Here is a 72,089-nt window from a genome sequence, read left to right on the forward strand (position 1 = left end):
CTGGAACGGACGAGCCGAAGCTCTCGAGAGGGAGTTTTTCAATTCCTTGAAAGCCTCTCTCTGTTGCTCAGTTAGCCCTAGGGGCCCTTTAAGCGTACGGGAAGCCAGAGGACTCAAATGTTTTGTATACAGAGCAACATTGGGAATCCACTGTCTGCAAAAGTTTACCAGCCCAAGGAAGGCACTCATGACTTTTGGCGTAGATGGCAGGGGCGTCACAGGGATTGGGGTTACCCTTTCTGGGGTGAGCTGCCTTTCGGTTGCACTCAAAAGGGTTCCCAGAAATCTCACTTGCCGCTGGGCTCTCTTTACATTTTGGGACGGGATCAGCTATCGTCATGAATGCAGAGCTTTCAGAAGCGTATTGGTGTCCTGCACGTTTGAGGTTTCTGACGGACTTGCCAGTAGGAGTTCATCCACGTACTGTGTTACCGTAGAGCCCCCGGGTAATTGTAAATCTGAAAGCTGCCTGTGTAATACCTGTGAGAAAAATGGTGGGGGAGTGCACAGGTCCTTGGGGTAACCTAGTCCAAGTGTACTGCTGGTCTTGAAAGGTAGATGCAAAAAGGTACTGTGACTGAGGAGCAAAGGGTATTGCAAAAAGCGCATGCTGCAGATCAACTATAGTGAAAACTTGGTAATCCGGTGGAATATTGCTTAAAATCGTAGGGACCACCGGTTGTATAGGCTGCACAATATCATGCCTTCGGTAATCATTCTCTCTCTCCGGGTCATCTTTACAAAGTTTAAACAATGGCGTGTTATTTACAGACCTATCGAATGTTTGCCCCATGTTTCCTAATCGGATGGTCAGCCGCCTCCTTTTCTCACTCTCATTTCAGGGTCCTGACCTTCGCGTGGGGGATTTCGTCTCTTAAAAACCGCCTGAGGCTGCGTGCTGATACTCCACAGTGCGGTTATACCACCTTATAATCTATAACCCCTACTCCCCGTTAATCTTGTGCTGTGTCTCTCTGCATCCACTTCAACGTCCTGACCTTCGCGTGGGGTATTTCCCCTCTTAACAACCCGTCTATAGCAGGGTGCTGAGACAGGCAAATTGTCACAATGTTCCCCAAAACGTATTTACAGCATCCGGACAGATTGCAGAGGAGAGCCACTTCCCCTGTGTTTGACCAAACGTCCGCTCTGCCCTCTGCTGGTCAACTTACTGCGCTACACGCCCCGCACCCACCGCCCCCGCGCCAATTAGAATGGTTACCAGCTCCAAAACGTAATAGGTTACTGCCACTAACCCGCTGACCAATTTGCTGTAACACACTCAAAGAAAATGTAACAGATCACTTCCAATGATCCGCTGCCCAATTTGTTAGCACCGGCAGGCTTTAATATTCTCAATACTTCTTTGGGGACTCTAGCCCCTTACCTTACCTTTGTCGGGGACTCTAACCCCTTACCTTACCTTATACCTCATCGGGGACTCGAACCCTTCTTTTAAACTGTGGTACTCGGACGATCCTCAACTCAGGTTTCGAAAGGATTCCGTCAGATGATTAGCCGCCAGATGAGGGGATCGTCAGGGTGGGCAGTTAATGAGAGAGGTCAAGGTAAATCTTACCTTGTGGGCCCACCTGTCTCACGTCACCGCCACCGAGTCGACCGCTGACGCCGTCTCACGAGACCTCTGACCTCGTCTTGGACTCCTGGCTGGCTCGCCAAATTGTCGTACTCGATCGGACCCGATGCAAAAACAAATGTACTACAAAAAACACTAACACACGTAATTCTTTTTCAAATCTTTATTCTTTACTCATAGCATGCTATGGGGGAAGTTACAGACTGATTTCCCAAAAGAACCACTCCAGACACTGCCCTCGAATTAAACAATTCTCCACAATTTATAACATTGATAAGGTAGCAGGAAATCTTACGATTACAAATTTAGATAATATTAGAATCATTTTAATCACATATTAAGATACAATTAGATGTAAAATAATCATTGGTCAGTTAGTTATAATTATTTTAAGCCAAAGCTAGCCCCTCAGTTCCTCATTTGGACCCTTCCCCTTTTCTCCAGAACATCCTAGCCCCTACATTATACTTCCCATATTTAGCTGTACCTTGAGCTGCTTCTGCAAGATCAGATAGTTCCTTATTTGAGCCTTTGCCTGTCTTTAGACAACAATGACTAGTACGTCACTGGTTGCTGGGTAAAGCTTCTTCTTGACTGTCCAAAACAGTAAGCTAAGGCGCCCATAAAGTGATTGATCATTAATTAATCATTGTTCTTCGTCTATACCCGTATTTACCCCTTCACCCCAGCAGAGGGTTGTTAGAGATTACAGCAGGGCATTGATAGGATGCAGAATTGGGCTGGGAAGTGGAAGGTGGAGTTCAACTCAGATAAATGTGAAGCGGTTCATTGCGGTAGGTCAAATTTGAAGAAAACATATCATTAATCATAACAGTCTTGGCAGTGTTACGGATAAACGAGAGCTTGGACTCCGTGCCCATAGGACAGGCAAAGCTGCTGTGCAGGTTGTCAGTGTTGTTAAGAGGGTGTACAGCGTGATGGCCTTCATCAACCGTGGTATTGAGTGAATTCAAGAGCCTTGGGGTAATGTTGCAGCAAGAGACGTCTATAGTTGGATCCCACTTGGAGTACTACGTTCAGTTCTGGTCACCTCACTACAGGAAAGATGTGGATACTATGGAGAGAGTGCAGAGGAAACTTACAAGTCTGTTGCCTGGATTGGGGAGCAGGCCTTATGAGAACAGGTTGAGTGAACCCGGCCTTTTCTCCTTGGAGCGACGGAGAAGGAGAGGTGACCTGATAGAGGTGTAAAAGATGGTGAGAGGAATTGATCGTGTGGATAGCCAGAGACTTTTTTCCCCCAGAGCTGAAGTGGCTACAACGAGTTCGCATAGTTTTAAGGTGCTTAGAAGAAGGTACATGTGTAATGTCGGGGGTATGTTTTTCCACACAGAGAGTGGCGGGTGAGCAGAATGCACTGCCAGCAAAGGTGGGAGATGCTGATGAAATAGGTTCTTTCAAGTGAGATGAGTAGATGAAGCTTGGAAAATAGAGAGCCTTGCGGCAGGGAAATTCTCAGCAGTTTTTACAGCAGTTTATATGATCGGTACAACACTCTGGGCCAAAGACCCTATAATGTGCCGTAGATTTCCGTGTTTCTCTGTCTTTATCAATACGTCCGTTAGAGGGAATAGAGCAATAGAAAATAACAATATGAAAATCTGCAGATTTATCTTTCTGGATAGGAGGAAATGACATGCTATCAGGTGTTGTTCGTTTTATTTAATGTAAAATCAATACTCTCAATAGTAGAAGAAGTTGTGCACTTTTTTATAAATTTGACCTGACAAATACTTCGAAGTTATTTCTTGTTGTATAAAAGGGATTGCAATTAAATGCCAACACCGATAAGAATATTGTTTTCGTGAATATATTAAGGTATCTAGATTTTAAGTAGCAAAGTAATCGCACTGAAAGTAGCAATCACTTTAAGATGGATTACAAGCATCGCCAAAGTATGCTACCTCAATATAAATGTACAATTTAATTCAAAACAATCATATGGAATTCTTCCCGCATTTATTATATTAGTTCCATAGTCTGCTGCTAATATTTGAGCACCGCACCCTTTATTGTGTATATATTGAACAATTCTACAACCGCGTACTTTACAGACAATAACATATAGAAAGTGCAAGCAAAAGAGAGCACATTTAGTTTTTTTTTGGTCTTCAACGGGCTGATGTGAAGTATGGGAATGAACCGTCGACGATTCGAGCTGCAAGTGATTTGGAAATCCTGGTGTGCTGTCGGTCATTTCATCATTGCTGTCAGTCGAAGAGAAAACATGGAAAGCCAGATGCAAGCGAATCTACGACTGGGCCTCTGTTCGAGCGAAAATGAGGGGCATCAAATTGAATAGAAAAACACAGTTTCACCAAACAAAGTAACTTTTGGAACAATGTTCAATGTGGAGTCAAAACAAACAATTTCTTTGAAACATCCATTGTTGGCGACAGATTGTCTGCAATATTTCTGGCTTACACAACCAGTCCGCTTCGACTTTTAAAAAGTAGCATATTAAAAGAACATGTGGAGTGTGCAATGTCACAAAATTCGCTTTAACCTTGGAAATCATATTCTGCACGCATAAAAACAGAGCTTCTCATAGGCCACTGACGGAAACTTGATGTATTTTTGGAAACAGAGTGTTAAACAGACACAAAAATACATCAGAAAATACAAGGCAACCAATGAATATATATTTCTGGTTACTGTGGATAGGCTAGAAGAAAGGAAAGAACTCGTCTTGTTCGTTCTGAACAATATCGGCAATTCAGGGTAGCAGAATATCAACACAACCACTGTCCGTCACGTTCACACAGTCTGAGCAATAAATTATGTCACTCACAACATCATTGCGATCGTCAGGAACCAGATCATGGAGCGATCATATATAAAACTTTATTTCTGCCGATTGCCGCTGTACAACAAATTACTTGGGATGATGAACTATTTTCTCATACTCCGAACATGCTCATTTATTTCATTTTTAAAGGACTATAATTCAAAGTAATTTAAAAGGAGGAAATCAATGATTTATTAAATTGAATGCTGACTACAGACTTCATTAACACTCTTCCTGTAACGCAAGATCCTCACAAAACCACGAGATTGTTCAATCACATCAATACACACATAGAAGGACAATTTTCTTTGCTGGGTTATGATTACAGACTGATTGAACCAAAGTAGAGCAAAATGAAAATAAGTGGACTGACCATGAATATTGGAAAACAACCCTTCAGGGTCTTGTAGATCATGACATGCACTATATAGATAGTCGTTGGTGTAATATTCGGCTTCATTAATGGAAGGAATGGATCCAGTAACTAAAATTCAATGAAAGAGATCATCAAGGTATTTGTTTGGTATTTTTCTTGTTTTTGTAATGAACACATCATTCAATCATCGCGTCAATGACTGTATCATCTTTACCTTAAATGGCATAATCGTTGAATACCGTTCAATAGAAAGTGAAAAGGAAGATGCGCGTTCCGCCTTCAATTGCTAATGAAACAATCGATATATGTTTATGGAATCGATTTTATTGCTAACTCGTTTGTGTATTGCTCTTGTTAACGCTTTCATTGACGGATGAAGGTGACTAAGACAAGCCTGCTGGAGGAGAATGAGGAAATATGTAGATAGAAAGACAGATAGATTGATAAAGTAATACAATGCAAAGGTATTTATCCCGGCCTTCCTTTAAGTGGAGACAGTTAATGTTATCGGTTACAGTTCAGTCGATATATTAAGCAAAAATAAAATCAGCTGAAGTGACTAAAGTCGTCATCCAATTAGCAGAACATTTTTATAGGGAAAATAGTTCAAGTTCCTAGTTAAATGTCTTCGTGCAAGAATGTGAGTCGGTACGTCCTTGGAAAGTTTGGTAGAGTGAACCATAGTTCGTGGTGGGTAAAATATTGGAGAGGATAGTCAGCGACATAATTTACCTGCTTAAACCACACTCAGAATATCACGCTCAGTTCTGGTCAGCTCATTTTAGAAAGGTATGAATCCTCAGAGATAGTGTAGAAGAGATTGAACACAATGATTCCCGAACTAGGGGCAACAATTTATAAGTATAGATTGTTCGAGCTGGACCTTTCCTCCTTAGAGGCTTTTCCCAGATCGGAAGTGGTTAATATGAGGAAGCTACCTTTAACCTGATTCGAAGAAAGAACGCAGTGTTGTCAGTGGTAATTTTGCTAGATAGATAGGGGTGAAAGCGTGGAACGCCCTTTCGCGCTGGTATTGGAGATAGATATATTAGGGCCATTTAAGAAACTTTTATGTGGCCACATGTGGTCCATTGCTTTATGTGAAAGCAACTAAAGAATGTGTAGGAAGGGAGAGCAAAATTGATCCCGTGTAAGTTAACAGGTCGGCACAACACCGTGAGCATAAGGAACCGTACTGTGCCATATTGCTCGATGTTCAATGTTCTCCGTTCTGCATTCTACTGGCGAACAGGGAAAAGTTCAGAATTCGGAATTGCTGAGAAAAGTGCGAGTTATTTCAGGAAAGAAGAAAGGAAATGCCTCTAATACTCTGAAATATTGGAGACTATATCAGCAGATGCTGGCAGAGTATGCTTCAGATTTCTATTATCCATTGAGTTTCCGTACGTTGATCGTGAGTAATATCATACCACTCCAGACTCCACACTCAGACAGCTGATACCTGGTTCTCAGCATCCTTCATAATTCATATCTATTGTGCCGTCGAACAATCTATATGGCTTTTCATCATCTACTTACCGCATCTACTTATGTCCTCGAAGCTTCTGACTTAATTTCTCACGTGCCATAAGGTTTCCTTTCCCCTCATCCGGTCTCGCCTATCACCTGCCAACCTGTACTCCTTCCCCATGCTCCATCTCCTTATTTTGGCTTCTGTAACTCCTTTACAGAGCTAATAAAGTGTTTTGGTTCGAAACGTTGACAGTTCATTCTCCACCATAGGTGCACCTTGATCTGCTGAGTTCCAGTAGAACATTGTGTGCTTTGCTCAAGATTTTCAGCATCCGCAGAATCTCTTGTGTTTATTGTATGACATCACACTATTATTTTTCTTGTTACAATTTCATTTCTGAAGTTCCTATACAGCCATGTGTGTGTGTGTGTGTGTGTGTGTGTGTGTGTGTGTGTGTGTGTGTGTTATTATTATTGCTTGATTTTGTTACCAATATTGGATGAATTGAGACGGTATCAATTTGTGCATAGCGGATTCCGTGTCATACTACACACCTGAACCTTGCATCTCAGTAAATTTCTTGAATGGTGGAATATTCTCAATTTCCTCGTAAATTGCTTGGTAAAAGTCAACAGGTGATCCATAGCCACTCATTAGTGCATCTAATAAAGAGAGAGTGGGGATGAACATCAGCATAAACGAATTTGTACATGAACATTATGCTTAAACTAAAATTAATTAAAATGATCTTAGTCAAGGTGAAGAGTTAGTGAACGTGATCGTTGAATCAACCGATGTGTGGATGATGCCTCTGGCCAATCAACCGAATAAGTTTGGCATCAGAAAGATGAAAAGAAGGGTACGGAATAATGAGCATATTTCCGATTATTGTTTAATAGTGAATACACATCACATTTGAATCGATGACAAGTTTAATATTATGATTAGATAGATGCGAATGCCATCATTAATGGTAGTGGATGAAGACAGGATGGAAATTTAGAGGTCACTCCAGAACATGACAGAGAAAGCCTGGCTGTGTTGAAGAAATATAACAGCATCGTGAATATGGAATGATGAAATGATAAGATGATGAAGAATGGGGAAAATGCCTCCTCTTACTTCGATTGGGAGAACCGAATCAGAATATTCGAGGATACAGAGCAGATTCTTGAAATTTATACTTCCAGGTGTTCAGAGCATGGATGTATTACAGTGAGATACACAGTAAGGTAGCCACTTAACAAATCAGATTTAACCATTTTCCATTACTACATAATGAAAATTTATCATAACTCCACGATCACTAAGGGCCAGTGAAAACCACCATTACAAATGTCCCACGGAAGGCAAATAAATTCCCAACAAAAGCGATGAAAACATATTTAAGTTTAGTCATGTTTGCACAAAGATCATGTTTTGGGAAACCCCAAAAAAACTGAAAACGTCACAATAAAACGTCGATGTGAAGATTGGCCCTCACCACTGATTGCTGACCGTCTCCTTGCTATCGTCACCAGTATCAATAACTCAATGATGAATACAGATCCAAGGGTTATGCAGACAGTGACCATGATGGATGGGGTCCAGTTTCCAAAATCTTAAAACGAAAAATAAAAACATGTATTTCGATAAACACGAAACAAACACTATACATCCAATGCAACGAAATTTTGAGCGATCTTTAATGAACTTAATCATACATTCAGTTATCACGATTTTTAAAAGTTATATCCCTATGTATTTCATGACAGAAAGAGCGGAGCGGAGACACAAAGACTATTTCACAATAAAGCCTGATATGTCAAAAGTATTTCCCAGCACAGTAAACCTTCTCTCCTCCACCTGGTATCAGATCAGGATAAACACCCCAAGTAACGTCGTGTTCAAATTCCATTTCCCCGCACATTGCTGGATTGAAACAGCAAGAAGGAAGGTGAGTTTAATTATAAGAAAACATTTCCAGGAAAAAAAAATATTTCATCGTACTTATCCTTGCATTTCTTGTTAACCGCCTCTAATCAGCACAGAGAGATTTAGCTAGTAATGGTGCACGGTTAAGTGTACACTCAATGAATTCAGAAAATATTGGAAAGCTGCCAATTATTATCACTGACACTCTGTTTGTAACCAGCAGCTGCGGAATTATTTTCATTCCAATTATGCACTTATACGCCAGGCCCACATAGCGAGATTGGTCTTTATGAAGGCAGAGCAATACTGAGGAAATGGGATCTTATACCCTTACTATTTCTTCCTGCACGGGTGCATGCAGGGTCCAAAAATAAGACTGAGCACTTGCACTGTTACAAATCGTCACCAAATCTCGAATACTATTTCGGGTCCGACATATTATTCAACTCTATTGCCGTTGAGCACACATTATATGCAGCGCCTTCGCAGGATAACTAAATAATCATCAGACCATGCTCGCTTCTCACTGATGCGATGTACCGGAGCCTTGGGTCCTCACAACTGGGCTCAGAAATAATTATTACCTCTCAACCACCATGCTCCTGATAGGGTGCATAACTTCAATTATTCCAGTGGTAAACTGATTCCACAACCTATAATTTCTTTCAAGGGTTACATAACTCTTGTTCTCAGCATTAATTTTTACTGATCAACTTGTTGACATTTTTTTCTGATTTTGCATTTGCGTACTTAGTTGCTTTTTGCTATTTGTTATTTTTCCGCGCTTGTTTCTGAGTAGTTCTTTAAAGATTCTGTTGCGTTTCTATACATGTACAGTGAATGCCGTAAGAAAATGAATCTCAAGGCAGTATATGACGATATATGGATATTTGGTAACAAATTTCCTTTGAACTTTAATATTTAGTATCTGCAAACACCAAAACTTTCTCAAGAGTATTGGACGAGCAACTAGTTGATTCACAGAAAATGTCTGACCGGGAGTGGAGATCATGTTTTTAACAATTCTGCATATTCCTGCTTAAAATATTTGAGAAGACGATTAGGATCCCATACAGTTTCTAAAGTATCCATTGTGAACTCAGCAATTAGGAAATACGAATAATCAATTCTTGATATCTGCAGCATAGATGCGAAATGTAAGCGTCAAAATCCATACCTGAATTGTTGCGTTCAGTAGGAGTCAGTCCGGAACCTGTGTACATATTGCAAAGAAGTTTCAGAAAACGCATCTCTATTGGTGTTTATATTGGATATTTCTCATTCCGAAATTAACAAATCATTTGGAGGGAAATTGGAAATGTCAGTCAAAGCATAGAGCATACCAGAACAAAGAACGATGACATCTTCTTTGTGATCACAGTCATGTTGACCAAATGATGAGGAACGACAGCTGGACAGAAAAGATTCACTTCCCGTGCATTTGACTTCATCAAGCCAGACAGGACCGGCTGCCTGGGTCATTTTAACATCTTCTGGAGCCCAGAGAGCAAGGCCACACCTTAGCTGTCTGCAGACGACATTGGCATCAGCCAGATCCCAAGAGTCGTCACACACCGTGCCCCAGCTGTCATTAAACCAGACCTCAAGCTTTCCGGAGCAGTTGTGATTGCCGTTAACAAGACGCAATGGAACATCTAGGTATGAAACAATAAAATTGAGATTTATTTAATAATTAGTCTGGGAATCAGAAGTTCGTCAGAGAGAAAATAGAACTAATTATAGAACGCAAGGGCAGGCACCTCGGCCCACCATTTCTTTATACAACACTGCCAAATTATACCACCTCTCTTCTGCCTCACATAATCGATATCGCTCAAATACTTACACTTGCCTACTCCAGCTGAAAGCCTTTTAATCACGATAACTGTAAATATTTCTATTATCACTCCTCAAAACCTGCTCCAAGCAATATCATTCTCAATTTACCAATAAAGGTTTTCCTCTACTACTTCATTTAAGCCGTCATCTGTCACCTTAAATACGTCCATTAATATTTGATTTTTTTTTTTTACAATGGTTCAGACTCTCTACCTGGCCTGTCTCACCTAATGATACGTATCTATTAGGACTCATTTTAGGTGCAGAATGAGTCCCAAGTGTTTCCATTCCTTCTTATCCAGGCAGACTCTGAGTAAATCTCTTTTATAAACCCCACATGCTTCTTGAAATGCGACGAATGGAAATATAAATGATATAAAAGCATTGCTTTTCATATCCACAAATAGTTTATGAAGTCCATTCATTGTTGATCGAACAGGCAACATATCTTATTCTTATCACTAGTGTCCGATTAATGAAGGCATTACGTCACAGACCTTGCTCTTCAACTCATACTTCATCATGAAATGCTGAAAGACATGATGAAGGACAAAACCAATTTCACTGTCAGCCAGTTTGTTTTTTGTCTTCAGTTCATACCGGCGAAACAAAAAACACTCGAATACAGCTCATGCACATCTTTCAACTCCAACCATAAATTGTGGGCGTTATATATACGTCGTCCTATGTTCTCTCTAGTTAACCACTTGTGTTATTTTGGTTAAGTAATACAGAATGCCTTGCTCTCTCATTTTCTCATATTTCCAACGAAATAGATATCTTTTATCTATTGATCGTAGCCTTTATTCATCTTTCTATATTGCCCAATAGCCCGACCGTCTTTATGTATCCTGCGGTTTAGATATATTTACTTCATTTGTTTTATCCAAATCAACAATGTCTCTCGCCTTTGACTATCTCCATACTTTCCCTCGTTCACTTCCCTCCTTCCAAGGTAATACCGATTCCCAAGTCCGTCCAGCTGGTCAGAAGACAATTCCTGCATATCATTTATAATCTTGCCTGATAACAAATGTTCCCGAGGAATTCCAATTAACTCCCTCTATCTTCTGTCTGGACATGGAATTCGTCACAATTCACTCCCCTTTGGCAGTGCTCAACAGAGTCGTGGGAAACCAGGATTCTGGTCAATGCGCGCCCAATTTCGTAGAGGGCAAGAGGAACGAAATTTATTTTTCTGATAGCGGCATTAATACAAGGTTTTCTGATTTCAGCAAAGAAGTTTTCGAATTCGTCACCTTTTAAAGGGAAAGAGGAGAATGCGTTTTCTTGCAAGCAGCCTCTTTCAGTGATTCCTTCCGTCATATTGGTTTCTGTTGACAAAATAAATATTTTGACGAATTTATACATAAATATGTAAAACGTAAATAGATATAAGACTGTCTTATTTACCTTCGCAAGCAACTCCTGCATCCTCAGTATGGTCACACTGGTGTTTTCCCCACGGTTGCGACTGACACTGCCAAAGGGTCGATTCGTGTGAAGTACATTCAATCTCATCCAACCATATAGGTCCACGTCCCTTTCCAAATTGATATGAGCCAGGATAAATATTATTCATTGGTCCACATTTCATTTGTTTGCAAATCACTTCTGCAGACTTGCCATAAAGGTTCGTGGAACAGACTGTTCCCCAGGTCCTGTTGTACCACACTTCAATTCGTCCTTTGCATCGACTACCTCCGTCCTGCAGGCGCAACTTTTTGTGCTCTGATAAGGATGCATTTGAAGACAAAAGTTGTCGCAAAATTAGCATACAATGGGAAACGCGTTTTTTTTCTACTTCTGCAACAGAAATTAGCCGTGTGTGTGTGTGTGTGTGTGTGTAGAACAAAGATAAAAAAATAAAATGAGCACATTCAGTAGGAAGTTATTGATTAGCAAAATTAAACGAACCCAGGAAGCACGGAGTGATATATTGTGCTGAATTACTGAAAGGAGGGTACGGGTTAGTGACGGAAAATTGAGGAATAGAAGATCGAGCGTCTGATACTGGAATCTTATTGGATTCACCAACAATTGAGAATGGTAAATATTTGAATTCATTTAAGGAAGAAGTATGATGAGCAGGGAGAATCTGTCCATCCTCTGTCCTTAACGAAAAGTATGAATTGAGACATTGGAAATATGTTGACCGACAGAAACCGCCACTTGCTCTTCAGGGCAAAAAAAGACGTGGTTAAGTGTTTTGACTGTCCCTCAGTACCTCATTCTTAAGACCGCACCTACTAAATCCAGACTAGTAACAGACTGTGATGAAATAAAGGCGAAATTACAATATTATTTTCATTTATTCTATCCCCCGATTCGATAAGAGTGTTTAAAACTGATTTTAGGATTTATTTGTGTATATATATAATATATATTCCAGGCATTACCTTCGGAGATTCTAATGTAATCACCTACACTATTTAATCGCATGCAAATCACCTTGTTTTGAATTCGGAAAAGCTGACCTCACATTAGCTTCTGGCTTTTTGCCACTTCATTTAGCCACAGCTACTCTGATTGTGTTATCTGTCTTTTATTCCTTTCTGCGGCAATACAACTCAATAGAATATTCGTCTTCTCTGGACACACTACAGCCTTCTAGTCTCGGTATCAAATTTCTACCGTTGGCTCTTTTAGTTGATTTTGTTTACAGATATTATTTTACTCCTGACTTTTTTCCCAATTAATTCAGTAAGTGAGAAGAAGAGGTAAAGAAACATGGGGAAAAAGAAACAATGGGAATTGAAAGACAATGCTATGTTTTTGAATCTTTTTTTTTTTTGGATTTTATTATACGGAATTTCCATCGATCCGATTTGATAAATTGTATTATTCTGTCTCTCCTGATTTGGACTGCTATGTTATTTCTAGTCACTAGATGGCCCTGCTTACTCGCATGTTCACAGCAACTTACTACTGCTTTGCTAAGTAATTGAATTTCATCATAAGATCAGGTATTTAAGAATCGCTTGCATATTTTAGTCTGAAACACTTTGCTACGGGTCGAAGGAATTTGGATCAATATTTGAATCTATCTTTTGTAAGAACGCCTAGCAGTATTTTTTTTTCACAGCTCCTCGAGTAGTGTAACGAGTTGGTGAACAGTCAGTCAACCATCAAACTACACCGATACATAGACTGGAGATTATTTATTTGCCTCGCTTGAGTAAAGAAAACGGGGAAGCACTTGAGCGACGGCAGAAGAATTATTAGGCAGAATCAATACTGAAATCAGGATGATTAATGTTATGACATTAGTAATGGGAAATATAAACATTCCAGATACATAGGGAATAAGTTTAATGTTTCTGCGTACGTGTGCTCCACGCATTATCAACATTTAGACAGTTCATTCTGGCCCAATCGTCTCCTGTCCGGTTTTACATTATTTATTACATCTCCGTAGTCATGGCGTGCTGCACAGACAAAGAAAAGTAAATTTAAAGAAAATTGAAATGTTCTTTACCAGAGCATGTCAATGTCACAGCTTCTTTTTGACTGCAGTCATGTTCGGCCCATGGTGCTGATGGACATTCCCAGAGAAATGTTTCGTTACCCGAGCATCTCACTTCATCTAACCAAACTGGGGGAGGGCGTCTTCCGCAGTAACCGTGAGTTTTATACTCCAAAGCATATCCACAACCCAGTTGTCTGCAGACCACGTTGGCGTCGACCAGATCCCAGGAGTCGTCACAAACCATGCCCCAAGATCCACGGTAATAAACCTCTAGCTGACCAGCACATGGATCTTCACTTCCGGAGAGTCGTAACTGCAAGTGGCCTATCGAACAGTAATATGGAAAGTAAATCAATACATTGGAAAGTAGAAACATCACCGGCTTCTCGTTTCTAAAGATGATTCTGAGATTATTATTATTGCTCTTAAAAAGAGCTGTGCCATGATGTAACAATTATTCCAGAATTTGAAAATGTTTGAAATCCAAGTATAAAATGTAAAAGTTTGGATGAATACAACATATGAAGAAACGCAGAGTTGCTTCTATCATTAAGGACGGAACTCAGAGGCTGGTAGTTGGACGTTTTCCCACATCTGCTGCTATTCCATTTTCCTGCCTTTCGCACAAACGAGGAAACTAGTTAGCCTGATCTCAGTGTTTGGAAATATATCGGGATCTATTATTAATGAGAAGGCAGAAGACAAACACATGTCTGACAAATGTACTTGCCTGACAAATCTGTTGGAATTATTTGAAGAAATAATAAGTAGGATCGACAGAGGAGAAGCGGTTGATTTTGCGGTACTTGGATCTTCAAACGGCCATCGTCAACCTGCCGCACATGTGGCTGCTTAACGAGTTAGAGCCCGTGGTATTAAAGGAAATATTCTAGGATGGACAGAGCAGTCGCTGATTGGCAGTAGGCAAAGATCGGGAATGAAGGGAACCTTCTCCCGTTGTCCGCCGGTGACACGTGGTGTTTTTAGTGGTCTGTGATTGGACCAATTCCTTTCACGTTATGTGTCAATGATTTGGATGATTGTGTTGATGAATTTGCTCAGACGTTTGCAGACAATATGAAGGTAGCTGGAGGGACAGTCAGATTTGTGGAGGTGATAGGACACAGAAACACAAATATAGTTTAGGAGAGTGGACAAAAATGACAGATGCAATACAGTTTTGGGTAGTGGATGCTCATGCACTTTGGTAGAAAAAAAAGAAAGGTTTGACTGTTTCCTAACTGGAGAGAAAATACAAAAAGAAAAGAAGCGCAGAAGGGCTTGGGGGCCCCTGTGCAGGATTCTCCAGACGACAGTTTACTGGTGTGAGCCGGTGGATAACAAGACAAGTGCAATGGATGTAATTTTGGGACTATGTGAAGCACTGGTGAGACCTCACAAGTAGTAATCAGTGCAATTTTGGGCCCCTCATCTTAGATTGGATCTGCTGAACAAGGAGGGCGTCAAAGGAGGTTCACTAGAATGTCTTTTCATAAGAAGACCGTTTGATGGCTCTAGGTTGTGTTCATCAAAATTCAGAATAAATACCATGCCGAATCTTCGAAACTAGATTAGATTAGATTAGTTTCAATTTTATTGTCATTGTACCGAGTACAGATACAAAGCCAATGAAATGCATTCAGCATCTGACCTGAAATGCAAAGAATAGCGTTATTTACAAAATAACTGCGAGTAAAATAAGTGTTACAGCACACAAATATAAAAGTACTGAGACAGTACTATATGGATTCAATACTGTTTAGCGCCGTGATGAGAGGTTCAGCAGGGTCACAGCCTCAGGGAAGAGGCTCTTCCTGTGCCTGCTGGTGCGGGAGCGGAGGCTCCTGTAGCGCCTACCGGTTGGGTGGAGAACGATAAGTCCATGGTCGGGGTGAGATGCATCCTTGATAATGTTTTTCGCCCTGCCCAGGCAGCGTTCATTGTAGATGTTCTCAACAGTGAGCAATTGCGTGCCGATAATCCGCTGGGCAGTTTTGACCACACGCTGGAACGCTTTGCGGTCCGATACACAAATCTTCCAAGAAACTCTGGATCCGCTGTGCTTTCGCTATAATTGCAGTTCTGTGTTGAGTCTAGGACAGGTCGTCAGGTAATTGAAATTGCTGACCTTCTCCTCATCTGATGCTCCGTTGAGGCCTGACCCATGGACCGGTGGTTTCCTCCACCTGAACTCAATACCTCCTCTTTGTCATGCTGACTTTGAGAAAGTGGTTGGTGCTGTGACACCGCTCCTCAGGATGTTTAATATCCCTTCAAAATGCTATTGTGTCATCAACTTTGTCAGTGGTGTCGTCAGCAAATCTGAGTATGGCAGAGGTGCTGTACTTTGTCATACAGTGTAACGCGAAGGAAACACGGAGCTGTGCTCGCAACCATTTGGAGAACCTGTGCTGATGGAGATTTTGGAGTAGATGTTGTTGCCATTGGGAACATATTGACCGGGTCTGCAGTCCAGGATGCAATTGTATAAGTAGTTATTGAGGTACAGACTTCGAGTTTTTGATCAGTTTTAAGGGGATGGTGGCATTTTATGCTGATCTGCAGTGAAGAAACAACCCTGCAATGTGTGTATCTTTGCTGTCCAGATAATCCTGGATAGTATGAGGAGCCAGTGAGATGACATCTTTAGTGGACCTATTGCTCCGGTAGGAAAATTTGGGCCGGACAAGTCTCCTCTGAGGCAGAAGTTGATATGTCCCATTAGCAAATTCTTGAAACACTTCTTCATTGTTGCTGCCATTGTAACTGACAGATAGTTATTCAGGCAGATCATCAGGTTCTCCTAAGAAACCAGTATGTGAAGTATACTTGAAGTTGGTGGCGACATCAGACTGCCGAAGCAAGATGCGAAAGAGCACGATAGGCAGTTGATCAGCTCAGTTCTGAACTGGTTGGCCAGCCATCCCTTCTGGGCCGTATGCTTTTGGTGAGTTTACCCTCATGAACGCTAATTGCATGTCAGCCTCACAGTCTTGAATCACAGAATTATCGGGGGCTCCGGGAATACTTGATGGCTCGCCCATGTTTTGACAGTCAAAGCGGGCATAAAGTGGATTGAACCCATCTGGAAGCGAAGCTTTTTCCCACTACGTCGCTTGATTTTACACTGTGCAAACCCGTCCAAAATGGTCGAGCTTGCTTCATGGATTTCAGCAAGGCATTTAAAAAAGTACACGATGAAAGGTTTAATTAGAAAATAAGGAGACAGGGGATCCAAGGGGACATTGCTTTGTGGATTCAGTGACCAGCGGGGTGCCTCAGGGATCTGTTGGACCCCTACTCTTCGTGAATCTTATAAATGCTGTGAATGAGGAAGTGGAGGGATGGGTTAGTAATATTGCTGATGACACAAAGGTTGGGAGTGTTGTGGATAGTGTGGGGGGTTGTCAGAGGTTACAGCGGTACATTGATAGGATGTAAAACTGGGTTGAGAAGTGGCAGATAGAGTTCAACTTAGATAAATGTAAGGTGGTTCATTTTGTTAGGTAGTTCGAATACAATAGCAGAATAAAGTATTAATGGTAAGACTATCGGCAGGGCCGAGTATCAGAGGGATCTTGGGGTCCGAGTCCATTAGACAATCAGGGTGCTGGGCAGTTTGACTCTGTGGTTAAGTAAGATTACGGTGCATTGGCCTTCATAAATCGTAAGACTGAGTTTGGGAGCCGACAGGTAATGTTGTGGCTATATAGGAACCTGGTCAGACCCCTCTTGAAGTACTGTGCTCAGTTCTGGTCGCCTCACTACAGGAAACATGTGAAAAGCATAGAAAGGGTGCAGAGGAGACTTACAAGGATGTTGCCTGGGCTAGTTACAGAGGAGATGACATGGGTAAATGTTTTTTTGTTTTTTTTTAACGCAGAGAGTGGTGAGTGTTTGGAATCGGCTGCCGGCGACGGTGGTGATGACGAAAAAGATAGGGCCTTTTAAGAGACACCGAGACAGGTACATGAAGCTCAGGAAAATAGAGGGCTATAGGTAACTCAAGGTAATTTCTAGGGTAAAGACATTTTCGGCACTGCTTTGTGGGACGAAGCAGCTGTTATTATGCTGTAGCTTTTCTATGTTTCTATGTTTCTATGGTTCATGCTTAGTGTGGAAATCCCCTTCACCTTTTACATTTCTTCCTGCATAAAGTACCACGGCCACCTGTAACTTTCTTGTTCACCGGTCTTGTATGCCTCTTTTCTGGTCCTCGCCAGATTGCGAATCTCATGTTTCATCTAATTTTTCGTTTTGCGAAAGATTCTGAGTGATTCTGTACGTCCACACTCGTCTATAATTAATTATATGAAGTATGTGAGAACCTCGGTGTTTTCATTCAGATACATAGATATGTTCTTCAACTCTGCTCAGTCCTCCGAAGAGAAGCATCCGATACCCGTCGCTTTTGTCTTCCCCGACGTCCCCTTTGCTGTCCAAATATATAGAGCTTGTCTGCTCGTCTGCAGGTACGAGAAGGGCGACCAAGAAATCAGATTTACCGAAATCCGGTCTGGTCATGCAACGACAGTTTTCCTCAGTTATGCATCCGGATATATAAATTACACGAACGACAAATTAAGAATTGCGCAGATGGATCGGAGGAATGTTCTGGCGGCGATGACAGCAGATGAGAAAAGGCTGAAATTTCTGGGCAGGACAGCCAGGATAGATATGTCGCACAAAGGAAGAAATACTCAATTGGTAGGGGTAGGCAACTGTGTCTGGCAAAAAGAAGTTATGGACTGCATAAAAGCCAAGGAAATGGTATATGAAGTAGAAAAATTGAGTCGGAAATTGGATGATTGGGAACTCTTAAATTCCAACAAAAGGCACCCAAAAAAGCTTGAAATATGAGCGCAGACTAGCCAATAATATGAAAAAAATGGATACCGTGTTTTTTTCAGTTGTATGAAGAGGGAAAGGGAGCTGAACGCTCGTATTAGACCACGGGAAAATGACACTGATGAGGTGGGAATTTGAGATAAAAATTGGCAGATGAGCTTAATATGTACTTTGTATCTGGGGTGCACTGTGAAGGCAGCAGCTGTGAGCTAGTAACCTGTGAATATCAGTTCGCAGGAGAGAGTGTTATTTCAAAGGAAAAATGCTTGGCAAACTCAAACGTCTGAAGTCACCTGGACCAAATGGACTAAATCCCGGAATTCGGAGACTGGTTTCAGAAGAGATAACAGATCCTTTGGTCCTGTCCTTTCAAGATTCACTTCATCTTATATATATACATATACATATATATATATATATATATATATATATATATATATATATATATATCTCAATAATTTAGACGATGGAATTAAATGCAGCATCTCCAAATTTGTGGATGACGCGAAGCTGGGCGGCAGTGTTAGCTGTGAGGAGGATGCTAAGAGGTTGCAGGGTGACTTGGATAGGTTAGGTGAGTGGGCAAATTCATGGCAGATGCAATTTAATGTGGATAAATGTGAGGTTATCCACTTTGGTGGCAAGAACAGGAAAACAGATTATTATCTGAATGGTGGCCGATTAGGAAAAGGGGAGGTGCAATGAGACCTGGGTGTATTGTACACCAGTCATTGAAAGCGGGCATGCAGGTACAACAGGCGGTGAAAAAGGCGAATGGTACACTGGCATTTATAGCGAGAGGATTCGAGTACAGGAGCAGGGAGGTACTACTGGAGTTGTACAAGGCCTTGGTGAGACCACACCTGGAATATTGTGTGCAGTTTTGGTCCCCTAATCTGAGGAAAGACAATCTTGCCATAGAGGGAGTACAAAGAAGGTTCACCAGATTGATTCCTGGGATGGCAGGACTTTCATATGATGAAAGACTGGATGAACTAGGTTTATACTCGTTGGAATTTAGAAGATTGAGGGGGGATCTTATTGAAACGTATAAAATTCTAAGGGATTGGACAGGCTAGATGCAGGAAGATTGTTCCCGATATTGGGGAAGTCCAGAACGAGTGGTCACAGTTTGAGGATAAAGGGGAAGCCTTTTAGGACGGAGATGAGGAAAAACTTCTTCACACAGAGAGTGGTGAATCTCTGGAATTCTCTAAAACAGGAAACAGTTGAAGCCAGTTCATTGGCTATATTTGAGAGCGAGTTAGATATGGCCCCTGTCACTAAAGGGATCGGAGGTATGAAGAGAAAGCATTTCTGAGTTGGATGATCAGCCATGATCATACTGAATGGCGGTGCCGACTAGAAGGGCCGAATGGCCTACTCCTGCACCTATTTTTTTCTCTAAAGTATCTACCTTGGTATGGTCCTGGAGGACGGGAAGTATCACTCTGAGAAGGGAGGAAGGCAAAGGAAAGAGAATTATAGTCCAGTTTACCGATCGTCAGTGGTTTGGAACGTGTTGGATTCTATTATAAATGATGTTGTTCCCAGAAAATCTACAGAATATAACAGACAATTAATCTTGAATTAATATCACAAAATCGATCTCTCTCCGACACTCCTGGTGACTAGACTTACTGATGCAGAGAAAAAAAAATATTACATGAAAAATGGTATTAGTGCACGGACGAAAATATCACCAAACTACTTCATTAAGAGATGTAGCGAAAAATATTAGAAGTAAAATATAATTATTTCCGTCCTATTTGAACATTTATTTGAGTCCTTATCCCTAATGGTTCCGATCAGAAATACTGCCAGGCGTCAGTACCATCGCCTCGTTTTACACTTCTTTGCAAATTTCCTCTCTCAAATTCCCCCTCCAGAATCCCTTCCTTGTTCAACTAAATGCTCAATTTCCTCTTTTTAAAGCACAGAACGAAAAAAACAGTTGTCCCTGGCATGTAACCTTCTCTATAAACTGCCTATAAATGCCCTAACACATAGCACTCTATTTTACTAAACTTAATGTACCTATCTAAGAGTTTCTGAAAAGACCCTATTTTATCCGCATCCATCACCGGCAGTGCATTTCATGCATCCATCACTCTCTGTAAAAAACTTACCCCTTCCACCCCCTCTGTATCGACTTCCAAAGAACCTTAAAACAATATCCGGTTGTAGTACAATTTAACTCCGAACAAATGACCCAAAATATATTTCCTTTAATCTTTGTATACACCTCTATCAGGTCACCTCTCATCCCCCGTCACTCCAAGAAGAAAAAGCCGGGCTCACGCAACCTATTCTCACAGGGCACAGTCTCCAATCCAGGCAAAACCCTCGTAAATCTCCTCTGCACTCTGTCGATAGTTTCCGCATTTTCTCTGCAGTATGGTGACCAGAACTTAACAGAATAGACCAAGCGGGGTCTGGCCAAGCTGTAACAGTACCCCGCGGCTCTTGATCGTGCCATCGCTTTAACTTAAATCATCATATTTTCAGACCTGAATGGAAGTCTGATTTTGAAAAGTATAAACTAGGAGACTAGCAATAATACGGAGGGAATAAGCAAGGGGCGGGGGGGGGGGGGGTAGCAGGGAGAGAGAGAGAGAGAGAGAGAGAGAGAGAGAGAGAGAGGGAGAGAGAGAGAGAGAGAGAGAGAGAGGGAGAAGGCAGGTAGAACTCCCAGTATTTAATTGTAATCAATAGCAAAATTGTCGAACTGCCAGGACGATCCCTTTCAGTATATATCCTAAATTATGAATAAATCGTTGAAAGCCTATGAAGTAAATTCGTAGTTCCAGCGAAGCAGAATTAATTTTGCACATTTTGCCCGGGTAAATGCGTTTTTATTCATCGTGTTCAGTTTTCTATGCACCTTCCCACATTGTACTAGCTAGTCGGTTAATTGATTACAATAAATTCGCTCGTATGTTTTAGGAGCGGAGCTGCCGTAGGAGCTGTGGTTGGGGAAATAAATTGGAAGCCCTGCAAGAGGAGATATGATTGATAACGCCGTTTTGATGAGAGAAATGGAGATATAAATACCTGCAAGTCTCAGTATTTCTAAATTTATCTCTCTAAATAATTAATAGCCACACGATATTAAAAATTACAATTTCCACTTTTCCATGCTATTCACCTGAACATAGGACGCCAACGCCGATGAAGTCAGAGGAAGACCGATTGAATATGGATGTCCTGCAATTTTGGAGATGAGATTCGTTTCCTTCACACTGAAGGTCGGTCACCCACACGGGCCCTTCTTTCCCTCTGTACCCCGAGGCGATGTAGGAGGATGTGGCCACACCGCAACGCAGTTGCTTACAGACGACGTTGGCTTCATTGATAGTCCAAAAGTTATCCTGTATTCTGCTCCATCTGCCATTATCATAAACCTCCACCTGGCCGTCGCAGCGGCTTCCCCCTTCGGTCAGCCGCAGAGACCACATTTCATCTACAATGTGGATGAGATTGTGTAAAACAATTAATAATTACTCAATGTATCCCAGATACTTTCAGCTATTAGCGGCAAATATTAGTTTATACACTAATTTCCTACAAGGCAATCTCCCCAGAAGCCATTTAACCTCTCTTCTCCCTCCGCAGGATAAAAAAAGACGCACACGTAGCGGTCCCAGGCATTATTCTTACTCGCCGAACATAAAGAGAGCCATTTAAAGTTTTATTATAATTCATTGTTCTTTTTCAACTGTTTATAATATGACTTAACTCACCTGCAAATATTACATCTTTATTTTTGCAGATTTTAAAATGGTACAAAAATTACTATCTTGAAACACCAATTGACATAATTCTCTGCACTTTACAATAATTTCTCCTCAAATTTTAGTTTGATTCACTGTAGTACTCAAGGTCTGTGTATCCAAAATAAAACAGTCCAAATTGCAAACACAGACTGTAGCCACAAAAAAAAATTAGATTTGTGGCATATTTTTGCAGAAAACTTTGGATGCATTCAATTGTTCTTTTTTTCTTTTTTTTTGTCTCTGTTATGGATATCTTTTCGACCAAAGAAGGATTTCATTCAGACTAATGTTTCAACAGCTCACCGGTGCAGATTAGGCTGGCGTCATTTCCATGCGAACAGCTGATCTGACTCCACGCTGAGACTTGGCAATCAGCTAATCGGGACTCATTGCCCAAACAAATGTAGTTATCCTTCCACACCGGCCCGTTTCCTGTGCCAAAGTATGCATCTCTGGGAGTTTCCTTTACTGCACCACACTGCAGCTGTTCACAGACCACGGCAGCATCTTCCAAGCTGAAGTACTCATCACAAAGTGTTCCCCACTGGTCCCCGTGCTGAATTTCCACCCGGCCAGAACATCTGCTGTCCCCATCAACGAGTCGTGCTACAGAATTCCCTGTTGTATTAATAATTGAATTCAGTTAATTAATCTCAACATAAACTAATTAAAAGAACTTGCACAGGATCGGACCACTATCCAGAGCATCTGCTCGGCAGAGCTTCGCGAAAATAACAGAGTATGGCACAATGTAGACCAGTATATCTTTTATCTGATTGACACACAATCATTTTTTTTCCCAATGCATTTTTAAGTGTTGTGAATAATCTGCATACACCACGACAGGAACCTCGCGTTTTTGTAGGTTTATAACAAAATCAGTGCTATTGTTTCAAACATTGGGCCGAGCAGGTGAAAAAGTGTTTCCTTACCTGATTTCTATACAGTACTCCTGATTTTGTTGATCGTTCACAGTTTCATGCCCATCACTCTAAATGTTACATTTTGTCGAAGTTGAAAATACCAGCATCATATTCCACCCATGCTGTTCTTGCCCACTCAGTGGACAATATGCATATGCATCATATTTATCTATCTATCTATCTATCTATCTATCTACCTATCTATCTATTTACATGTAATATTTGAGGATACTTCCTGCAATCAGATATTGTGCACTCAGACGGGGCATTTTCGATTTTCTCTTTCGTTATTGGCGATTAAATTGATGTTAGTCTTTGCTTGTGATGTTTATTTTCTTTGCACTTTTCCATTGTCTATTTTCATGTTTGTTTCTTTCACTGACGACTCATTTCTTAGGTTAATAAGCAACTTTCAAGTTGTCATTCACGTTAGGCCCCCCAAAATTGTCCGCTGATGATTATATATTACGGGGAATTCACAAGGCATCTGTCTTTGGACTAGCAGCTATATAGTTGATGTTTTATTTATTCTTCTGCTGAGGTTTTTATCATGTTTACAATCGTTATGCAATGGAACGGAAGATCAGCAAGTATGTGAAGAAGTGGCTTAGCGTACCGAGCAGCCTCACCAATTCCGCAATCCATAGTAGCCAGACAAAGCTTACCATCCCAGTGTAATCCCTTGTTGAAGAGTTCAAGGTATCCAAGGTAAGATATTCATGATGCTTCGAGACTCAAAAGACCCTGTCATCACCAACACCCAGCCGGTTGTGAGATCAGGCAGGAAGTTGTCAGCCCATGCAGCAATTGATGAGGCAGAGTCTAGATTGAAGGACAAGGAGGTGGTTGGGGCTACCCAGCTAGGCCGCCAGGGACTTGGCTGGACAGCCCACAAATGGTGGTTGTCCTCTACAGGTGAGGAGCGCCGTGAGCTTGTAACACAAGAAATACGAGAGGTAGAAGAGGAGAAGATGTTAGCCAAAACAGCAGTCCTGGCCAAACAGGGGGCTTGGACCTGGTGGGAAAGTGTTGAACAACGACATCTATCTTGGAATGTTCTGTGGCAGATGGAACCACTCCGCATTTCTGTTCTGTGCAGAGCAGCATACGATCTGCTCCCAACACCTGCCAACCTCAGCACCTGGTATGAAGATAAGACAGACAGATGTGCTGCTTGCGGCGAGAAGGGAACACTTCAAAGTATTTTGATTGCATGCAGAGTCAATCTTTCCTGCGCCATGTACACTTCGAGACATAGCACCGTTCTCAAAGTTGCAACAGAAGCGGTTGAGCAGAGAGTACTGCAGCACAACTTATCTCATGCCCCATGCTGCACAGAACATCGCATATCATTTGTGAAAGAAGGCTCCAAGTCCAGGGTGTACAGCGCAGGCCCACGATCAAGCATACTTTATTCAGCCAATGACTGGTGTGTCAAGGCCGACCTGGACGGAAAAGGCAGTTTCCCGGAGCAAATAGCCTTCACCACATTGCGTCCAGATATAATCGCACGGTCTGACACCAGTAGAGAAGTGGTTATTGGTGAACTCACAGCCCCCTGTGAAAACAACATCGATGAAGCCCATGAGCACAAGTTAACCAAGTATGCAGAATTAATGTCAGAGTGCAGCGACAGACGGGGGAATGTCTCATGCTATCCATTCGAAGTAGGTTGCCGTGGCTTTATTGCGTTCACTTTCCAGAAGTGGCTGCGTGAGCTCGGCTTTACTAGAAGAGAGATCAAGGCAACCAGCAGCGCTGTAGCTGAGGCAGCAGACACAGGATCAGCATGGGTGTGGAGCAAAGGTCCAGAGGGGCAGATAGTCGGACAGCGTATTTATTCCAGTCGGTCTTTATTCTTTGGAACGTAGAAATTTGAGGGGGAACTTGAAAGAGGTATTTAAAATTATGAGAGGGATAGATAGAGTTGACGTGGATAAGCTTTTTCCATTGAGAGTGGGGGAGATTCAAACAAGAGGACATGAGTTGAGAGTTAAAGGGCAAAAGTTTAGGGGTAACATGAGGGAGAACTTCTTTACTTAGAGAGTGGTAGCTGTGTGGAACGAGCTTCCAGCAGAAGTGGTTGAGGCAGATTCGATGATGTCGTTTAAAGTTAAATTGGACAGCGATATGGACAGGAAAGGAATGGAGGGTTATGGGCTGAGTGCGGGTCGGTGGAACTAGGTGAGAGTAAGAGTTCGGCACGGACTAGAATGGCCGAGATGGTCTGTTTCCGTGCTGTAATTGCTGTGTGGTTATATGGTTATATGGTATACATCTTTTGCAAACCCTTCAGTAGTTGTATAGGCACCCGAAGAGTAGACTATCTGTTGGATGGAACGACACTGATAGAGGCAGATGCCAAGTTTTTAAGCTCACCAGTGGGAGGTGGTGCTTTAGCACTGCTGGCCCACCACCTCGAGGGAGTCTTGATCATAAGCGGGCCGAAACTCCTGAAGACAGGTGGCAGATCAACTGATGATCCGACTGGTGACAGCACAGGACAGTTAGCATGTTAGTCCAACTGTATATTCAATTCTTTAATTCTGTTTGTCTCCTTCACTGATGACTTATTTCTTAGGTTCCTAAGCAACTTTCAAGCTGTTATTCACCTTGGGGCCAACAAAGTGTTCAGTGGTGATTTTAAACTATGGGGAATTCACAAGCCATCTGTCGTTCAACTAACAGCTATATAGTTGTTATTTTAATTACTCTTCTGCTGGGGTTTTTGTCATTTTTACAGTCGTCATGGCTAAATTTGTAGCAATAAAATCCGACGCTATTGCAACAAGCTATCTCTCTCTGATCATGTATATTCTATACTGGTGCAAATGCATGCTTGGAAGTTGTGCTGCAAAAACAATGGTTTGTATTCATCTACAGTTCCGCACAAATTCATCTGTGTGTTTCCTTTCAGAAGAAAGGGGAAACGTTTCGGGAATATTCAATAATCCAGCAAAGTATCAGTACTAAAATACATAATATTTGATTGCTTTTTGTTAATAGAAATAGCCGTTATATAGCTACAAAGCCTGCTGCGCATTTTAACGTTTAATCAGCTTTATATCTGTATTTCGACACATGACAAAATTCAGTATCATTAAATTTCCTCGAATTATTAATTTTCACGTTAAGGTGTATGATATAATTTGAAAGGCGTGCTGAGAAATTTTGCGGCATGTACTTCGCACTCAACTTCTAAAGGAAAATTCCAGTTCGCATTTTTTATATATTTCCTATTGCAATAATGTATTGTTTAATTTATAATACCGCTGCATGCTACGCTTTTGTTGGTGATTTTTGTTTCAACTTATTGAAGCCTTCAAATATGTTAATTTCTTTCGTCAAAACCCAAATTGAAGTCAATCGTTATTTTATTCTTCAAGCAATTTCACCCTCTTAATCTGTCCGTCAATGTCAGATGAAAATGATATCGAACTGTCGTCTGCTGATGCAATTTGCAAATCGCTAATGGGAAAAATGTCGAAAAGAAATACCTGGATCCTAGGTACTCACCAGAGCAGATCACACTGACATCATTCTCATGGGTGCAACGATGAGCTCCTGAAGAAAATGGACAGTCCCACAGCCCCGACTCATTACCCAGGCATTCAGAGGCATTAGTCCATATATGTCCTGTTCCTTCTCCAAAATAAGCTCCTCCCCGCACAGCAACAGCGGCTCCGCATTGAAGCTGTCGGCACACCACGCTGGCATCATCCATATCCCAGTGCAGATCACACACCGTGTTCCAGGTTTCTCCAAACTGCACTTCCAGTCTTCCAGAGCAGTCATCACTTCCGGACACCAATCTTGGAACTCGGTGGTCTGAGGAAGATATGAAGCACAGTTAGGAAAAAGAACACTTGAGCAATATGCAGCGAATTCCTGTTGCTTTCATTGTATATAAAGTCCCAATTGGTTCTCAAACAGATGACATTGTTTTCCACGTCCAAATTTCATAATGGGATATCGGAACTGAGTATCAAAATTACTTTCTCTCTTTGGTGGTTAATTAATGCCAGATAATAGATTCTTAACACGTTTATTCCTATTATTTTTATATCCTCTTTTAACCAGAGGAAATTATATCATCTTTCTTATGGCATGATACCAAAGGCATGAAATATTATTATAATTCAGGGGAAAAAGTAAGAACATTGTTGCTATTACTATTATTATCATCATCATCATCATTATCATCTTTAATTCCAGATACGGTGACGTTTGCATCGAAATTCCAAAAGCATCATTCATTTTTCTCAAAGGGAATACAGGGAAAATGAATTAAAAGAAATACTTTTACTTCCCCATCTTCACGCTATAGTGGAGCCAAGTATTCACTGAAAAACGTGTATAGAAAAAAATGAAGTAATCATTATATATAGATGACAAATACTTCAAGCATGAAATAAATCTGATGAAATTAAGTCAAGATTTTCGACGAGGAGACTATGGCTAAAAAATAGCAGTCCACTTTCAATATTTCTTATTTAGAATTCGACAAAGGTGATAAATGCAAACACGGTAATTAAGTTAAGTCAAGACTGACTGCATTAGATTAGATTAGATTATTGTATTAGATTATGAGGACACTGTCCTCGTTTATTGTCATTTGGAAATGCATGCATTAAGAAATGATACAATATTCCTCCAGAGTGATATCACAAAAGAAAAACAGGACAAACCAAAGACTAACACTAACAAGACCACATAATTATAACATATAGTTACAGCAGTGCAAAACAATAACATAATTTGATAAAGAGCAGACCATGGGAACAGTAAAAAAAAGAGTCTCACATTTCCTATCGACTCCCGATAGTCGCCGATAGCAGACGGAAAAAGGGGGAAACTCTCTCTGTTAGAAAGTTCCAGGCACCGACAACTGTTGGCGCGTTGGAAGCACCTGACCACAGCCGACTCTGAGTCCGTCCGAAAACTTCGAGACTCCGACCAGCCCTTCGACACCGAGCACCGAGCACCATCTCTACCCAGAGCTTGGACCCCGTCCCGGCCGCCGAGCAATAAGCAAAGCCGATGACTCGGAGCCTTCCCCTCCGGAGATTCTGGATCACACAGTAGCAGCGGCAGCGAAGAAGACATTTCGGAATTTTCTCCAGATGTTCCTCCGCTCTCTTACGTCTGTCTCCATCAAATAAGGATTGTGCACGGCACCCTACTTGACAGATTACAGATATCATTCACCGGAGCGAATGATGTCACGCCGCCATCTTCTCCTCCTTCTCCATTGTTCTGGATTTGATGGGAAGAAGAATCGCCTGTTTATCCGACTGCACTGTTATTCAAAGAAATAATGGTTGGCGAATTTTGTCAATTTGTTTACATTTATTCCATTTTCCTCAACATATTCTATAAAAGCGCCATTCCAAAAGATTCTCGTACTTCGTCCATCTGTACATTTTTACCAGTCCCACTGTCATCTTATACGTGGGTTCTATATATACGGCGGCCCTTACCTTGGAAAAAAATGCCGTGATTCTGCTGTCTACCGATGAAATCAGGTAGCGCTGAGGCTTCATATCCAACATATGATTTTCGTAACTTCTTCCATCTCTAAAGGGCCCCTAGCACTAAATTAATTTTTATGCCTCCTGTCCTAAGTATGTACACGACTCTTTCCACAGACATCGCTCCCCCCGTAGTTCCCTTATCAAGTTATCCCTCCCCTCTAATCTTTCTCTGGGCATTTATCCCTGCAAGCAGCCAAAATTCAACACTTGTTCATTCACCTCCTTCCTCCCCTCCATTAAAGGCTGCAACGAGTCCTTCCAGGTAAGGTAACATTTCACCTACGAAATGCTATGGACGTCTATTGTAACTATTGTTTCTCTGCTGCCTCCGCTACATCAGTGAGACCTCGTCAATGTGCAGCTCATTTTTCTGTCTCACAAGCAGAACTTCCCGATAGGCCAACAATTTAATTCCAATTCCCATTGCAACATGACGGTCCACTTGTGCCACGATGTGGACACATTCGGGGTGAAGTAACAAAACCTTGTCTGCCGATCTTGTAGATTTTATGCCGAAGGTAAATATGGATTTCTCCTTTGAGTTAAAAAACGTCGCTTACCCTCCCCTCGTCTTCAATTCCCTATTCTAGCCTCTTATGGCTTCTCACCTACCTAGCGCGTCCCTTGCTATCCCTCCTCTTTCTTTACTTTACTTTATTTTCGCCAAACAACTGATACCAGAGCGTACAATCATCACAGCGATATGTGTTTCTGCCCTTCATGCTCCTGGAGTCCAAATCGATAGAAAATACAATAAAACAATAAATTATAGATAATAAATCGAAAAGGCAAAGTAAGGTAGTGCAGAAAACCCGAGAGGCAGGTCCGGATATTTGGTGGGTACCGCCCAGATCCGGGTCAGGATCCGTTCAGCAGTCTTATTACAATTTGAAAGAAGCTGTTCCCAAATCTGACCGTACGAGTCTTCGAGCTCCTGAGCCTTCTCCCGGAGGGAAGAGGGACGAAAAGTGTGTTGGCTGGGTGGGTCGTCTCCTGATAATCCTGGCAGCAGTGCTCCGACAGCGTGCGGTGTAAAGTGACTCCGAGGACAGAAGATTGGTTTGTGTGATGTGCTGCACTATGTTCACGATCTTATGCAGCTTCTTTCGGTCTTGGACAGGACAATTTGCATACCAGGTTGTGATGCACCCCAGAAGAATGCCTTCTACTGTGCATGTATAAAAATTAGTGAAGGGTTTAGAGGACAGGCCAAATTTATTTAGCTTTTTTTCAGGAAGTAAAGACTGTGGTGACCCTTCTTGGCAGTAGACTCTGCTTGGTTGGACCAAGTCAGGTCATTTGTGATATTGAGCCGAAAAACTTCCATTTCTCTGAAGTGACACTTCCCTTTCATGTCAGATTCCTTCTATGCATCTCTATAGTTTCCCCACCCACTTGCTCTCACCTATCAGCTTCTAGCTGTGTTTTCTCACCACCTCCCATCTTTCCACTCAGGTGACTGCTCTTTCCATACTCTTCCATGAAGGGCTCGCCGAATCATTTACTCATTTGCATGGACGCACAGACCATGTGCTTAGTTCCTGCAGCGTTTCTGTTGGAGACTTTAGATTTCCGTTACCTTAATGGGTAATTTTAATGTCACAGAAATGAAAACAATATGTATCATGAAATTATTTTTTTCTTCGCAAACTCCGACGAAAACAGAGGAGTGCCCCAAAGTATGAGTAGCAGTTAAAACGTTTGAACTCCGAAACACATCCAGTTCCCCCTCCCACGCACAAGCTGCTGCAACGCAGCGATAACCCCCACCCACCAACAAAATAAACATCAGCAACCTCTACCGACCAGTCAAGCGTGCAGCGAACTATCAATTAAGACCCAGACTTGCAGTATCCCAAAAACGACGTGCACCCGATAATGTGTCATATCACAGGCTCGCTCTCTCCCTAATAAGGGAACAAGAGGTGTCCCCGTTTCACACTGTGAGGGGGACATAAAAAAACAACTCGTTGACTTAGGATTGTAAAAGTGTGTTGCGTCGTTCTTCCCGAGCTGATTCGGCAGCAGAAAGGTGCTGATTTCCGGACAGACAATGCACGGCAGTTAACCCGCTGCCGAACTTCTTGTCTATGCAACGAGTCATTATTTTTATATACGCTAAAAGGTAACATCTCAGTCTGCTTTAGTGAAAAATAGTTTTATCTATTGTTCACAGATCTCCAGCTGTCCGTGCAATATCATTCCGACGCTTTTCTCCACCCTGTCAAGAATAATATTAGCATTCACGTATCACGTCGATTATAATTGCATAAAATTTTAAATGCACATTGGCATAAAGATAGCGTACAGCCTTAGCTCAACAGAATCACGCTCGAATCCTTGGCCAATGATGCAAATATCCTCTACCAATTTTGATTGGCATGCCATTGCCGGGAAGCAAAGTACTCACCCCGGGCTCTCTATGCTCAGCAAAAGACCTCAAGATCAAGATAATAATCCTTTCTGTTCGGATCTCTTTTAATTTCGTAACATATAACACCATGAATCTGCGTTAAATTCTTAAAGGCATTCCTTTCCGCACATTACCATTTGATCTAATTCCAGCTGTAACTGCAGGCAATATTCTTAACAAACCAATGCATCAGTAATTTGATGTCATCGACGGACCTATTAATCATTATATTTGGATTCAACACAATTCTTTAAGCGATACGACAGAAGCAAGGAAAATGATTTTCCTCGGTCGCAAAACTGAAAGAAAAAAAAACAATACCTCATTATGACGCTCTGTGTCCTATCAATGATAAAGTTTAGTATTGAAATAGTTACCCCAACAGCAATACCACCTGAGTTAATTTTGTGGACCAAACTTCCATAAATTTCATGGAGGAAACATTTACCGCGTTGCCTCGTCAATTCTCTTGTTCAGCTTTACTAAAATCTCAGTTTCATAGAATAGTACAGCACATTACAGGCCCTTCAGCCCACAGGGTTGTGCCGACAATCAAACCCCGCCTCCCATATACACCCCCCCGCCCACCTTAAATTCCTCCATATACCTGTCCAGTAATCTCTCAAATTTCACTAGTGTATCTGCCTCCACCACTGACTCAGGCAGCGCATTCCACGCACCGACCTCTCTCTGAGTAAACAACCTTTCTCTAATATCCCCCTTGAACTTTCCACCCCTTACCTAAAAGCCATGTCCTCTTGTATTGAGCAGTGGTGCCCTGGGGAAGAGGCGCTGGATGTCCACTCTAGCTATTCCTCTTAATATCTTGTATACCTCTATCATGTCTCCTCTCATCCTCCTTCGCTCCAAAGAGTAAAGGCCTAGCCCATTTAATCTCTGATCATAATCCATACTCTCTAAACCAGGCAGCATCCTCGTAAATCTTCTCTGTACCCTTTCCAATGTTTCCACATCCTTCCTATAGTGAGGCGACCAGAACTGACAATAGACAATAGACAATAGACAACAGGTGCAGGAGTAGGCCATGCGGTCCTTCGACCCAGCACCGCCATTCACTGTGATCATGGCTGATCAACCACAATCAGTATCCAGTGCCTACCTTATCCCCATAACCTTTGACCGCTATCTTTAAGAGCTCTATCCATCTCTTTCTTGAAAGCATCCAGAGACTTGGCCTCCACAGCCTTCTGGGACGGAGCATTCCGTATACCCACCACTCTCTGGGTGATTTTTTTTTTTCTCAACTCCGTTCTAAATGGACTACCCCTTCTTCTTAAACTGTGGCTTCTGGTTTTGGACTCACCCATCAGCGGGAACATGTTTCCTGCATCCAGCGTGTCCAGTCCCTTAATAATCTTATGTTTCAATAAGATCCCCTCTCAGCCTTCTAAATCCCAGCGTATACAATCTCAGTCGCTCGAATCTTTCGACATATGACAGTCCCGCCATCCCGGGAATTAACCTTGTGAACCTACGCTGCACTCCCTCAATAGCGAGAATGACCTTCCTCAAATTCGGAGACCAAAACTGCACACAGTACTCTAGCTGTGGTCTCACCAGGGCCCTGTACAGCTGCAGAAGGACCTCATTGCTCTTATACTCAATTCCCCTTGATATGAAGGCCAGCATGCCATTAGCTTTCTTCACTGCCTGCTGTACTTGCATGTTTTCTGTCAGTGACTGATGTACAAGAACACCTAGATCTCGTTGCGCTTCCCCTTTTCCTAACGACTCCATTTAGATAATAATCTGTCTTCTGGTTCTTACCAGCAAAGTGGATAAGCTCACATTTATGTACATTAAACTGTATCTGCCAAGCATCTGCCCACTCACCCAACCTGTCCAAATCATCCTGCATTCTCATAACATACTCCTCACATTTCACACTGGCACCCAGCTTTGCGTCATCGGGTAATTTGCTAATGTTACTTTTAATTCCCTCATCTAAATCATTAATATATATTGTAAACAACTGCGTTCCCAGCACTGAACCCTGCGGTACCCCACTGGTCACCGCCTGCCATTCTGAAAGGGAGCCGTTAATCGCTACTCTTTGCTTTCTGTCAGCCAGACAATTTTCAATCCATGTCAGTACTCTGCCCCCAATACCATGGGCCATAATTTTGCCGACTAATCTCTTATGTGGGACTTTATCAAAGGCTTTCTGAAAGTCCAGGTACATTACACCCACTGGCTCTCTCCTGTCCATTTTCATAGTTACCTCCTCAAAAAATTCCAGAAGATTAGTCAAGCACGATTTCCCCTTCGAAAATCCATACTGACTCGGACCAATCCTGTTACTACTATCCAGATGTGTCATAATTTCATCTTTTATAATTGACTCCAGCATCTTTCCCATCACCGACATCAGGGTAACCGGTCTATAATTCCCTGTTTTCTCTCTTCCTCCCTTCTTGAAGGGCACCATTAGCCACCCTCCAATCCTCAGGAACTGATCCTGAGTCTATAGAACATTGGAAAATGATTACCAATGCGACCACGATTCCTAAAGACACCTCCTTAAATACCCTGGGATGCAGACCATCAGGTCCCGGGGACTTAACAGCCTTCAGACCCAACAGCCTGTCCAACACTATTTCCTGCCTAATATAAATTCCCTTCAATTCATCCATTACTCTACGCCCTTCGGCCACTATTACATCTGGGAGGTGGTTTGTATCTTGCCTAGTGAAGACAGATACAAAGTACCTGTTCAACTCGTCTGCCGTTTCCTTGTTCCCCATAATAAATTCATCCGCTTCTGTCTTCAAGGGCCCAATTTTGGTCTTAACTATTGTTTTTCCTTTTCGCATACCTAAAAAAGCTTTTACTATCTTCCTTTATATTCTTGGCTAGTTTACCTTCGTACCTCATTTTTTTCTCCGCGTATTGCCTTTTTAGTTACCTTCTGTTGGTCTTTAAAAGTTTCCCAATCCTCCGGCTTCCCACTCGTCTTTGCTATGTTATACTTCCCTTTTATTTTTATACTGTCCATTACTTCCCTTGTCAGCCACGGCCTCCCCTTACTCCCCTTAGGATCTTTCTTCCTCTTTGGAATGAACTGATCCTGCACCAACCAGAGTATTCGCAGAAACACTTGCCATTGCTGTTCCACTGTCATCCCTGCTAGGGTATTGTTACATTGAACTTTGGCCAGCTCCTCCCTCATAGCAGCATAGATCCCTTTGTTCAACTGTAATACTGACACTTCCAAGTTTCCCTTCTCCCTCTCAAATTGTAGATGTACACTGGTCACAGTACTTCAAGTGTAGCCTAACCAGAGTTTTATAGAGCTGCATCATTACCTCGGGAATCTTAAACTGCCTCCCTCGACCTAGGAAAGCTAACACCCCATAAGCTTTCTTAATTACCCTATCTACCTGTGAAGCAACTTTCAGGGATCTGTGGACATGTACCCCCAGATCCCTCTGCTCCTTCACACTACAAAGTATCCTGCCATTTACTTTGTACTCTGCCTTGGAGTTTGTCCTTCCAAAGGGTACCACCTCACACTTCTCCGCACTGAACTCCATCTGCCACTTCTCAGCCCACTTCTGCAACCTATCAATGACTCTCTGTGTGCTATCACAGTACGACTCCCTGTGTCCTATCAACAATAAAGTTTACTATTGAAATAGCTACCACAACAGTGATACCATGTGAGTTAACTTTATGGACCAAAGTTCCATAAATTTCATGGAGGAAACGTTTACCGTGTTGCCTCGTCCATTCTCTTGTTTAGTTTTTCGAAAACCTCAGTTTCATGATAGATGACTCCTCGTGGAAAAACGGCAAAGCGCATTATATGAAATTCATACAAACCCTCACTTAGAATCTACTTCCAATATTGCACATGTAACACGCTGTACGATTTCACTGCTAAGGCTTATATAATGGTTTCTGTGTAATGTTAAGGTAATGGCTTCTGTGTAGCAGCAATGTCTCTGTTATGACTAGAGATAACGGGACTTTGGAATTCAGTGACTAGCCAATAAGAAATTGTCGCTGTGTCTTGTGTTTCTGGAAGCAGCTGTTTTCGCGGACTTTTACCAGAGGGCGAGAGAGGGATGAAGAGAGTTGTAAAAGCAAGGCTGAAGGCTTTGTGTGTCAATGCAAGGAGCATTCTTAACAAGGTGGATGAATTAAAAGTGCAGATTGTTATTAATGAATATGATATAGTTGGGATCACAGAGACATGGCTCCAGGGTGACCAAGGATGGGAGCTCAAAATTCAGGGATATTCAATATTCCCGATGGATAAACATAAAAGAAAAGGAGGTGGGGTAGCATTGCTGGTTAGAGAGGAGATTAACGCAATAGAAAGGAAGGACATTAGCCCGGAAGATGCGGAATCGATATGGGTAGAGCTGCATAACACTAAGGGGCAGACAACGCTGGTGGGAGTTGTGTCCAGGCCACCTAACAGTAGTAGTGAGGTCGGAGATGGTATTAAACAGGAAATTAGAAATGCGTGCAATAAAGGAACAGCAGTTATAATGGGTGACTTCAATCTACATATAGATTCGGTGAACCAAATTGGTAAGAGTGCTGAGGAAGAGGATTTCTTGGAATGTATGCGCGATGGTTTTCTGAACCAACATGTCGAGGAACCAACTAGACAGCAGACCATTCTAGACTGGGTATTGATCAATGAGGAAGGGTTAATTAGCAATCTTGTCGTGAGAGGCCCCTTGGGTAAGGATGACCATAATATGGTGGAATTCTTCATTAAGATGGAGAGTGATATAGTTAATTCAGAAACAAAGGTTCTGAACTTAAAGAGGGTAACTTTGAAGGTATGAGACGTGAATTAGCTAAGATAGACTGGCAAATGACACTTAAAGGATTGACGGTGGATATGCAATGGCAAGCATTTAAAGGTTGCATGGATGAACTACAACAATTGTTCATCCCAGTTTGGCAAAAGAATAAATCAGGGAAGGTATTGCACCCGTGGCTGTCAAGAGAAATTAGGGATAGTACCAATTCCAAAGAAGAAACATACAAATTAGCCAGAAAAAGCTGTTCACCTGAGGACTGGGAGAAATTCAGAATTCAGCAGAGGAGGACAAAGGGCTTAATTAGGAAAGGGAAAAGAGATTATGAGTGAAAATTGCCAGGGAACATAAAAACTGACTGTAAAAGCTTTTATAGATATGTGAAAAGAAAAAAAGATTGGTTTAAACAAATGAAGGTCCCTTACAGACAGAAACAGGTGAACTGATTATGGGGAACAAGGACATGGCAGACCAATTGAATAACTACTTTGGTTCTGTCTTCACTAGGGAGGACATAAATAATCTTTCGGAAATAATAGGGGACAGAGGGTCTAGTGAGATGGAGGAACTGAGGGAAATACATGTTAGTAGGGAAGTGGTGTTTGGTAAATTGAAGGGATTAAAGGCAGATAAACCCCCAGGGCCAGAGGGTCTGCATCCCAGAGTGCTTAAGGAAGTAGCCCAAGAAATAGTGGATGCATTTGTGATAATTTTTCAAAACTCGGTAGATTCTGGACTAGTTCCCGAGGATTGGAGGGTGGCTAATGTAACCCCTTTTTTAAAAAGAAAAGGAAGGAGAGAGAAACCGGGAAATTACAGACCGGTTAGCCTAACATCGTTGGTGCGGAAAATGCTAGAGTCAGTTATCAAAGATGCGATAACAGCACATTTGGAAAGCCGTGAAATCATCGGACAAAGCTAGAAACATAGAAACATAGAAAATAGGTGCAGGAGTATGCCATTCGGCCCTTCGAGGCTGCACCGCCATTCAGTATGATCATGATTAGCATGGATGTGTGAAAGGAAAATCATGTCTGACAAATTTCATAGTATCTTTTGAAGAAGTAACTAGTAGAGTGGATAAGGGAGAACCAGTGGATGTGGTATATTTGGATTTTCAAAAGGCTTTGGACACGGTCCCACACAGGAGATTAGTGTGCAAACTTAAAGCACACGATATTGGGGGTAAGGTATTGATGTGGATAGAGAATTAGTTGGCAGACATGAGGCAAAGAGTGCGAATAAACGGGACCTTTTCAGAACGGCAGGCAGTGACTGATGAGGTACCGCAAGGCTCAGTGCTGGGACCCCTGTTGTTTACAATATATATTAATGACTTATATGAGGGAACTAAATGCAGCATCTCCAAGTTTGTGGATGACACGCAGCTTTGCGGCAGTGTTAGCTGTGAGGAGGATGCTAAGAAGATGCAGGGAGACTTGGATAGGTTAGGTGAGTGGGCAAATTTAATGTGGATAAATGTGAGGTTATCCACTTTGGTGGCAAAAAACAAGAAAATAGATTATTGTCTGAATGGTGGCCGATTAGAAAAAGGGGAGGTGCAACGAGACCTGGGTGTCATTATACACCAATTATTGAAAGTGGGCATACAGGTACAGCAGGCGGTGAAAAAGGCGAATGGTATGCTGGCACTCATAGCAAGAGGATTCGAGTACAGGAGCAGGGAGGTACTACTGCAGTTGTACAAGGCCGTGGTGAGACCACACCCGGAGAATTGTGTGCAGTTTTGGTCCCCTAATCTGAGGAAAGACATTCTTGCCATAGTGGGAGTACAAAGAACGTTCACCAGATTGATTCCTGGGATGGCAAGATTTTCATAAGATGAAAGACTGTATCGGCTAGGCTTATGCTGGTTGGAATTTAGAAGATTGAGGGTGGGGGGGGATTTTATTAAAACGTATAAACTCCTAAAGGAATTAGACAGGCTAAATGCGGGAAGATTGTTCCCGATGTTGTGGAAGTCCAGAACGAGGGATTACAGTTTGAGGATAAAGAGGAAGCCTTTTAGGACCGAGATAAGGAAAACCTTCTTCACACAGAGACTGGTGAATTTGTGGAATTCTCTGCCACAGGAAACAGTTGAGGCCAGTTCATTGGCTATATTTAAGAGGGAGTTAGATATGGCCCTTGTGGCTAAAGGGATCGGGGGTATGGAGGGAAGCCTGGTACAGGGTTCTGAGTTGGATGATCAGCCATGATCATACTGAATGGCGGTGCAGGTTCGAAGGGCCGAGTGGCCTACTCCTGCACATATTTTCTATGTTTCTATCTTTCTATGTTTCTATCTCAAGTGTCGATTATCCACAGCTGTATAAAGTTCTGGATAATGAAAAGATTCTCTTTTTAATCTATATCCTGTTGTATTATATATTAGATATCTATCAATTTCGTTTCATCTATATAATTGATAATGATACGACAAGCATTTATTTCCTTGTTATTGATACACATCGTACACAACAGAAGTTCAAGCATCGCCCTTTGGATGCAAAATTGGTCACAGATTAACAATAAGACAAGCATTGTTCTATCTTTGGATTCTATCTCCTGCAGTGCAGCGTAATTTCAAAATTATTCAGCCTGCCTTGCAACCCGTGTGCCTCATCTTTACGAAAGCCCGTTATGCGAAATCTTGTGCAAAATGTTTTTAATGTGCACTGCTGTGCCATGAAGAATATTTGCAATTACTGGAACAATTAATCAAGTTTATTAGAAACACGAGGTTACCCCATCACAACGTTATGCAGACTGTGCAGAATCAGACCCTGCCTTTCCAGCATTCTTTTTTTTTCCTCCTAGTGAATACAGATCTCGTCCTGTGGAGTTCCTGTCAGTTGATGACGTTAAGAAAAGTCAGAAATGGTTCCAGACGATAGAATCCCAGCAAGCCAATACAATAACCTGTTTTAGTAAAAGTTATTTAATTGTTAAGGACTGTTAAATTTAACTAAATAGAGGTTAGTAAAATCGAAGAATCAGATTAAAAATGTTATCGCTGGGCGGTACATTAATATATACTAGGTATGCTGTCTGTATTTTATGAGAACAGATTCTCCGCGTCAAACGCAGAGAAATCACAGCTAAACCCGAATATGTAAACCATAGCACCCCTCAGTTGTATAAATTGCTACTGTGTAAACCGAATTTGCTTCATGAGATTTGACGGAGAGAGAATTGCTTGACCGCAGTCATGAAGACTTGATTTGAGTAACTTTCGCTTTTGCTACAGCGAGACAACTGCAAGGATCTCGTAAGCTGAAAAAAGTTGTAAATGTTGTCGGTCCCGTTATGAGAACTGGTCTCTGTAATATCCAGGACACCGTCAAGGAGCGGCGCCTCAAAGAGGCGGTCTCAATCATTAAAGAGACTCCCTCCAACAAGGACATGCCAATTCTCATCGGTAACATCAAGAAGGGGGCACAGAAGCCTGAAAGCACTCACTCATCGAACCAAGAACAGTTTCTTTCCATCTGCCATCCGATTTCTGAATGGTCATTGAGCCCATGATCAGGGCCCCACTATTCTTTTTTTTTCTGTTTTTGCAGCCTTTATTTAAATTAGCTATTTCACACACACACACACATGTCATGTCATATATATATGCATCTGTGTGTGTGTGTGTGTGTGTGTGTGCGCGTGTGTCTGTATGCGTGTGTGTATATATATATATAGATACCTAATGCACTTCACAATTTTTCTATATTTTCCCGTATTGCATTATACGGCTGCTACAATGTTAACACACTTCACGCCAAATGTCGGTAATATTAATTCCGATTCTGAGTCCGGAAACCCGATGACCGAAGCAGTAGCCTCTCTAGAAACGGCAGCATGTACTACGGTGCACTTCTCTTTTCCACTGTTAGTAGAAACCCCTTTCGGCTGTATCTCCAGTTTTATGGAGTAGAGAACTCACTCTGAATCCCTTGCTCTCTGTTTCCTGTTCAGGCACTCTACAACATTGTCCCGGAATGGAACGGTGTTGTTCTTTTTTTTCTCTATACAGGACTGGTGATTATTTCAGTTCATCCAGCGGTTTAATTTTATTCAAGTTTCCTGCAGTCCCGATAGCATTTGATCCTCTAAAGTGTGACAATGTCTTGAAATAATTTTATATGGAACAGTAATTTCGGAATTGCATTAACCTTATTTTTTTTCCAGATTGTTTTCATACACCGTAGGTTCAATTACTGGTTCTGCGAGACAATGGAAGCTATACAACGGCAACATTTGCTTGGATTTGATACTTAAAATGCAACGCTGCAGTTAACAAAAATCTGAATCAAATAGAAAAGAACACAGAGGCACACAGACCGCATTATCAATGCAAAGGGTAGTACATGCACGTTCTGAGGTCGAAGTTAGTTCGTTATCACTAAAAATGCAATCGATTCTATGTAATGGTACCAAGCATTAGCGATGGTCTGAAATCATGTTCATATTTCCTCACGGAATGAATATGGAATCTAATCCGGAGGGATATTGGCATTCACAATGCCATGAGTGTGACCATAAGAACATAAGTTATGAGAGCAGAAGTAGGCCATTCGGTCCATCCAGTCTGCTCCGCCATTCAGTCATGGCTGATCCAATTTTTCCAGTCATCCCCACTCCCCTGCCTTCCCCCCAAACCCTATGATGTCCTGACTAATCAAGAACCTATTTACCTCTGCCTTAAATGCATTCAATGACTTGGTTTCCACAGCCGCTCGGGGCAACAAATTCCACAGATTTTCCACCCTCTGACGAAAATAGTGTATCCGTATCTCTGCTCGAAAAGGTCGCCCTTCAATTCTGAAGTCATGCCCTCTTGTCAAAGACTTCCCATCCATGGGAAACATCTTTGCCGTATCTAATATGTTCAGTATTTTTAATATTTCGAATATTTCTATAAGAACCTCCATCATTCTCTGGAACTGCAGGGAGCACAGTCCAGGGGCTGCCCCTCCATTCCTGGAATCATTCTCGTGAATCTTCTCCGAACCCTCTCCAATGTCAGTATATCGTTTCTAAAATAAGGAGGCTAAGACGGCACACAAGACACCGTGCGGTCTGCAACTACCTTACAGAGCCTCAACATCACATCCAAGCTCTTACATTCTTTACCTCTAGAAACGAATGCCAACAATGCATTTGCCGTCTTCAGCACCATCTCCGCTTGAAGGGTAACCTCATGGTATCCAGCTCAAGGACTCTCAAGTCCCTTCGCATCTATGCATTTTGAATTCCCTCCACATCTAAATAATAGTCTGCCTGTTTATTTCTTTCCCATGCACTTTCCAACATTGAAATTCATTTGTCACGTATTTGCCCATTCTCCTAATCTATCTAAGTCTCTAAACACTACACGCTCTTCCACCTATCTTTGTATCATCGGCAAATTTAGCCACAAGTCCATTAATTCCACAGTCCATATCATTGATATACATCGTAAAATGCGGCGGTCCCAACACCGACTCCCATGGAACTCCGCTGGTAATCGGCAGACAGCCAGAATAAGATCTGTTTTCTGCCGAACAGCCAATGCTCCACCCATGCTAGTAATTCCCATGTAATTCGATGGCTCTTATCTACCGAAGCAACCTCATGTGTGGCACCTTGTCAAAGGCCTCTGATAATCCAAGTACACCATTTTTACTAGATCTCCTTTGTCTACGCTGCTTGTAAGTTCCTCAAATAATTGCAATAGTTTAGCCATGCAGGATTTTTTGTCTTTCAGGAAACCATGCTGGCTTTGGCCTATCTTGTCACGTGCCTCCAGGTATTCCGTATTCTCATCCCTATCAATCGATTCCAAAAATTTCCCAACTACTGATATCAGCTAACTAGTCTCTGATTTTCTTTCTGCTGCCACTCACCCTTCTTAAATTGTAACGTAACATTTGTAATTTTCCAGACATGCCGTACAGTGCCTGAATCTTTCGACTCTTGAAAGATCATCGTTAAAGGCTTCACGATCTCGTCAACTATTTTTTTTTTTCAGAACACTTCTAGCGTCAGTTTCTATTGGTTCAATATCTACCATCAACTCTCCATACTTTTCTATACTTAATAACGCTTTTAGTTTTTTTTTGATATTGGTCGCCAGCGACCTTCCATAATACATCTTTTCGTTCCTAATGACCTTTTTTGTTTCTTTCTGCGATCTTGATCTTCGTGTAACTTTGATCTCTTTGTACGCCCTCTCTTTTGTTTTTACTTTGGCTCCTACTTCACTTGTCAGCCACGGTGGTGTCCTTCTTCCATTCGGACATTTCTTCTTTTTTGGCAATAGATCTGCATTGCACTTCTCTCATTTTTCGCAGTAACTCCAGCTATTTCCGTTCTGCTGTCCTTCCTGCTAGTGTCCCCTTCCAACCACCTTGTTCTGTTCCTTTCTCATGCCATTGTAATTTCATTTACTCCACTCAAATACCAACACATTGGGATTTAGTTCCTCTTTATCAAGTTGCAAAGTGAACTCCATCATATTCTGATCACTTTTCCCAAAGGGTCCCTTAACCATGAGCTCTCTTATCACCTCCAGATCATTGTGCAACACCCAATTCAGCACAGCCGATCCCACAGTGCGCTCGTCAACAAGCTGTTCTGAAAAGCTATCCTTTAGACATTCCACAAATTCTCTCTCTCTTGAGGTCCGGTACTGACCTGGTTTTCCCAATCCACTTTCACGTTAAAGTCCCCAACCAATTTCATGTCATTACCCTTCAGACACCGCCTTTTCTATCTCCTGCTGCAATTTGTAATCCACATTCTGGATACTGTTTGGAAGTCTTTATGAAACTGCCAGTAAGTTCATTTTAAACTTACCATTTCTTAACTCACCTCAGAGAGACTCTACACCTTCCGATCCTATATCACCCATTTCTAATGATTTAATATTATTTCATATACACAGGAGCACACCACCTGCTCTGCCTACTATCCCATCTTTCCGGTACACCGTATATCCTTGAGAGATGTAAGGTCAGTTTCCTAATCCCTTACTTCCGACAGGACTCATCACATTTTATTCATACTTCGCAATTAGCTGACGTTTACTGACAACTTCGAAATAAGGCGGAATCCAGGGGAACCAGCAACAGCTGTGGTGCAAGAGAAGTTGCTAAAATATCGAGTTTGGTCTATACTAGTCCTGACGACAACATTCTGCATTTTCTTACCCACAGATGTCGCTTGATCCGTTCAATCCTTCTGGTGGCTGTGCCGGCTGTCACATATTTACGATTTTATGTAGGTGTTTGAAATCAGGATGCTATCTCAACATGGCAGTAGTAATCCCTAAACTGGTAGATTTAGTACCAGATCTCTCGCAGCGAGCGGTAAGTTTGTGTTATTCTAATTCGAGGACAGCCCAGATCAATAAAGACAGGGTGTACTCAGAGAAATGGGGCTCAGTTTACCTGCGCAGATAACGCCGGCATAGTTGGGTTCAGAGTGTGTGTAGAATTTCCACTCGTCTGATTGACATTCCCGCAGAGCAGCCTCGGTCCCGATGCATTTAACATTACGCGTTATAACGGAGTCAAAAACCTTTCCAAAGTGATATTCGTGTGGGGCTTTCAGCGCGGCGCCGCAGCTCAGCTCTCTGCACACCACAGTTGCATCCTGCAGATCCCAGCTGGAAGCATAGACAGGTCTCCAGTATCCCGCGAAGTTCGCTTCCACTCTCCCGGCGCATGGACTGCCTCCTTTTTCCAGTCTCACCTTCATACTTTCTGGAATTAAAAAAAAAGGATTGAACGTTAACACAACAGTTTTTGCACAGGCTAAAAATGTTGAGCAACAGACACAAAATGCTGACGGATCTTTACACATCAGTCAGCATCCATCGAGAGGAGCAAAGCACCCAAAATACGAACATTGATTATTCACGGCGAGGAATGGCCTCAGCCCGAAGCATCGATTGTTTGTTGATTTCCATATATGTTTTATTCAAATACTATATATATTTATTAATTAAATAAGCAAACAAACAAACAAACAAATAAATAAGCAGTTAAATTGATAAATTAGTATTTTATATACACATTCATTGGTATGTTAGTATATCTGAAAACAGTTTGAGTGAACTCGGCCTTTTCTTCTTGGAGCGACCGAGGATGAGAGGTGACCTGATAGAGATGTATAAGATGATGAGAGGCATTGATCGTGTGGGCAGTCAGAAGCTATTTTCCAGGGCGGAAATGGTTGCCACAACAGGACACAGTTTTAAGGTGCTGGGGAGTAGGTACAGAGGAGATTTCAGAGACACGTTTTTTACGCAGGGAGTGGTGAGTGCGTCCAATGGGCTGCCGGAAACAGCGGTGGCGGAGGCGGATCCGAGTTTTTTAAGAGACTTTTGGACAGGTACATGGAGTTTAGAAAAAATGAGGGCTATAGGTAAGCCTAGTAATTTCTAAGGTTGGGACATGTTCGGCACAACATTGTGGGCCGAAGCGCCTGTATTGTGCTGAAAGCTTTCTACGTTTCTATGTTTCTCTCTGTCTATCTATCTGCCCATTTCGCGGCAGCTCTATGATTACTTGTTTATTTACTTGCTTATTCCCTTATTTCATGCTGTCACCATTATTTATTATCATTTATTTGTTTATTTGTTGCGCACAATGCTTTTGTAAGGAAAATGGATCAATAATTGAAAGCATAGGTGTGTCATGAGAGAGGAAAAATACTCAAAAGCAGCTGAGGGCCAACCTCTTAAACCACATGGTGGAAGGTGTACCAGGGAACTGCGAGAGAAAGTAGTTGAAACAGTTAAAGAAACGCAACTTTAAATCCACTTCGATAGATATAAAGATGGAACATGTTCGCAGAGATATGGGACACCGTGTGTCAAATCGGATCAGATTATCATGTTGGTTCTCTTGTAGAGGTTAGGGGAAAAGAACTGTTGCGGTGCTGAATGACACTACAATCAATGGCTGCAAATTGTAGAATTTGGAGCAACTGATAAAGAAATGTGGACAAAATAAGAAAACGATCATCATCTGCTTCACATTGATTTTGACTTTGATCATCAAATTCCAGGCATTTCTGGTTCGAGTCTGTGCAGTCCGGACATCGACAAGTTAATGCGCGGCTGAGACGCTAGTGCAGGGGATAGGGCTTCAGGTTCTTGGGTCACTGGGATGACTGCTGACGGAAACATGACATGTACCAGAGCGACGGGTTGCACCTGAACCCGAAGGGTGCCCATATCCTCGCGGTTAGGTTTGTTAGAGCGGCTGTGCAGTGTTTAAACTGTTGGCAGCGGGTGACAACCAGAGTGAAGGGGCTCAGAATAAGACGGATGGTATGAAACCAAATATAGCGTATAGTAAGACTGTCACGAAGGTCAGGAAGATGACAGGATAAAATTAGGGATTCAGTATCAATAAAGGGGAGCTAATACAGTACACAAAGTGTTTTAACAGTGCACGGGGTACAGGAAATATGGTGGATGTTCTTGCTACACCATTGCAGATTATCAGGTATGATATTGTGGCCATCAGCGAATCATGGCTGCAGGATAGCTGTAGTTGGCAGCTGAATGTCTGCGGGTACACGTTGCATTGGAGCGATAGGAATGGATGCGGAGAGGGTGGCAGGCTAGGCTGGTAAAGAATGACATCAAATCTTTAGAAATATGTGACATAGAAACGGAAGTTGTTGAATCCATGTTGGTTGATTTCAGGAACTGCAGGGGGAGAGACCCTAGTTGCAGTTAGATACAGGCCTCCCAACAGGAGTTCAGATGTGAACCAGCGGAACATAGAAAAGGCGTGTCAAAAGGGCAAATGTATTATAATGATGGAATACTTCAACATGCAGGGTGACTGGGAAATCGGATTAGTTATGAGTCTCAAGGCAGTGAGTTTATTGAATGGTGCGAGATGGCTTTCTCGAGCAATTTGCCGTTGAGTCTACTAGGGGACCAACTATACTGGATTGGGTGTTTCATAATGAAACGGAGGTGATCAGGGAGCATGAGGTAAATGGACTGCATGCAGTAATCATAATATGATTGAGTTCAACTTAAAATTCTGCAGGAAAAAAAGTAAATCTGAAGCAGAAATATTTTTGTGGAGTAAAGGTATTGCACTAGATTGAGGAAGGAGTTGACCAAAGTAAATTGGAACGAGCTGCTGGCAGGGTTGAGAGCAGGGCCGCAATGGCGTGCGTTTCTGGGGGCAAAAAAATGAGGAAAGTGAAGACGAGATGTATTTGAAAAAAACGAAGAAATACTCAACAGGCAAAACAGTACAGCCGTGTCTGACAAGGCAAGTGAAAGTTAAAGGAAAAGGAACGGCAGACAACACCGCAGAAATTATCTGGAGGCTGGAGGATTGGGAAGCGTTTCGAAATCTACAGAGAGGAACTCAAAGATCATTTGGAGGAAAAAGGTGAAAAGATGAAAGCAAGCTAGCCAACAAGTTCAAAGTCAATAGTAAAATCTTTTTCAAGTACGTAAACAATAAAATCAGGATGGAAGTGGATATAGGATCGATATAAAATGAGGCGGAGAAATAATAACGGGGCACAAGGAGATGACAGACGAGCTAAATGAGTTCCTTGCATCAGTCTTCAATGTTGAAGGCAATAGAAGTGTGCCAGGTATTAAAGGGTGTGAGGGAGAAAAGTGAGTGCAGTTACTATTACAAGGGAGTATGGTGCTCAAATATCTGAAACAGCGAAGGGTACATCAGTCATCCGGTCCAAACGAACAGCATCCTAGGGTTCTGAAAGAGGTAGCGGTAGATATTGCACAGGCATTATTAATAATCTTCCATAATACATTGGATTCTGGCATGGTGCCAGATGAATGGTAAATTTCAGAACTCACTCCACTCTTTAAGGAAGAAGGAAGGCAGCAGAAAGGAAATTATGAACCAGCCAGCGTGACTTCAGTGGTTAGAAACATGTTTGATGCAATCGCTAACGATGAAGTAATGGAATACTTGGTGACACTGGACACGGCAGGCCAAACTCAGCTTGGACTCCATAACGGAAAATCTTGCCTAGCGAATCTGCAGATATTCCTTTTTGAGATTACAAGTAGGATTGATAAAGGGGATGCAGAGGATGTCGCATATTTGTTCTCTCAGAAGAGCTTTCACAAGGTGCCACATATAATGCTGCTTAACAAGGTAGAAGCCATGGACTTACAGAAAAACGGTGAGATCATTGGCTGATTGCTCGGAAGCAGCGAGTGGGAAAAGTCATTTCAGCTGGCTGCCAGAGTCTAATGGTGTTTCGGAGGGTTCGGTTTCGGGTTTGCTTCTTTTTATGCCGTATGTCAATGGTTTAGATGGTGAAATAGACGGCTTTGTTGTCAGGTGTGCAGATGATATGAAGATTGGCGTAAGGACAGGTAGTGTTGAGGAAACTGGCAGGCTGTAAAAGGACGTAGACATGTTGGGAGAATAGGGAACAAAGTGGCAAATGAAATACAATGATGGAAAATGTATGATCATAAACTTTGGTAATAGATATAAAGGTACAGACTACTTTCTAAACGGGGAGAAATTCAAAACAAAATCTGAACTGCAAAGGGACCTGGGAGTCCTGGTGCAAAACACCCGGAATGGTTAACTTGCAGGCTGAGTCGGTGGTGAGTAAGGCGAACGCATTATTTTTCTCCAGCATCTTCAATTTCAGACGACCAGAAAACAAATGATGCGGAGGATTTATACGCTACTGGTGAGGCGTCACCTTGAGCATTGTTAACAGATTTGTGCTCCCATTCTAAGAAAAACATACGCTGGTATTAAAAAAGTTCAGAGGATGTTACAACGATGAGTCCACGAATGAAAGGATTCTCCCGGAAGAACATTTAATACCACGGATCTGTACGCGCTGTAATTTACAAGGATGGGGAAGGGATCTCAGTGAAAATTTCGAATGTTGAAAGCCTAGTCAGAAAACATGTGAAAAGGATGTTCCCGTGTAGGAGGATTCTTGGACAAGAGGGAACAGCCTCACGAAAGGGGGACGTCCATATAGAACACAGTTGGTGAGAATTTTTTTTTTTTTTTTTGCCAGAGGGAGGTAAATTTGTGAATCTATTATGAAAGACTCTGCTGAAAGTCAGGTCGTTGGGGATATTTAAGACAGAACTTGATAAGCTCTTGATGGGCACGGCAAGAAAATTTACAGAGAGAAGTCCGGGCAGTGGAGTTGAGGAAGTGGAGGTGGGGGGGGGGGGGGGATGATCAGGCGTGATTGAAAGCGTTGCAGACTCATTGGATCAAATAGTCTAATTCTGCTCCGATGTCTCATGGTCTTACGGAGAATTTCTCTCCCACCACAGATGTTGTTCGACCTGGTCATATGATCGTGTAGTTGTGCGGACTGACAAGTATGTTTACACTGGTTAACATCAGTACAGGATACGATAACACGAATAGTAATTCTAACATGACGAAAATAATCCCGACACAAATTAGTTTTAGTTTGACACCGGGGGCGTTCTGTTCGAGTATTGGCATTAGTGATATGCAGGAGGACATCAAACTCGCGGCACCGCAGATATAAAAACCTGACTTTTACCTTTACAAACAACGCCAACATCCTCACTGTGTGAATAGCCAGTGTCACCCCATGGCTCTGATTTACACTCCTGAAGAGAGGCCTCGCTCCCACCGCACTGAACATTCGTCGTGAAAACAGGTCCGGATCCTTCCCCATAGCCACCAGCATAGGTTCCATGTGCAGCGCCGCAGCCCAGCTGCCGACACACTACATTTGCGTCCGGCATATCCCAAGAACGACCATTCACAGTGCCCCAGTTTCCTTTGTACTGAATCTCCAATCTGCCATCGCATCGACTGCCGCCATTCACCAACCTCAATGTCACACTTTCTGGAAAATAACAGAAAATAACGATCCTCGGTAAACAACGGTTTAAGCTGGAGACCATTCGTGCTCGGCGCATCGCGTACGCTACCAAACGACGCCTGAAAATTCAAAATTCTTCATGCAAAACGTTTGATCAAGCAGAGGTCAGGATAGAGAAACCTGCTTAACGTGACAAAAAGACAAGAAACCAGTTGACGACTGAGAGCTAGAGGAAGCCTGTCTTCCCAGGAGAAGAATTAGGTAGCTTCCCAGAAGATAAGGTCATATGCATTCTTCAGAGTGCAGCAGATCTGCCATTCTGTCATTGTCCTACTGCAAACAGTCCTCATTCATTGGGATATCGAAACCAAAATTTGTTGGAAAGAGTCGAACTGAGACTTCACGTGTCGTCAGCACCAGCAGTAAGAGAATGAAATTAACAATGAAAGCTTATTTAAGCTTGGAGAAAAATAATGTCAGGGAATGTACTTTCTCTGTTATCCGTCCTGCCTGAAGATGACTGATTATCATTCCAAGTAGAAATAAAATCCTATTTCCTTACCGGAAAGATACTGGCATGGGCAGAAGAATGGCTGACAGGCAGGAGGCAGCGTCTTGGAATAAAGGGTGCCTTTCCTTTTGGCTGCCAGTGACCATTGGTGATCCTCGTCAGTCAGTATTGGGGCCGCTACTTTTCACATTGTTTGGCCAAGAATTAGATAATAGAACTTATGACTTTGCGGCAAAGTCTGCCGATGATCGGAAGATAGTATGAGGAGCAGTTAGTGCCGAGAAAGCAATGTGATTGCAGAAGAACGCAAACAAATTGGAAAATCGGGCAAAAAAAAAAAGTGGCTGATGAGACATTATTTTATGAAAATGCATTTTGGTAAAATGAACAATGGTGCAAATTATTATCTAAATGGTGGGATAACTCAAAACTCAGTGGTTTTTGCAAGACTCGTGCAAGATTCCCAGAAGATTAAATTACAGACCCAGTCTGCGGTATAGAATGCAAATAGGCCTTTATTTCAAGGGGATTAGAATTTAAAAAAAGAGATAATACTGAGTTTTTACAACACACTAATCATGCCGCACTTGGGGTATTGTCAGCAGTTTGGGCCGCATATCTCAGAAAATACGTATTGTCATTAGGGAGAGTTCAGATGAGCTTCACGAGGGTGATTCCCCACGAATGACGGGGTTAACATATGAGGAGCGTTTGGTTGATTTCTGTCTGTACTGACTGGAATTGAGAGGAATGCGGAGGGGCAGAATCTCTTTGACTCCTACCGAATGTTGAATGGGCTAAGGTGGACGAGGAGAGGTTGGCTGCTGTAGTGAGATTTCCAGAACTAGAGCACGCAGCCTCAAAATTGAGGGGTGACGTTTTAAAAGAGAGGTAAGGGGGATCTTTTTAGCCAGACAGTAGTAGATCTCTGCAATGCTCTGCCACAGACTTCGGCAGTGGCCGATCATGGGTATATCTGAAGCGGAATCCGATAGTTTCCAGTTTGGTCAGGGCATCAAAGGTTATAGCGAGAAGGCAGGTGTATGGGGTCGAGTGTGATCTGGAATCAGATATGATGGAACGGCAGAGCAGGCTCGATAGGTTAAATGAACTAATTCTGCTCTGAAGTCTAATGGTGCAGTCACCTATCAGCTGGAGTTTCAATAGCAATTAGTTGTAATTGCCCAGTCCACCGCGCAGTGAAAAGTTAGCAAAGTTACCTGACGGTTCTGGCTGACAATCCCCGAAGCGACCTGAAATGAGAAATGCAGAATTAGATTTGCTTGTGAAGTAGTGGGACTAGGTTGTGTGGTCATAGGATGTTAGGCGGGATATTCAAGAGAAGAGAAATAAAGTCAAAAACGTAAAACGGATTAAGTTGTATCTGCGGAAGAGCGCTATTTGTATTTCTTGTTTTGTTTATTTTCATAGGTATTGCACATTCTGCCTAAATGTTAAGTGAATTTCCCATTTCTTTGGTGTCCCTGATTCCCTGGATGTTTCCATTTCATACGGCAGCCAAGTATTAAACATTTTATCCAGATACTTGAAAGGAGATTTAAAAAAATCGTCGCATTTTCCATGAGAATCTAAATCATCATTTAAACCAAGACAGGGAATAGAATATAAGTTTCAACATGTCACCAGCTGTGATTCGTCGCATCCATGCACTGGAACACAGGAATATGGACTGTAAAACAAAGTGTTTAGTTGCATTTCTCCTGATGCGCAATAAAGTGAAAGTTAAATGTAAAATTTGATATATAATGTAATATAAGAACATAGATAACGAATCTCATTCCATCACTGTATGGTGGATTAAAACTAAAAATCTTCGAATGATTGAAGAATAAAACCAAAATTATTAGCACATATTCACAGTATTGCAGAATGATTTCAAAGATGTAAAACGTTTCCAAAATCTAAGTCTAAGTGCATTTTTCAAATTCCTTCACTTGAATATGCCACATGGTGGCAGACAGAGCTGTAACTAATAAATAACAGCAAGAAAGTTGTGCACAAGCCTTCAGCCAGGAGCAACTGCAGCTTTGGGAGCTACGCACATTCACTGAGATAATCATTCCGGACGCCGATGCGTAGATTCCTAACATCAACTTATCTCCAGTTCTAGTCAATTCCAATTTATAATCTGTTTGGTTTATCATTTGACAAGAGCCGCTGGTTTGCAGAGGGATAATTTCTGAGTCTCACTTCCCTTAGTGTAGGTGCAATTTCAGAGTGACCGTTTCACAAAGACCTCATTAGGAGGTTCAAACGTGTAAGTCCATGTAATTAATGGAAACAGTTCTCTAACGTCAGCGATTCAAACGAGAACTTGCTTAAACAATGGAATAAAAAAAACATTTTCAATGAAACTGCAAAGTAAACAATTAGTGTTCTACTTTCATCGTCATGAGTTGCGAACAAATCTACCTTATTCCTGATCAATTCAGTCACTATACGGTAATCATACAAACAAACTAAGCTTTCCTTTGCATGGGAAGTTTGCAGCGGAAATATATGTTTCAATACTGCGTAATCACAATGTTACTTCTGTGTTCTTCTTTCCAGTAAGATTGTAATATTCAGCAAGATTGCCGTAAACGTGCGCAAGTGAACAGGTTATTAATAATTTCTGTTCCTTGCCCAATAATTTCCATATTCTTAATATACTCACTGGTCCAGATATGCATCATCGTCAGTGCCACGACAGTGTGCAGCATTATAGCGGTGGTCATTTAGAAAGGTTTCTCCAGAATGTTAAAGGAGCCGGTACTGCAGACAGCTAAGAATCTCTCCAAAACCTTCTCACGCTCCACTTGGTCTGAACATTTTCTTTTTCCCCCGAGTACTCAATAATTCTCTCTAAACCGTCACATTTCACATATTGAGTTGTGAACCGCAATTCACTGAAACGCACCAATGAGATAAACTTTGCCCTTTAATGGACATGATGGGGCCATCTTCTCTCATTGGCTGTGAGAAACCAATGAGCGGTGAGAAACTGGAAAGGCCATGAATCACCGACCCGATGTGTGCATCGAAACATATCCTATCTTGTCAATTTGTTTAAGATCTGGTGAGCTTTCTCTGAGACCAGATTACTCAACTTCCATTTTCCCAACATCATGCTGTCCGGCTCATTGATAATTTGCTCAGCGATCCTGTCCCGACTCACACTATCATTAGTAGCATGATAGTATCGCGCCTTGTTGAATGCTCCTTTAATTCATCGTCCTTGCTGATCAGCTTTCGGTGCGGAAATGCGGGTAGGGGTTTGCAATACAAAAATGCTTCATGCTGTCGTCAATTTGTCCATCTATGTCTCTCGATTTCAGGCAGAATATTTTATGTTATTTCCACGCAAAATCAGCAAAGAAATAACAAAAGAGTGCTGTATACCATTCTCTGATGATACATCGAATTATCTGAAACATATCTCTCCAGGAATTCATAAATCTCCAGGAATATTAGAACGCACTCCAGAACTTATCAGGCTTTTTCTCACATCTTAAAATGATTGTGAGTCCCATGACATTGAGTTCTCAATTTCCCTCCTTTTCATCAAGATGCGTAATTTCCCGGTAGTTTATTTCACAGATATGGTCTTGCTCAATCAGTCACTCACCCGATTCAAGTTTCTCATATGCCCCAGTTCACTGACTTAGTCCAGAGGTCAGATAAGGTACGTTCAATGAGATTGAAAGATAAAGATGGTAAAGGAAGGGGCCTTAAGTGACAGAAGAAGTTGTAGTTCTAGTCACTAAAGGGAGAAAAAGGAAAACATAGCTCATGAAATCGGACAAGGCATTTAGAGAAATATAGAGAACTTTATCAAGGAAGAGAACCTCCAAAGATTTCAGAACGATCTTAACAACTTGCTCAAGAAGAATCCTAACTACATATGTTGCAGTTTCAGAACAGGAGACAGACTATGGAGGGGGTATTACTGCTGAAGGAGCATGGAGCTAATTTGTGTCAGAAGTCAGAGGATGTCGGCACAGTACTAAATCAGTTTTCTGCATTTAAATTCACGAAGGAGAAGGATACAGGGAAAGTGAGATCAGAGTGTGCTATTAGAATAAGCTGCTGAATTGTGAAGAAGCAAAGAGGTCGATGTTATTAAATGCTTTGAAGGACATTAAGATGGATACATTCCCATGGTCTGATAGGACTTATCCTACCTTATGGAGATACACGTGGGAAGAATGTTGTGGAATCGATGAAGATTTCTGTACTTACTGTCCATTCAGCCAAGCTACCAGTGGATTGGATCTCAATGTTGCTGCCATGACTACAAATGCGAACAGACAATTGAGTCCCCAATGAGTGTTGTGAAATTAGTGGAGTAGATTGCCAAGGATAAGATTGATTACAGAAAAAAAACAACATAAGGTAGGAGTGGAAACCAGCATGTTTGTTTTGTGTGGAAGAGGTCATCGTAGGAAAAAAAAGTGAATTTAGAACTGTAGAAAGCGAGTTCAGTGATTTAATGGATTCTTCTTGGAGGACTTCGGCATGGTGATTGGCGTTCCATCTGTTAATGCTTTCTATGGTGGGTTGAACATGAAGATTTAGATACACAGGATGCCGAGCTACTTGGAAGTTTGGGTATAGAACTCGACAGACTATGGAGGTTGCAGCGTGAAATTCTGGCTTGAAGACCGTGCCTAGTGGTGTTCTGCAAGGGGTTATGTTAGGCTGTTCGTTCCTTTGAAATAACATAAAGATTGTGGTTAAATTTGTAGATGATACAAAATGGCGAATGTCTGAAAAATGAGAAAGATCGTCAAAACATTCAATAGAATATCATTAAAAGTGATGGCTGAAGGGATGTTAAATATGGTTCAACCGGGAAACATTTGAGGCAGTGTACCGAGGAAAGACACTAGTATCCCGAAACAGAAATGTGTTGCTTGTTAGAAAGATGAGAGACAAGGCAGCTTAACTTTAGGCTGAAAGGAGAGATGGTGGTGAGATGGATGAATTCCCATGACCTGATAGGATTTATCCTACCTTTAGGAGATAAACGTGGGCAGATTGCTGGGGAATAGACGAAGATTGCTGCACTTACTGTCCAAACAGCTAAGCTGCCAGTGAACTGGAGCACAATGTTTATCCCTTGACTGAGAAATCGAAGAGACAAATGAGACTCTGATCAATGATTTGAACTTTGTGAGTGGATTGTAAGGGCTAGGATTAATTACAGTCTGCAGTACACATAGGATGGGAGTGGCAAACCGGTATGGTTTCTTTGTGGAAAAGGGCATCTCGGGTCGGCTGGTGGCGCAATGACATCGGCGCCGGACCCGGGAGCGGAGCTTCCCGGGTTAGAAAGCAGTCGGCTCCGCTCCCGAGTACATGCAAGGTTGACCTCGTAAAATAAAGCGAAAATACTGCGAAAATGTCTGTGTGAGGAGTGGCGCGCCACTCAGTCAGTCTCTCTCTCTCTTTCCGCCTTGTACAAAGCTATGACAAGACCACCATCACGAACGCCCATATTAAAAAGATCAAAACCATAGCAGCTAAACTTTAGTCTGAAAGGAAGACACGTTTACAGTGAATGTGCAGGGGAAGCTGTTTAATTAACAAAGCGAGGTACGTCAAACAGGTTGCTAAAGCTACCGCTTGAAGCAGATACGATAGTTGCGTTCCGTAGACTTTCAGATGGGATCAGGAACATGATACGGCTGGTTTGACTGTAAATATGCTGGTAGATATGGTGTGTGCAATTTTGTGCGGATTTTAGTACAGATACCATTGGCGCAAGAATCTGTTCCTACTGTCTACCGGTTTAGTTTCTATTTTCTCTGGCTAAGACACTTGCTATTCTCGTTTTTTAAGAGTTTTTGCTGTTTCTGTGCCCTCATCAGAGTGTGTTTTTAATGGGACATAATGACATGCATGTATCTCAAGATTCTTTTTTTTTGTATGTTTCCACGTTTCGTAATTTAAAGTGGTCTCCAGAGTATAGTGGGAAACTATTTACTGGAAGATGGCCGATCCTCCCCATGTCCTGGAATCATATTGGTAGCAGCAATCTCACTTGGACGTTAGGTGCACAGGAAGTGTGGAGGAGCAGAGGGATCTGGGGGTACATGTCCGCAGATCCCTGACAGTTCCCTTGCAGGTAGATAGGGTAGTTCAGAAAGCTTATGGGGTGTTGGCTTTCATAAGTCGAGTGATAAGAGTTTAAGAGACGCGGGGTAATGATGCAGTTCTATAAAACACTGGTTAGGCCACACTTGGGATACTGTGTCCAGTTCTGATCGCCTCATTATAGAAAGGATCTGGAAGCATTGGAACAGGTACAGAGGAGATTTACTAGGATGATGCCTGGTTTAGAGAGTATGAATTATGATCAGCGATTAGGGAAGCTACGGTTTTACTCTCTGGAGAAAATGAGGATGAGAGGAGACATGATAGAGGTATACAAGATATTAAGAGGAATAGATAGAGTGGACAGCCAGCACCTCTTCCCCAGGGCACCGCTGCTCAATACAAGAGGAAATGGCTTTAAGATAAGGAGTGGGAAGTTCAAGGGGGATATTAGAGGAAGCTTATTTACTCAGAGAGTGGTTGGTGCGAGGAATGTACTGCCTGAGTCAGTGGTGGAGGTAGATACATTAGTGAACTTTAGGAGACTACTAGACAGGTATATGGAGGAATTTAAAGTGAAGGGGGGTTATATTGGAGGTGGGGTTTAAGGGTCGGCACAACATTGTGGGCCGAAGGGCCTGTGCTGTGCTGTACTATTCTATGTTCTATTTCAGCAAAATAAATAAATACATACATAAATACAAAGTCAAAGCTGAGATGAGCAACTAAACGCTATTGCAAGGCAAAGGAGAACAAGTCACATGTGAAAAGCTGAAAACATTCAACAGGCCCGACGAAACTTGTAGTCTATCATCCAATATTGCATTTATCTATCGAATTTCTTATCTAGAAATAAATTGCGATCAACGTGAAAATTTCTAAGTCAGTCAGTACATTTTCTTGAAGAATAAGCGAAATGAAAATGGAAATGCAAAGGAATATTAAGGAAAATTGAAAAGAAGGACATATCTGAAATCGCAGAATGAATACCATCATCTTTTATGTGAAACATTGGGCTGTGACTAAGCACAGTGAACTCAATGCTGAGTTGCATAAGGATCCAATGCACCGAATGAAAATATAAAACAGTACAGAATACTAAAGAAAGGCAGTGAAGAGTGGAGAGAAAAAAAAAAACAGAATAGATTTTTTTGTTACAAACTTTAGCATTCTGTTTTTAGAAACTGAAACTGCCGGGAAGTCCGAGAAAATTGGAAGTATTTTGGGCAGAATGGAAGATGAATGTCCAGTTGGATTGGATGCTGCCTCAGGCTGTGTTTTCCCTATGCCAAAGTTCCTCTGATAACGATTTTATCATATTTACTTCTCGATTGGATGCAGTGCATCGATGGACAATGAAGCCTATTGACATACCGGTATACACAATGCTACTGTATCATAAAATAATCCTGAGAATTAAGGACAAACAACACATGACAATGGCCTTGTCTTCGACTCATTTCGAAAACTAAATTTCCACAACATGTATTATCTATCTGCTACTCCAAACCCAGATCACTAAATGTATTTTCCCCAATTTCAAAACATTATTGGTGTTATATCGTTAACCATACTCTTGTATTTCTCGCACCTGTCAATCCTGAGTATAGCTTTGGGACGGCAACAAGCTATACAAAAATTCAAATAACGCAGCAGCTGTTTATGTCTTCAGTCATATCTTTAAGGTTAATCTCATTGTTCTGTTAATTTACACTCGCAATTTGAAAAATTCTGCTGCATTTGTCCATGTAGGTTGAGCTAATAGTTTATTGGCAGATCCTGCACTCAAGTTACTTTCTGTTCTAGCTGTTAGCAGGGATTGCATTGATTTCAAAATGTGCCAATGTAATCAATTTCTCCTCTCCCTCCCACTAACACTAAGAACTGCTTCAGAACAAGAATGTGTGTTCTCTTTTCGCGGCATCTTGCCACGACTTTAAGGTAATGGAGCCACTCCTACTTTAATAATAACATTTCAATATGTGGCTTGCATCTTCCTGTCCCTAGGAACGTCCAGGAAGAATATTTACACAGTAATAATTGAATATAGTGCCTAATATTCATTCTCTGTATGTATAATCCGTCTTGTCACATTCTGCAGCAATGTGTCTAAAAAGTGCTTTTCTGTTGAGCTCACAGGAAACACCTGTTGTTGCACATATCTTGAATACATCTCCTCTGAAACACTGATATGCGGTTTCCATATTTATTCTGTAATTACATTGACTCAAATGTTTATGGGCCTATTTTTTGTTCCAGACTCTTCATCACTATGCGAATGTTTAGCTTGGGTTCTGAATAGTTATTGAGGGGAACTTACTGAGCTGGCCGAGGAGCTACATAGCAAGTACGGACAATTCAATTTTGAAATGTTACGAATCTTGGTTATATAAATCATTGGCAGTCATATTGTTTCAAGAGTTAAATTATATTGCCAGTGTCTAAAGGCCTGGAACATTGCTCTATTGGTGCAACTGGGCAATGTTAATTCCGGTAATCATATAATTATTCAATGAAAACCTAAAGTTACTCAGGAGAATTTTGAAACAAATATACTGTTGATGAAACCCACCTCACTACAGAAAAGGATCTTGGCGATTGTGGGGATGACAAAGCGGGCTGAAAATCTTGAGCATATAGATATTAAGGATATTAAGAAAGAGCATATGCTGGAACAGTTGGAAATCATCCAGTTGGATAAGTCACCGGGACCAGACGAGATGGAGGGTTGCGAATGTTGTTCCCTTATTCAAAGAAAGGGAGTAGAGATAACGCAGGAAAGCATAGATTTTTAATGCTTAAGTATTCACCACATTAAAGTCCGTATTTAGTAGCAATTGCAGCCTCCATTCTCTGTGGATACAGTAGATCTCTAACGGCTTTGCACATACGGACACTGCAATTTTCCAATTTCCTCTTTTGAAGAACCACTGAGGCTCTGTCATACTGCATGGGGCTCGTGAGCGAACATCCCTTTGCAAGTCCATCCAGAAAGGTTCAGTTGAACTGAGGTGTGGACTGAGATTTGGCTACTGTAGGACATTAATTCTGTTATTTTAGGCCATTCCTGTATAGCTTTGATCTTATGCTTGCGGTCATTATCTAGCTAGAAGACATATCTTCTCCCAAGTTGCATTTCTTTTGCAGACTTCGTCAGGTTTTCCTGCAAGATTTCCCTGTATTATTTTGCAATAATTTTACCCTCTACATTCACCAGCTCTCCAGCGCCGACTGCAGTGAAGCATCCCCACGGCACGATGCAGGCAACATATAACCTTTAGTCTGTGGGCAAAACAAAAATCTCATTTTTATGTTTATCAGACCATAGAACTTTATTCCCGCTAATATCAGAGTCCCCCACGTGCCTTTTGACACACTCCGGCGGAGATTTCATGTTAGATTTTTGTTCAAAAGCGGTTTCCTCTGTCACTAATGCGACAGGTGAAACACCCGAGCAACAGCTGTTGTATGCACAGTCGCTACCATCTCAGCCACTGGAGCTTGTAACTCCTCCAGTGTTGCCAAAGATCTCTTGGTTGCACCCTCACTAGTTCCCTACTTGCACGCTCACTCAGATATTCAGGACAGTCCCGGCTGTAGCCAGATTTACAACTGTCTCATATTCTATCCATCTCCTGATAACTTACTTAGCTGTACTCAAAGGGATATTCAGTGATTTGGATATTACTCTAAATCCATCTACTGACTGTTGCTTTTCAGCAAAGTTTTCACAGAGTTGCATGAAGTGCTCTTTTGTCCTCACGGTGTACCTTTTCTCCCCCCAGGATACCGACTCACCAGCAGTTGGACCTTCCACATACGGTTGTATTTTTACTACATTCAATTGAAAAAAAAACCTTGCCTGCACACGGTGATTTCCGTTTAACTGATTATGTGCCTTATGAAACCGATTGGCTGCACCAGTGATGATTTAGTGTGTTACATTAAGGGAGGGGGGGAGAGAAGGGTGTATACTTAGGTAACCAGTTATCTTGCATTTTACATTTGTAATGGACTTAGATCACCTTGTAGAGATCTGCCTGAAGGAGAGTAATCAACCATTTCACAGCGTCCTCACCGTGAATAGATTATTCGAAGACTTTACTAGTTTCAGCGACAAGGGAGGAGTAGGAGGAACAAACCTCTGGCCGGTTGTATGCCAAGCCAAGGTATTCCCTCGTAGCAGCCCCATGATGTCGCAATCTTTGATTTATCGGAAGTGTAGGTACGTATCTGCAGCTCAAAGACTAGGGAGCATTGTAACAGGAAGGCCCGGCACCTACCTAGGTCCGCAGCGTAGGGTTCAGGCTCGGGTACATACGGCTCTCGAGGGGATGGTGTTGCTGATTCCCGGGGCGAGGCCATCCCGAGCGGTGCGGTTTGGGTAGCCGGGGTTCTAGCAGAGTGCGGAGAAAAGGAAGTGGAAACTCGGTCTACTTGTTCACTGACCTCCTGCACATTCGTGGAGAGTGTCCAAAGGTTTTCCGTGATCTCCCGAAGTAGTTGGTCGTGGGCGCCCAATAGGTAGCCCTGGCTGGCCAGGGCCTGTTGTACGGGATCCGTGTCCTCTGGGCTCATCGTGGCCAGTTCGCTCTGTTGCAAGGACGTGGCGGTGGTAACGAACCCAAGTGCCGAACACGGGCGCGGAGGCCCAGGGGGGGAGGAGTTACGGTCGTAGCGAACGTGGAATTGGTGTCTAAGAGAGTCTTTAACAGGAGTCTTGGTTTAAGTAGCGAATACAGGAACGATGCTAGACTTAGAACTCATAGTCCTAAGAAACATGGAACGAGGTTACTCATACACGAGCCGACCAACGAACTGGCAACTCCTTGCTGTGATCACAGGGCCTTTATCCTACAGTCTCTGATGGGAAACAGGTGTGTGTAGTTGGTGGAACCTGGGAATGATTGGAAATTAAATGTGATTGAAGCCAAATTCCTGTGGTAAATGGCAAGGTGGGGAATTTCCAGAAGGGGCCATCACAGTAACCCCCGCCACCATTTCAACGGGAAACTCCAGGCGATCCTCCAGGACTGTCTGGATGGTCCCGATGAAAGTCCTGGATGAGGGAATGTCACAATGGGGTGCTGGGAACGGCCACAAATGCGAGACACAAACACTGAAGTACAAGGAACAGGACTTAACTAGAGCAGGGACGTGACAGGATACAGGCAGGGAGCAGGGATAAGAACGCAGACTTGGGCTAGGGAAAGTGGGACCAGGATTAGAGACCACGGGCTAGAAGACAAGGCGTCGACTCCGAGCCCGAGACTGGACAAGGACCCAGAACCTAGGTCTTGCCTCGGGCTTGGACCCCAGAACCAGGCAAGGACATGACATGGCTTCAGTACAGGACGTGGCTGGGGTCTAGAGGTCGGAGCTTGGCTGCAGGCTGGGGTCTTGGGTTTTGGGTCTTGAGCATGGAGGCTGCAGACTTCAGGCTTGGGTTCTAGGAGCTTGGCTGCGGGATCTTCGTGGCTTGGGTTCTTGGAGCTGAGAGACCGACTAGGAACTGAACATCAACATAGAGGTGGGACTTGTCCTTCGAAAAGCCGGGACTCATCGTTAACACGACACCAACATGAGACAGGACAGTACATAGACATAGAGCCAGGACTTATACTAAGACAAGCCGGGATTCAACCTCTCCACACCAAGGTGGGACAGGTCCAGCCGTTGGGTAACGGCAGAACGGCCGGACTTACCCAACAGAGTCAAAGAAAAGACAAGATATGCCCCCCTCCACCCCCCACCGCAGGGCAACGGCAAAACGGCCTAACATGCCTCACGGAGGCGAGGACAAGACAAATCCCCCCGCAGGGCAAAGGCAGAACTGCCTGACTTACCCCAAGGAGGCGAGGACAAGAAGAGACAAACACCAAAGAACGACAGACAATTCCATCTCTGGTTTGGGGTTGCTCCAAGTCGCAGTTACAGCCAGCAACCTCCGCGGGCTACGGAAACAGCTGGATCCTTACCTAGCTTGGAGTGGATGACGGCCACTCAGCTGGCCCGGGAAACAGCCGAATCCATACCGCAAAGACCACTCCACCGAGTGGCAACAAGGCTCCATGAAGCGGTGGTCCTCCAACCAGGCCTGGAAATCACAAATGGTTTCACTAGCCTTCACATCAGCAGGTTGCTCCAAGAGGGACTGACAAGACAAAGCAAACCAAACCGGCAGCCCACACTCAACCCCAAGGCTACTTATATTCCAAGCCCAAAGCTGGGAATCAGGTGCCTATGATTAACTCAACCAAATGAGGGACAGCTGGAAGACACGGAATCCTGAGTCCACGGACCGGACCATGAACCGGAATGCGGACTTCACGGACCGGACCATGACAGGGAAGGGTCTAGAATGAAGGAGCGGGGGACCCAGGAACGCTGTCCTGGATGGTACCCTTCCCAATCTATCAGGTATTGGAAACCCCTGCCCCGACTGCGCACATCTAGTAGTCGTTGGACGGTGTATGCCGGATGGTTGTTGATGATACGGGCAGGTGGGGCAGGAGTGAATGAGATGGGGAGCAGTTGGGACATGGATACGCGAAGGAGTGCAACAGATGGAGGTTTTGACACTGACTGGGAGTGGCGTCGTGAACGTAGGTGGTGAGGGACAGGGGAGATGCATGAGGCAGAGATTGAGTGTTGCGGACGGTGGGACGGGGTTGGGTTGGAGGCAGGTGTGATGGAGTCACGGTTGTTTTTTAGACGGAGACTGGAATGGACGTAGTGAGTGAGCGGGTGATGGACACGAGTAGTAGCACGTGGGAGGAAGTGGGTGACGGATGCGAGAGGGACGTATTGGAGGGAGGTAAATGACGGAACACGGGAGGATAGTAGTTGAGGTGGGGACGAGGGAGAAGCGGATGGGCGTAGTGTAGTGAGTGGGTGATGGTGGCGCGGAGCAATATAGATGAGAGATGTGGTGACGTGGACTCGGAGGGGCGTAGGCAAGGGAGAGGGTTAAGGAGATGGGGAGGGACGTAGTAGGGGAGAGGTGACGGTGGTGCATACGAGGGGAGGGGAGGTGGTGGAGGATGTGTCTGAGGCCGAGAGGGGTATATTGAATGGATCGGGTGAGGGAGTGGGTGCTGGACATTGGGAGGAGTGAGAGTGACTGTGATGGACGCGGGGAGGGGAGGGCATAGTGTGTGGAAGGTGTGACAGTGACATGGTCGGGAGTCAGGTACGCGGTATTGTATTGGTGACGGGGAGGTCGTGGTAGAGGGAGAGGCTAATGGAGTCGGGGAGGTGGTGTTGATGGAGACGGGTCGTGAGAGACGGGCTATAGCGTAAAGGAAGGACTGGGTGAATGGGACCATGAGATACGTTGGTGTGGAAGGGATTGGCAGAGTTTTGTAGGAGTGTAGGGGAGGGAGGAGTTGTCGGAGATGCTGAGGGGCTTACGGGACCGAGAGTTTATGGGAGAGTGGGAGGGAGAGGGAGTCAATGGCACAGTAGAGAGGGAATGCCGGGGAGGGAAGGATCGCAGTGGAGTGAGAATGATAAAGACCTGGAAGGACGTTGGAGACGGAGGAAGGGACAGAGACGACAAAAGGGTGGAAGGGAGTGAATGGAACCGGAAACTGGAATGGCATCGGGGAGGGATACGATGACGGAGGCGGGGTGAGGGGGGAGGGCGGTGACTGAGACCCAGGCGTATTGAGGAGTGTTGGAGAGTTCGGGACAGGGGTCATTGTGGAGGGAGATGTTGACTGCGACAGTTAGAGGAGTGGGCGAGGGAACCATTGAAGAAGACGTGCAGTGCCGTTGGGAAGGGACGGAGTGACGGAGACGGAGAGGGGTGCAAGAGTGGTTGTGGATGATGGAAATGGGAGGAGCGTCAGAGAGGAAGGTGGTGACGGTGAAGGGGACGGTCGTAGGGGAATGAGTGATTGAGAGTAACAGACAAGGGTGCATGCGGAATGAGTGTGTGGCGGAACAGAGAGGAGCGTACAGTAGATGGCCGACATAGACGAGGAGGGATAGAGGGACTGAAATTGGGAGGGGCATAGTGGATGGAAGAGGTGAAGGATGAGGATGGAAGAGAAGCGTAAGGGAGGCAGGAGATGACAGAAACGGGTGGGACGTATGACGGAGACGGGGAGGGACAAAGAGGAGAGAAGTGGTGAAGGAGACGGGGAGAAGATAAGGGAGGCAGAGTATGATGGAGTGAGAGGGCGTAATGTGGTGGGAGGTGATGTTGACATGGTCAGGCGTAGGAGAGGGAAGGGGTGTCTGAGACAGGCCGGGGCATAGGGGAGGGAAGGGTGTCGTTGACGGCGAGGGAGAGCGTAACGAGATGGTGTGTAGCGTTGAGGAGGGAGAGGTTCCACGGACATGACAGGGACATAGGGGAGGGAGAGTGTGACTGAGACATGGAGACACCAGGTGACTGGAAGGCGTGATGGAGACGGGAGTGTCAACGGGTAGGGAGGAGAACAGCGAAAGTTTTATTGAAGGAAGGAGTGCCGTAGACGTGGTGGGAGATAGGGACTATGGAATGATTGAGAAAACGTGTTGCAGGGAAGGGAGGGATTGAAAGAGACGGGTCGGTTCGGAGGTGACGGGGGGACTGACGGAGACAAGGAATATTATTGGAGAGGGAGGGGGTGACTGAGACGGGTAAAGATTTTGGGGAGGCGAGGAGTGATATAGGGGAGGGAGAGGGTGAAGTGGATTGACAGTGGTGTGGGGGAGGGAGGGAGTTAGGGTGACGGGGGTGTTCGTAGGACAGTGAAGAGTTTCTGGTGACTGGGAGAATCTTAAGGGGAGCGAGGAGAGACGGAGGTGAGGTGTGTATGGAAGCGAGGGTGCCATGGAGACTGAGAAAGTTGTAGAGGACGGAGGAAGTGGCAGAGGAGGGGTGACGTAGTGGAAGAAGAGGTAACGGGTACCCTTCTGCCCACTGCCACTTTCTCTGAATACAGTTCTGCAGTGTTAAGATGGAAATCACCACAACCCCCTCTGAGAAGAGCTGAGATATTTTGTTTATTAATTAGTTGAATTATTGACGTGAGCGGTTATTTCGCAGCGCTGATGAATCTTTCTCTGAACTTGGACTGAGTTACCCCATAAATTAAAGTGTTTGTGCAGAGGTGTGTTGAAAAATGTGTTCTGAATCGTTGTAATTATATTGATCCAATTCGGCCATGGTGTTATAAAGGAATTGGGCAACACTCACCGACCACAGGATTTTGAAGCTTCCGGAGATGGTGAGAAGTAAGATCACAGACCTCCTCCTGCTCTGCATCTCCGGGTCACTGCGGTTCTCCGCCTTGCTCTGATCCCTCAGCCCCTTACGGACGCGACTAGTCACTAAAATGTGTCTGACTGTCAGAGTGTTGAACAGTAGTATTAACACGAACGGGAGTAATGGCGTGAGGACGGTAGAAAGCCGGTCATATCCCACCCACCCGGGATCCGTATAGTAGCCCGGTATTTCAATACAGTCCCGGGGTATATTGTCAATCACTTCCACAGGACGATATATAAAGACGAAGGGCATATTATTAAAGCAGAGCAGAACGCCGGTTGTTGTCAGAACCACAGCCGCAGTTTTCCCGGTGCAATATTTCATTTTCCACTTCTGGCAACAAATGGCGACAAACCGATCAAACGTAAAAGTGACGGTAAACCAGACCGAATAGTCTGTGACTGCCTCTCCCAGGGCAGAGATCACACTGCACACGGGGGTGATGTCCAGGAAAGTCCCGGGGAAGTAATAATAACCGACCCGCCACAATATCACCGCAAACACGATGGTCAGTAGATCCGCCGCTGCCGTGGCCACCAGGTAGCGAGTGGTGCGGGTGGAGAGGCCGCACTTTCCCCGGGACAGGATCACCATCGCCACTAAATTCACTGGGAAGCAACAGAGAGAGCGAGTGAGTTACTGTCTGTCCGCTCCGTGGGTCCCGGGGCAGGGAGATGCTGGAAATGGAGAGCAGCTGATTCCCGGAGGTTTAAAACGCGGAAGGCGGGGATCGCCGGCGCCTCAAAGGTGCCGATGCCGGGAGAAACATTACGGTCCGGGGCGCTAACTGCACGGAGAGCAGGGTTCGGGAAGGAGGCCGGGAACGCTTTGGAAAATCAGTGTAAATCTCTGTCCATCAGGTTTCTGACTGATATGCGAAGCCGAGAAAGCCTCGGCAACTTTCTCAGCGGCAGTGATTCCCGCGATCCGGTCACATCTGTTCACACTGTCCGGTCCCGCTCAGCCCCGCTGTCTCCGACTTTGTCCACGGACAGTTTCCAAAGCTCGTTGCACATTTACTTCCCCCGTTCGCAAGCATCGATCTCCTCCTCGGCTTCCGCCCACACGGGCCCGGCTCGGCTCGCTTATTTCAAATTCTGCAATTACTCTCCGCCGCGGTTCCTTCTGTTATGTACCCTTTGGTTTCCTTTTGGCTGTGGACTGTCACCTTAAGGCACAACAGAGAACAGAGACTAACTTTTGGATTTCTGCTGAGAGAGAGGGAGGGGTGGAGTCTGCCTTTCAGCTCGTGTTGACACTTTCACAAGGACACTGACTACTGCTGTCAGCTTCTGGGTTGCCATGGAAAGGGAACGGGGAAGAGAGAGAGAGAGAGAGAGAGAGAGAGAGAGAGAGAGGGAGAGAGAGAGGGAGAGAGAGAGAGAGAGAGAGAGAGAGAGAGAGAGAGAGAGAGAGAGGGGGGGGGAGAGAGAGAGCGCGCAACGAACAGCTGGTGGGTTGCCATGGTGACCAAGGGCGGCGTTAATTGATGGACAGCTGGTGTTTTCAGTCTGCGGCGATAAATACAAGGTCAGCTGGTTGTTAGGCACACACACACACACACACACACACACACACACACACACACACACACACACACACACACACACACACACACACTCACACTCTCGGTTTTAGCCACTGGATAAGCTCTCTATGCCCACAGAAGGGTCGGTATTTGGAGGATCGATCGGGAGAATCGATCAGTGGTCCTCGCAGTGTGGAAAAGCTGTGACCGGTGGGAAGTTATCAGTGTCCAACCCTTGCCTGGGTTGATAACTTTTCTGCAGAAGACGGTCTCCTTTTTGTGGTCACATTCGGTGACTTTAAAGGAAGAGAAGAGGGGAGAGGTAGGTTCGTGACCCCAAATTTTGGCGAGTCGGGGAAAGGAAAACCCCAAGGCATTCTTCAATTATGTGAAGAAAAAAATGATGACAGGAGTGAAGGTAGGACCGATTGGAGATAAAGATGGGAAGATGTGCCTGGAGGCTGTGGAAGTGAGCGAGGTCCTCAATGAATACTTCTCTTCGGTATTCACCAATGAGAGGGAACTTGGTGATGGTGAGGACAATATGAGTGAGGTTGATGTTCTGGAGCACGTTGATTTTAAGGGAGAGGAGGTGCTGAAGTAGTTAAAATGCATTAGGACAGATAAGTCCCCGGGGCCTGACGGAATATTCCCCAGGCTGCTCCATGAGGCGAGGGAAGAGATTGCTGAGTCTCTGGCTAGGATCTTTATGTCCTCGTTGTCCACGGGAATTATACCGTAGGAGTGGAGGGAGGCGAATGGTGTCCCCTTGTTCAAAAAAGGTAGTAGGGATAGTCCGAGTAATTATAGACCAGTGAGCCTTACGTCTGTGGTGGAAAAGCTATAGGAAAAGATTCTTAGAGATAGGATCTATAGGCATTTAGAGAATCATGGTCTGATCAGGGACAGTCAGCATGGCTTTGTGAAGGGCAGATCGTGTCTAACAAGCCTGATAGAGTTCTTTGAGGAGGTGACCAGGCATATAGATGAGGGTAGTGCAGTGGATGTGATCAATATGGATTTTAGTAAGGCATTTGACAAGGTTCCACACGGTAGGCTTATTCAGAAAGTCAGAAGGCATGGGATCCAGGAAAGTTTGGCCAGGTGGATTCAGAATTGGCTTGCCTGCCGAAGGCAGAGGGTGGTGGTGGAGGGAGTACATTCAGATTGGAGGATTGTGACTAGTGGTGTCCCACAAGGATTGGTTCTGGGACCTCTACTTTTCGTGATTTTTATTGACGACCTGGATGTGGAGGTAGAAGGGTGGGTTGGCAAGTTTGCAGACGACACAAAGGTTGGTGGTGTTATAAATAGTGTTGAGGATTGCCAAAGATTGCAGAGAGACATTGACAGGATGCAGAAGTGGGCTGAGAAGTGGCAGATGGAGTTCAACCGAGAGAAGTGTGAGGTGGTACACTTTGGATGGGCAAACTCTAAGGCAGAGTACAAAGTAAATGGCAGGATACTTGGTAGTGTGGAGGAGCAGAGGGATCTAGGGGTACATGTCCACAGATCCCTGAAAGTTGACTCACAGGTGGATAGGGCAGTTAAGAAATCTTATGGGGTGTTAGCTTTCATAAGTCGAGGGATAGAGTTTAAGAGTTGCAATGTAATGATGCAGTTCTATAAAACTTTGGTTAGGCCACACTTGGAGTATTGTGTCCAGTTCTGGTCGCCTCACTATGGGAAGGATGTGCAAGCATTGGAAAGGGTACAGAGGAGATTTATCCGGATGCTGCCTGGTTTAGAAAGTATACTGTATGATCAGAGATTAAGGGAGCTAGGGCTTTACTCTTTGGAGAGAAGGAGGATGAGAGGAGACATGATAGAGGTGTACAAGATAATAAGAGGAATAGATAGAGTGGATAGCCAGCGCCTCTTCCTCATGGCACCACTGCTCAATACAACAGGACATGGCTTTAAGGTAAGGGGTGGGAAGTTCAAGGGGGATTTTAGAGGAAGGTTTTTAACTCGGAGAGTGGTTGGTGCGTGGAATGCACTGCCTGAGTCAGTGGTGGAGGCAGATACACTCGTGAAGTTTAAAAGACTACTAGACAGGTATATGGAGGAATTTAAGTTGGGGGCTTATATGGGAGGCAGGGTTTGAGGGTCAACATTGTGGGCTGAAGGGCCTGTACTGTGCTGTACTATTCTATGTTCTATGTTAAAGTTGAATCTGATTAAAACTCGGGAGACCAGCTTCTTATCGTCATCACAGTTTATTGCACATTCTCCTGCAGGAGTTTGAGACCCAGTTGTCAAAGGGAAGGCACGTAAGCACTGCCACCATCTGACAAGTGGACTGATTTAATCAGGTTACAGCCGTATATTTGTACATAGTAAGCCCCATACATGACTATTGAAAGATGTTATTTAAACTGTTACGCCCACCGAGTCTGCTGGTGCAAAACTTAATTAATTGGTTAAGAGAGTTGGCTAAATCAAGGTCTTAATTACAGATGTATGTATTTTATCAGTCATTCCCTTTGCACGGCCCTGATTTAATTACAGAAAGATGTTCATTCCTGTTCTTATCAGTGAGTCCTCCTCCCTTTACTCAAATGAGGGTACAATGTATAATGTTATCAGCTAATGAGAGTACAATGTATAATGTTATCATCTCTCAGTCTGTCTCTCTGCAAGCTGCAGAGAACTAGTAATGAGCCTGTCTTAGCTAACGGCTGAAGACAGAGTTTACTTCAGTTCAAAAATTCCTATTCAGCCCCAATTATTCTTTTAGCCAGGTTACATATGTTCAAAATGATTCTTTTAATATATTCTCAATTTCGCAGGAGGGTTCAGGTGAAATATTTATGTTCAATACAGAAACTGGTGTTCCCTGTGTGTATTGTGGTGATGCAAAAGCTGCTGGAGAATTTACAAGTGGGAAGAAGTGGAGTGATGTTTTGAAATCTGACTTTTTAGAGCGTAATATAGCAAGCAAACCACATGGACAATGTGCAAAAGCTCTGTTGAGAAAATCCTTCACTCGCTGTTACAGGCCTGCTACATAGGTTGTGTGAGAGAGCAGATGAACTTGATCGAACCCAGATGAGATCAAAGTTCTTATCGACAGTAATTTGTTAGCTGTTAAGATGAATACCTCTCTACATAAAATACACTGCGCATTTTGTCACTGGGTTAAAAATATGTACAGTACAAGGTTTATATGTACACTGGATATTACTAATAAGAGGGGACAAAACCTCAAGGGAGGGAGGAGAAGATGGCAGCGAGATGCAGCGCGCACGGCCTCTCTGGTGAATGATATCGGTGTTTGTAAGTAGGATGCCATGTGCCATTCTGATTTGATGGAGACAGACGTGAGAAGCACAGTGGATCATCTGGAGAAACTTCTGAAATGCCCGGTTCACTACCGCTGCAACTGTGCGATCGAGAATCTCTGGAGGGGTAGGCCCCAAATCCTCGGCTTTGCCTGTTTCTGGTGGCCGGGGCTGGGGTCGAAGCGTTCGGCAGAGATGTTGCTCGGTGCTCAGTGTCGGAGGGTTGGTCGGAGACCCGAAGTTTTCGGATGGACTCAGAGTCGGACCATGGTCGGTGCTTCCAGGATGCTGCATCACTGGAAGCTCATGGCAGGGAGAGTTTTCTTCCTTCGACCGTCTGCGTCAGATGATGGACTTTCGAGAGACTTTGAGACTTTTATTTTATTTTTTTTACCGTGCCCATGGTCTGTTCTTTATCAAGTTACGGTTTGCTTTGCACTGTTGTAACTATATGTTATAATTATGTGTTTTTTTGTCAGTTTTTCAGTTTTGGTCTGTCTTGTGTTTCTGTGATATCACACTGGAGGAACTTTTTATCATTTCTTAATGCATGCATTACTAAATGACAATAAAATAGGACTGCGTGTTCTCATAATCTAATCTAATCTAACATTGGTGGGAAGATGGGGAGACCTCCAGTGTCCCTGATGCCCTCGCCTACAAGATGTGCATCCAGCTGCAGCTTGTAACCCTGCACTTTAAGGAGTTGGAACTTGAAATGGACGAATTCCAGATCATCCAGAAGATGGAGGGGGTGATGGATATGTCGTGAAGAGAAGTGAGTTACACCCAAGATGCAGGACACAGGAAACTGGGTGAGAGTCAGGAAGGGGAATGAGGTTAAATATTCATCGCAGAGTACTCTTGTTGCTATCCCACACAACAACAGGTAGACCACTTTAGAAAATGTTGGGGGATTACCTGGCAGAGGAAATTCAAAGGGGTGAAAGGGGATTCGTTAGTTAGGGGGACAGAACAAAAGGGGACTAATATTCTAGTGGTAAGGTTTGCTAGTGCTAGTGTAGGGGGAGAGGATGATGTGGTTAAAATAAGTTGTAGGGGGAATGGGAGCCAGAATGACAGAACAGATAGTGGAGAGGGTGATATGAATTGAATTGACTTTATTACATACATCTTTCATATACATGAGGAGTAGAAATCTTTACGTTACATCTCTGTCTAAATGTGCAATGTGTAATTTATTATAAATAGTTTGTACATAGAACAGTCAATATAACACAGAAATGCAATTTTATCAGCATGAATTAATCAGTCCAATGGCCTGGTAGATGATGATGTCCCGGAGCCTGTTGGTCCTTATGATGTGGTCCCTTTACCTGGCTGGTAGCAGCAGGAGCAGTTTGTGGTCGTGCTGAATTGGGTCCCCAATTTCCTTTGGGCCCTTTTTGCACACCTGTCTCTGTAAATGTCCTGAATTGTGGGAAGTTCACATCTACAGATATGCTGGGCTGTCCGCACCACTCTCTGCAGGTTCCTGCGATTATAGGAAGTACAGTTCCCATACGAGGCAGTAATGCAGCCAGTCAGGATGCTCTCAATTGTGTCCCTCTAGAAAGTTCTTTGGATTTGGGACCCCATCCCAAACTTCTTCAGCCGTCTGAGGTGAAAGAGGAGCTGTTGTGCTCTTTTCACACACAGCTGGTATGCACAGACCATGTGAGATCCTTGGTGATGTTAATCCCGAGGAACTTAAATCTGTTCATCCTCTCAACCCCAGATTCATTGATGTCAATAGCGGTTAGCCTGTCTCCATTCCTCCTGTCGTCCACAATCAGCTCCTTTGTTTGTGTGACAATGAGGGAGAGTTTGTTTTCTTGACACCAGTCAGATGCTGTTCAGACCTCAGACAGAGTCAGCAATCAAATGGCTTAGAATGGTGCGATGAATGTGCTAAGCTGAGTATATCACAATGCAAGAAGCATCATAGGAAAGCCAGATCAGCTCAGACAGGGAATTATGATATTGTAGCCATTATTGGGACTTGGTTGCACCCAACAGTCTGAGGGATTTAGAGTAACAAATTTGTAGAGAGATCCCGAACCGTGCCAACAAACAAAGGTTGATTTAGTAAGTGATTTTAAACTTGCATTTATTGACTGGGACTCCCACACTGTGAAAGGACTAGATGGAGTAGAGTTTGTCAAATGTGCCTTTATTCAGTACATAGAATTCCTGATGTAGAAGTGTACAATAAACTTCTAGGAAATGATCCAGGCCTGGTGACTGAAATTACACAGATCCCTGAAAGTTGCCTCTCAGATAGATAGGGTAGTTAAGAAAGCTTATGGGGTGTTAGCTTTCATAAGTCGAGTGATAGAGTTTGAGAGTCGCGAGGTAATGATGCAGATCTATAAAACTCTGGTTAAGCCACACTTGGAGTACTATGTCCAGTTCTGGTCGCCTCACTACAGGAAGGATGTGGAAGCATTGGTAAGGGTACAGAGGAAATTTACCAGGATGCTGCCTAGTTTAGAGAGTATGCATTATGATCAGAGATTAAGGGAGCTAGGACTTTACTCTTTGCAGAGAAGGGGAATGAAAGGAGACATGATATAGGGATACAAGATATTAAGAGGAATAGATAGAGTGGACAGCCAGCACCTCTTCCCCAGGTCACTACTACTCAATACAATAGGACATGGCTTTAAGGTAAGGCATGGGAAGTTCAAGGGGGATATTACAGGAAGGTTTTTTACTCAGAGAGTGGTTGGTGCGTGGAATGCACTGCCTGGCTCATTGGTGGAGGCAGATACACTAGTGAAATTTAAGAGACTAC

General features: G+C 43.3%; 1 protein-coding gene across 1 annotated transcript; it reads right to left on the reverse strand.

Annotated features, from left to right (window-relative positions):
- Window positions 1-1,825: 1,825 nt before the first annotated feature.
- LOC140207944 (scavenger receptor cysteine-rich domain-containing protein DMBT1-like) lies at window positions 1,826-59,796 on the reverse strand. Its single transcript, XM_072276482.1, has 16 exons — window positions 59,502-59,796; window positions 50,340-50,372; window positions 48,321-48,632; window positions 43,196-43,510; window positions 26,542-26,853; window positions 22,406-22,720; window positions 21,475-21,789; window positions 13,488-13,802; window positions 11,423-11,740; window positions 11,269-11,343; window positions 9,514-9,825; window positions 9,348-9,383; window positions 7,740-7,856; window positions 6,811-6,918; window positions 4,780-4,890; window positions 1,826-3,883 (listed from the first exon to the last, which is right to left on the reverse strand). Exons 1-16 carry the CDS (start codon window positions 59,794-59,796, stop codon window positions 3,870-3,872), a joined length of 3,303 nt encoding a protein of 1,100 aa, XP_072132583.1. The 3' UTR covers window positions 1,826-3,869.
- Between the last annotated feature and the right edge of the window lie 12,293 nt (window positions 59,797-72,089).

This window comes from Mobula birostris, chromosome 13, assembly GCF_030028105.1.
Source record: "Mobula birostris isolate sMobBir1 chromosome 13, sMobBir1.hap1, whole genome shotgun sequence".
In the NCBI taxonomy this organism is placed as follows: Eukaryota; Metazoa; Chordata; class Chondrichthyes; order Myliobatiformes; family Myliobatidae; genus Mobula; species Mobula birostris.

Bases quoted from the DNA above. Each gene is read 5' to 3' on its own strand.
- LOC140207944 (XM_072276482.1), bottom strand. From the start codon at position 59,796: ATGAGCCCAGAGGACACGGATCCCGTACAACAGGCCCTGGCCAGCCAG. The intron at 48,633-50,339 runs GTAACTTTGCTA...GTTATTTTCCAG, and splicing joins TTGTCAGCCAGAACCGTCAG to AAAGTGTGACATTGAGGTTG. The intron at 11,344-11,422 runs GTAAATAAGACA...TTTTGTCAACAG, and splicing joins TGCAGGAGTTGCTTGCGAAG to AAACCAATATGACGGAAGGA.